At 44.2% G+C, this 71,320-nt stretch overlaps 1 protein-coding gene, 1 long non-coding RNA gene and 1 pseudogene across 2 annotated transcripts; 2 read left to right on the top strand and 1 right to left on the bottom strand.

Moving 5' to 3' along the window:
- Positions 1-165, top strand: part of LOC144454416 (uncharacterized) — a 5,399-nt pseudogene extending 5,234 nt beyond the window's left edge.
- Positions 166-19,596: 19,431 nt separating this feature from the next.
- Positions 19,597-27,450, bottom strand: LOC110197798 (uncharacterized). Its single transcript, XR_002321570.2, has 2 exons — positions 27,197-27,450; positions 19,597-23,932 (listed from the first exon to the last, which is right to left on the bottom strand). It is a non-coding gene; the product is annotated as an uncharacterized LOC110197798 (long non-coding RNA).
- Positions 27,451-31,468: 4,018 nt separating this feature from the next.
- On the top strand, positions 31,469-68,754 carry LOC110197756 (uncharacterized). The gene is made up of 7 exons (XM_020971805.2): positions 31,469-31,776; positions 38,656-38,716; positions 43,360-43,452; positions 46,656-46,772; positions 55,883-56,009; positions 56,783-56,878; positions 66,037-68,754. The coding sequence occupies exons 2-7, from the start codon at positions 38,711-38,713 to the stop codon at positions 68,085-68,087; spliced, it is 2,490 nt and encodes an 829-aa protein (XP_020827464.1). The 5' UTR covers positions 31,469-31,776; positions 38,656-38,710; the 3' UTR covers positions 68,088-68,754.
- Positions 68,755-71,320: the final 2,566 nt, after the last annotated feature.

Here is a 71,320-nt window from a genome sequence, read left to right as displayed (position 1 = left end):
CCTTATGGATGTAATCAATGTGGAAAGGCTTTCACAAAGAGTTGCCATCTCATTAAACATCAGAGAATCTACACTGGATAGAAACCTTATGAATGTAATCAGTGTGGAAAGAATTTCAGATGCAGCTATAATCTTTCTTCGCATCATAGAATCCACACTAGATAGAAGCCTTATAAAGGTAATTAATGTGAAAAGGATTTCCCATAGAACTTGAAATTTGTTCAATATCAGAGATGGAGAAGAAAAGATCAGAGGACATCATAGAGAAAATATAATTAATTCTCACAATAACATCTGCATGGGATGAAATCACTTATAAAAACAGGAGGGTAGCTGGATGCATTAGAAAATAGAACTCACCATGTTGTGTAAAAGAGGCACCCTTGACACAAAGATTCACACAGCCTTCAAGTGGAAGGATTACAATCTGTAATACCTTTGGAACTTGGCCCCTAAACTCACTCTACTGGATGCCTTTCATCCCATGATATGCACTAGATTTATGAACTAAACAGTTAAGTGACTAATATACATAACATGAAATTACAGTGGAGGTTGTTGTTGCTGCAAAGCTCTAGAAACAAAGGTGGTGCCTGTACATTGGGAAATGACTGAAATAATGATGTCTAAGAATATAACAGAAGATTATGGAGCCATAAGAAATGATGAAAGGCACTGCGTAAGAGAACCTGGAGAGAGTTGTCTGAACTGATACAGAGAGAAGTGAGCAGAACCAGAAGAGATTATAGTATAGCAACACTGATTTGTACCATGAACAACCATGACTCCAAAGCAGGCATTCCCCAAATGTCCTGTTCTTAGAACTCCTTTCAAGAACAATAATAAAGGGGTTCATGAAGCCCCATAGTCATTTGTCTACTACTCATAATACTCTTTTAAATTTTGCAGGAAATACTAATGAGAATGACCTAGATAACATTTGTCCCTAAAGCTCCAAAATCATAATTTCATTCCACTGTAAAATTGTAAAATATAAACTAATAAAAAATTTCAAATCGGGCTTTCTGGAAGAATTTTTTAATTGAATTAAACTTCACAATTACCATTAGTAGTAAGACTTCAATGTAAATTTATTTTTGTTACAGTTTTTGTTGAATAAAAATAATATTTCAATAAATAAGTTTTAACTTGGGAGGTATTGAACATAATGCAATATATGAAATTAATTCAAAGTTGGACTTTTTTCTCTGAAGAAAGGTTTGCAGTATTTGGTTCAACACTTGAGAAATGCCATCTTTGATTTTGTTCTGCATCAAGTCGATTCAATAAGAATGATACTAACAGCCAAACAGTAATAATTAACATATAGTGCCTGTTATTTGCTAGTTACTGGGCTAAGTGATTTATACACATTAACTCATTTCATCTTCACAACAGTGCTTAAAGGTAGGTACTGTCATCTCCATTTTACAACAAAGGAAACAGAGTGAGGTAGAGAGGTGGTGACTTCCAGAGTGTTGGTAAGTGTCTGAAGAGGAATTTGAACTTAGATCTTGCTGACTGGTAAGTCCAACTATATCTGTGCAGTGCATTACCAGCCGTATTTTGATTTGTAACCAGTATAGAGTGAAAATGCTCCCTCCTACCTGAAGGTGATAGGAAGATTTATAGAATCTGTTCATTTTTTCTTTTTAGCCCCCAAACCAGGCAACAAAATGGATGCCTGGTTGATACATAAAAGACGTGTTTTTTCTTTGACAAATAACAAATCGTGTATTAAGTAGATAAAACAACATTTGTAAGGAAAGACCTCTACTTACCTCCCTTTCTTTCTACCACACTGATGACTCTCTTACAGAAAGTGTGGAATGAGTGACCTGTGTTTCCATCCAGTTCCCTTGCAAATCCACTAGATAGAGGAAGGGTAACATAAACAGAAGATAAGTTCAAATCAGAAAGCAGCCTTAATGCTGCAATGAGTGACCATGAAAGGTCTGTTGTTTATAGAAGGTTTTTGGTGGTCCACAATCATTTCAATATGGTTTATAATGTGTATGCCTCATCATCATGTTTTTCAAAAAGCCTGCCATACTGAGAATGCAAATATTTTTAAAATCTTGATTTATTGATTACAGTGGCTGATGAGATGAGATTGCAAGGTAACCTTGCAATGAGGCCATTACTTTGGTGCAGTGCATAGAAAGCAAATGGGGATATGTGCATACCTGGGTCCATCCATGGGGAATGTTTGCACTTGCATGTCAAACCTTTCTGGCAGTTTGGAAACAATTTGACCTCAGGTTGAGAAACCACAGAATTTGTTGCACTTAGGAGTGGTCAGAGTTTCGTGTGAGCGCTGCATGAAAACTAAAATCACTCTATGCCTGATAAGGACTCTTTGGAATCAGTGAAGATAAGTTTTTAAAAATAAATGGGTAATGGCTGTCCTAAAGAAGTGATGGGCCAAAACAGTACCTATTATACCTCAGGGTAACAGGAAAAAATGTTTGATAGTCATGTTGTAGTCTCAGACATGGCAACAGAAAAAAAAATAAGGTCAAAAGAGTTCTCCAGGGAAATTACTGTGCTTAATGATTTAATAGATGATGAAATAATGGGAATATTTACAACATTGTAGCATAACTCCTCACATCCCCACCCTCTCTGTGGGGAAAGGATGGAGAAGAGAGACTGCATAGGGGGATAATGGAGAGAGTTTATAACAGCTATCAATAGAATAGCAAAGCCCAGTGGTGGTTTGTGATGGACAGGAAACCTATATTTGTGGCTTTCCATACAGCTCTTGGAACTAGTGCTAAAGGCAGCTCACAATTCCCAACATAAATCCCCTTTTAGTCCTTTCTGAATTCTCATTACATCAGAGCTTTTAATAGATTCTTGGTAATATCTTGTTGCTCAAGCTGAGACTTTGTGTCTTTAAACTCTCAGGCAAAGGGGAATTGCCCAGGCAGGGTTAGGGGAAATTTATCATTGGACATTTCCCTGATAATACTGTCCCTATCTGCACTCCCATAGCTTCATGGAATTTCCCAGAGCCCCTTCCTTGAGGTGGACACAGCACACGACCATACCAATGAGCTTCCAAAGAGCCATAAAAGAACTGAGCGAAATGAAGACCCTGGAGTGAAACCACAGGCAAACTTTCCTATTCCTTCAACAGTCATCTATTGGCAATGGCTCCTAGTACACTTGGGTGTCATTTCTCTCCATATCTTGGATATAAATTGCTTTCTCTGGTCATTTTTCTTGTAATATTTGGTATATTCTGCAATGTACAATTTCTAGTTAGACTTTCCTTCATTTTATTCAAACATTTAAATTTTACATAGCAAGTTTTTTTAAAAAAATACATCATTCTAATTCAGATTAAGAATTGCTTTTTTAAAATTTTATTTATTTTGATTTATCAATAATCACTTCCACATGTTTGGCTTTTTTTTTTTGCTTTTTTGGTGAGGCATTTGGGATTAAGTGACTTGCCCAGGATCATACAGCTAGGAAGCATCAATTTTCTGAGGCTGGATTTGAACTCAGGTCCTTCTGACTCCAAGGCCAGAGCTCTATCTACTGTGCCACCTAGGTGCCCCTATCTCTGGAGGTAGATAGCATTTCTCTCTTTTTTTTTTCAAACTTTTTTTCTTTCTTTTTCTTTTCTTTTTTTGTTTTTTAAGGCAATTGGGGTTAAGTGACTTGCCAGGGTCACACAGCTAGTAAGTGTCTAGTGTTTGGCCTGAGGCCGAATTTGAACTCAGGTCCTCCTGGCTTCAGGGCCAGTGCTCCATCCACTGTGCCACCTAGATGCGCCATCCATATGCTTTTGAGTTTAAAATTTTTCTCCCCCTTCCTCCCCACCACCCTCCCAAGATGGCGCACAATCTGACATAGGTTATCCATTTACATTCCTATTTAATATTTTCACATTACTGGTGTTGTAAGTAAAAATTAAAACCAGTAAGAGGAACCATCAGAAAGAGGAAACAAAACTCGACAGAAGAAAAAAAACAGCAATTCAACTTTCATAGTTCTTTCTTTGGATGTGGATAGCATTTTCCATCACGAGGCCTCTGGAGATGTCTTAGATCCTTGTATTGCTGGGAAGGGTTAAGTTTATCAATATTAGTCATCGCACAATGTGCTGTTATTGTGTACACTGTTGTCTTGGTTCTGCTCACTTCACTCAGCATCAGACCATATAAGTCTTTCCAGGTTTTTCTCAAGTCAGCTTGTTCATCATTTCTTATAGCACAATAGTATTCCACTACATTCATGTACCACAACTTGCTCAGCCATTCCCAAATTGATGTGCATCTTCTCAATTTCCAATTCTTTGCCACCACAAAAAGAGCTGCTATGAATATTTTTGTACATGTGGGTCCTTTTCCCATTTGTATGATCTCTTTGGGACATAGCCCTAGAAGTGCTTTTGCCGGGTCAAAGGGTATGCACAGTTTTATGGCCCTTTGGGCATAGTTCCAAATTGTTCTCCAAAATGGTTGAATCATTTCACAACTCCACCAACAATGCCTTAGTGTTCCAATTTTCCCACATGTTCTCCAACATGGATCATTTTCCTATTTTGTCATGCTGGCCAATGAGATTAAGAATTCTTATGATCACGGTTGTGAAAAGTACTGCGCATGTTTCCTTTTGTTTTTTCTTAAAATTTTTAAAAAATAAGCAAACATTCTCTACCCTCCAGCCATCTCAAATTGAGAAAGGAAAATAAAGCCTGCATTACAAACATGTATAATCAAGAACAACATTCCTGCATTGTCCATATCTCCCCCCACTCTGCACTCTGAGTTCTTCATCTTTTCTCGGAGTCGATATCATATTCCATCATTTATTCTCTGGAGTTGTGGTTTTTTATTGTGTTCATTGGAATCCTTAAGTCAGAGATTTTTTTTGTTTCTTTTTTAAACCATATTTTAATTACTGTATAAACTGGTCTGCTCATTATGCATTGTATCAGTTTACACAAGTCTTCCCAGTTTTCCCTGAAACCATTCTCTAAATATTTTGTTAAAACACTTATGTGCCATCACATTCAGGTTCCCTCACTTGGGCCATTTCCCCATTGATGGGCATGTCCTCAAGGTCTAATTCCTCCCACTGTGAAAAAGATAGAAATGTTCTTGTAGATTGTTGAATTAAATTGTCCCTTAATCTACCCTCCCTCTTACCTTTCCCTCTATCTTCTCCCTCCTGTTTCTCTGCTTAGTCAGATGTATTTATATGCAAATTTATCTCTGTGTCCTCTTTTCCTCTTTTGATTCCCTAGATGAGAGTGAGTTTCAAATGTCAACTACTGCCCCCACTTGGTGCTCTCTTGTTGTATAGATGTCTGTCTACCTACACATCTTGATTATGTGACTTAACTTTCCCTAACCTTCCCTTTTCCCTCCCCTGAACATTGTATCCTTCCTTTTCTATTCTTTTCAGATTATCAAGACATAAAAGAGGAAATGAAAAATTTTTTTAAAAAAAATTTTTTTAAGACATAAAGGAGGCACTCCCAGATCTTCTAATTAATCTTATCACCCCTGATGACGACAGGTTTCAAAGGGAACACAAGTATTAGTTCCCCACATTAGAATGTAAGTGGTTTATCCTTGTTTAGTCCTTAATGATTTTGTATTTGTATTTCTCTTTTCTTCTTTCTCTTGACTCCTATCTTTGAGCTTCACAGTTTCTCTGCTGTGCTGGTCTTTCCATTAGCAATGGTTGGAAACTCTCTACACCATTAATGAGGCACTTTTCCCCTTTATAGGATTATACATATTTTTGGTGAGTAGGTTCCTCTTAGTTGTAAGCCAACATCCTTTGTCTTCTGGAATGTTGCAAGTTTTCTGGTCCTTTGTACTGATGGCTGCTCAATCATGTTTGATCCTGACTGTGGTTCCTCAGTGTCTGAAACATTTCTGGATTCTTGCAGTATTTGGATAGGATGGTCCTCTGAGTTTTCATTTTGGGGTCTATTTCTGCAGGTGATCTGTGGATTTTTTTTATTTCTACTTTGACCTTGCATTCTAAAGAGATACGGACAGCTTTCCAAAAAAAAAAATTCTTGATCTAGTATGTCTAGACTCTTATTCTGGTCAATTGGAATCAATTGTGAAACATGGGAGACATTGGCACAGGACCACCCAGCATTGTGAGACCTCATCAAAAAAGATGCTATGCTCTATGATCCATGCTGAATTGTAGTAGCTCAGGATCAATGTGACGTGCACAAATTTAGAGACATCTCCACTCCAAATGTCCATGTGGACCATTTGTGCTCAGTCTCAGTAGAACCTTCCAACTCACATTGGTCTGACCAGCCACAGTCAGACACTCTGTACCTTGACCTCAACATAGCAATGCCATTTTTGTCCTTTTTAAGCACAAAAGACAGCTAACTGTGCCAGACACTGTTAAGAAGTTTGTAGGTATGGTCACTTGCTGCTCATAACAATGCAGGGGGATAAACACTGTTATTATCCTCATTTTACAGATGAAGAAACTGAGGCATTCAGAGGTGAAAAGATTGGCCCAGGGTCACACAGCTACCAAGTGTCTGAGGCCAAATTTGAACTGAGGTCAAACTGAGACTCCTGACCTGACGCTCTATCTAGTGCACCGCCTTTGGCAGGGATGGGGAAACTTTTCATGTTCAAAGGCTGCATTAATATTTAGCTCTCATAAATTAAGGCCACATTCAAGAAACTTCCATTAGATATACTTAAAAGCATACATTATTTTGTTAAATCAAACTAGTATATACTTGATAATTTCAAAAAATGAAAACTACTTGTTAATTTTAAAGTGAACCAATTGTTTCATGAGTTTGTTGTGTCTGCTTTTTGTGGGAAAACATTTGAATATTTGGTTGCAGGATGGAGGCCACAGTTTCAGTTGGTCCTTTAGATGGGTATCAGTCATTTGTGACCTTAAGAGTTTCTTGATTTGGGTTAGGTGGGAGAATGTAACTTTGCAGCAATAAATGCTTGAAATGTGAGAAAGTATTTTTGGGCATGTTGCTGACAGCGTGGGTATTCTACTGCATTTTTCCATAGTTCAATTTGAATGGGATGTCCCAGTGAAGACTTCTCAGTGTAATTAAGGTAATGAGTTCTGAAGGTAGTGTGAGAAATGAACTCTCAGAAGTGAAGGCTCCTCAAAGGGTCAAATAATTCTTGATTATTACTTTCAAAATCCTCCCGGACTTAGACCCTGTTTTTAAGCACTTAACAGAAAGAATAATCCCTACTCCACCCCCAGCCTGAGCTTCTGGCCTCTTTCCTTGTCTTTGAATTTCCAGCCTGGAATGTAAGCCTCACCTCCCAGTTAAGAGGATAGGAAGAAACTTTCAAGCTTAGAATGTAAGGCCACCTCCAGTTAAGGGGGTAAGGGATAGTGGTGGGTGCGGGCTTGTTTGCGTGGTGGGCGGAGATTTACTTTCACAAGGCGACCTCTGTTACTCAGTCTCCCCTCTCTCTCTATGTGTATCGGAGGAGCAGACAGCCATCTATCGAGATTGTAATAAAGGTAACCTTTGCTTTCCACCTTGAGAAGTCTCTGAGTTTAATTTGGGTTTGGGTCGCTGTCCCACACAAATTGGATCCTTCTTAGCATCAAACAATGACTTTAAAATGTCATCTACTGACAGTTCAATCAATTCCATCTGTAGTTCTTAAGGTGCCTGGATGATGTCAACTAGGTGAGGCTGAAATGCTAATTTGAGTGTGATGTCATGATTCTCAAAGTCAGTGAACCTTTCATTGTATTCTCCAATCAATAGATCTATAACAGCTGTGTATTCTTCAAATGATTCCCATATGTCATCTAGCTCATCAATGACTTTGGCTAAGTGGGAAAAATGTTCATGCAAAATTACCTTTTGAAGAAGAAGTGTTTGGGGGAAAAATAGCTGTTTTCAAAATGCTTGGATTTTTTTCTCTTTTGGCCACATATATATAAACAGTTTTACCTTGCAAAGAAATATTCTAGTCATTTTGATTGGACATGATTTCACAGAGAAATGCAGCATTCCTAAGGAAATCTTTCAATGATTCATATTGCTGATTCAGTTCTTCATAAAATTTAACTATCCTTTCTCCCACAGATAACGTTTTAGCTAACACCTGTCCCTGGGATAGCCAACACACTAAATGTACACTGAATACCTCATGGTTCAACTTTAGCATGTTATAAAACTGACAATGCTGTGTTACATTTGCACTAATCTACTTAACAAAACTTATGACTTGTTGCAAAGTGTCACTTAAAATAGTAGCTTTAGCACACATCTTCCTGACTCTGTTTCCCAATTTGTTATTTCCTTTCTGAAAAGAAAAATTCTCCACCTGATTAATCCTGAACCCTGCTTTTAACATCCAGCGACTACATGATTGGCTATCAGATATGACTCATGCCTGGAATCTAACAGAGCTAAGGAAGTCTTTCCCTTCTGTTATGATATATGACATTGTTACAACTATTCCCTCTTCTTCCTTTTATAGCAAGTTTCTATCATCAAGAATTACTATAACAACAATACTAAATCTATTAAATAATAGATGGATACTGGAACAACTCTGAGTCATTACAGTAGGATCCAAGAAGAAATAGCTTACAATTTTAACCTATATTCATAGCGAAATAATAATAACACAGGGATAACATCCTCCTAAGGAGGAAATGATTAGACCAAGTAAAAAGGCAAAGGTGTAATGTGATAGATGTCCAATTAAATAGGATAGCAGATTTTGAGAAAAGCGACAGGATTAGGCAGATTCCTGTAAGGATTCCATAGATATGTACTACTGGCTTCCAAAATTTCTCTGTCATGGAAATTCAAACTTTAAGCATGTTTTGGTAATAAGTGTTCACATTTGGATTTTCCCATTATCAAAGTATCTGTCTGAGAATTTTAAAAGGCAGAAGAGCTCATTTTGTGGTTGGACCCTCAAATTTTAAAAGACATTTATACAAGTACAGAACTTAGGTAAGGACAGAAACAGCAGAAAATATATAAACCCAAAATTTTCTGAAGTTTCAAAATTCTAAACAACAAACCAGACCCACCAGCCAACAAAGGAAACCAGTCCCTGCCCTCAGGGAGCTTGTGTTTTCATGGGAGAGACACCATGCTAAGCACCCAGGCTGATCCTACTGTTATGCAGATTTTTAATTTCCTCTTATTCCTCTTGAAACTGTTGTTTAATATTAGCCTTACCAGACCAAAACCTGCCCCAGGAAATGTGAAATTTTACTCAGAGCCTTAAGCATTCCTTAGAAAAGAGGAATCTCACCTGTCCCTGACTCCTTGGCTATATGGACACCTTCCTCCTCAGTCTATTTGTGAATCCTCTGAATGTCATTTAATCTGTAACCTGACTCAGTTTACCTTTAGACTTTGGTTGGATCTTTGTTTCCTTAGAGGATTTATGTGGTTATGACTCTGATGAACAAAGTTTGTTCAACTTCTATGCCACTGAATAAAGCATAGGATTGTGGATCTACCTTTTCTTTAACTTTTATGGCCTAAGAAGAATGTGCAAAATTGGAACATTAAACCGAGCAATTTCTCTGTCACTGATGCAGTTCTGCCTACAACAAGCCTTGTCAGAATCCTGAGGTCTCTAGGTTTTCTCTGAGGCCTGAACCTATGCTTAAGCATAATACTAAAGCCTAGGTTTTTACCTCCATCATTTCTGCCTTGTGGAGAATACCTCTCTGGCAGCAGTTACCCACCATGTGAATTCAGAGAAGACCTATTCCTCTCCAAACATTAGTTCTCCAGGTGTCACTCACACACCTTGCTCCTCTCCAATCACTCAGGATCCAGTTACATCAGCCTACTTGTTTTTTGTCACAGGTGACTCTCCTTCTGACTGTGCATTTTCACTGGTTCCCCCAAACCACCTTGCCTTGAATGCTGTCTCCACCTCCTGGTTTCACTCTTTTGCTTCAAGTCTCCTGAAAACTCCCACCTTCTGCAAGAAGCCTTTCTTGCTCCACCATCTGTTTGATTTCTTGCAATTCACTTTCTCTATAGTTTGTATGTAGGAAACAAGGAAACAAACATTGTTTAAGTGCCTGCTTTTTGCCCAGCACAAGCGCTTTAAAAATATTATCTCACTAGATCCTAACAACCACCCTGCTAAGTAGGTCCTTTTAACTCCATTTTACAGTAAAGAAAACTGAGGCAAACTTGCTAGTGTCTGAGGCCAGATTTGAGCTCAGGTTTTCCTGACTCCAGGTACAGCACTCTATCCACTGGATCACCTTGTGATTGTGTGTGTGTAGTTATTGGTAAATTATATCCTATTTTCTTTTTCCATTCTTTGAATCCCAAGAGCCTACAGTTGCTTAGCCCAAACCAGGTTCTTAACAAAAGCTTGTTGACTGAATTACTTGGCTAAACTCTAGAATGTGAGCTCCTTGAGGACAGGGGCTCTTTCACCTTGCTTTGAGCCCCAGCACTTAGCACAGTGGCTGGCATGTAATCAATGCTTGTTGAATTGACATGATGAAGATCCAGATCATGGGGATTGGAGCCATACTCTTCTTTTCTGCATTCTAAGATCTGACAATACCAATTTTACTCAGAGAAGGGGTCTCACTTTGAATCAAAGCTGGGATCTGTTGAGCCTGAGTTGGTTCAAAGGTATAACTGCCATACATATTACTCTAGGAGGAATTTAATAATTTCCACAATCAGTGGACAAACTCTCAAAACTTGGATATCATTAACAGAGTTGTAAGTTTCCCCTCCCCGAACCCTACTTTGTCTTTTAGACGTCTTAATTACTCAGTAAAGCTCTTCATTACTTTACAACTGGACAAGCTCTTCTTTAAGCAACTTCTTTCACGACCTTGCCCAAAAGAAGGGCCCAAAGCACTTGGTTGGTCCACAAAGAAGTTCCCAGATGATCAGAATTTGTAAGTCTTTCCTGCTTTTCCGAAAAGGAAAGTTATTATTTTTATACTTTTTAAAGCCAAATATATCCGATTAAATAATTAGCAGTTTTTAAACACAACCACATTCTCTAACAGTTTAATTCATCATTTCACAGCATCCAGATCAAAAGAGAAGTGGATTTCCTAAGAATACAGTTGCATCACCCTCAAGGTATCATTTTTAAAATTAACACTCTTGGTTACCAAATGCTTTTCCATAATCACAATAAAAGAAAACTTTGAAGCATGATAATAACAAAAGCAATATTACAGATTTAAAACAAATCTCACTGTTTTGACAAGACAGATTTACACAAAAACTTGTTACCAATCAAATGACATCAGTTCAGTTGAATATATTTTCCAAATTATCTTACATAGAAAATCAATTTGCCCAGCTATGATTGTAACACTCTAGAGAGACTGCAGTCAGTTACCAAAATATTTATACCAGAACTTTTTGTGCCAGTAAAGAACAAAACAGAAACAAAACACAAAACATTAATTGTTGAATAGGTAAAGAAACTACAGTATATGAATTCAAAGGAATATTATTACAGCGTAATGGGAAACATCATGATTTCAGGGGGGAAAGCCATGACATTTGTAGGGGTTTATTCACAGTAAGTAATTTTGGATGTTTAACGAGGTCTCCTACTGGGAAATCTAAAGATGACTTGAACAAGAGATCTAACGTTGTTAATTAGAGCCATAAGTTTTATCTCCCACCAGATTTTTCCAATACATAGTCAAGTACTGTTCAAATCCAAGATAAACTATTCAACATCACAGTAACGAGTCTTTATCTTCCAATCAGAAAGGGAAAAAAGGCAGAGGTGGTAAAGTTCTATACAATTAGTTAAAACATGACCTGGAGCTGACTGAGGCTAAGATCAAGTACTTATCAGATTGAAATTGAAGAAAATAAGGAAAACCATCAGACCCTACAGATATGCCCTAAACAACATTGCTTGTGGATATGAAGTGGAAGTGATGAATAGATTTAGGGGAGTAGATCTGGTAGATTTGAAGATCTATGGACAGAGGTTCTCTGTCTTTTTTTTTTTTTGGCGAGGCAATTGGGGTTAAGTGACTTGCCCAGGGTCACACAGGTAGTAAGTGTCAATGTCAAGTGTCTGCTCTGAGACTGGATTTGAACTCAGGTCCTCCTGACTCCAGGGCCAGTGGTCTATCCATTACACCATCTAGCTGCCCCTCAGAGGTTCTTAATAATGTGCAGAAGGCAGTAACTAAATATATTCCAAAGAAAAAGAAAAGCAAGAATGCAAAATGGCTAGCTGATGAGCCCTTACAAATAACTGAGGAAAGAAGGAAAGGAAAAGGTAAAAGAGGAAGGGAGAAGATATACCCAAATGAATGCATAATTCAAGAGGATAGCAAGGAGAGACAAGAACGCTTTCTTATATAAGTAATGCAAGGAAATAGACGTAAGCAACAGAATATGAATGACAAGAAATCTTTTGTGGAAAATTTGAGCTATCAAGGGAATATTTCTCTCAAAAATGGGCATGACGACTTCTGGAGCCAAGATGGCAAGGTGAGGCACTAACTTGCCTGGGCTCTTCCAAATTCCCTTCCAAACAACCTTGCAATTATGCCTCAGGATGAATTTTGGAGCTGTGAAGCAGATTACCAGCTTAGGGCAGCTTGGTATGTGAGCAGGAAAGGTTTGTCTCAATACAATGGGAGGAGAATGCCAGTGACAGGCCATGCTCTAGCGGGCCATGGAATATTTTAGGAATATTTTAGGGGAGTCAAGAGAAACCTCAGGATTTCAGAGCAAAATTTAATCTATTTTCAGTATTGTATGCACAGTATGGGATTTGTGATGTCTCATGAGGCTGTGCTGCAGGGAGAAGCCTTCCCTCATTAGATTCATAAGTTTTATCTCCAGGAAGCTGTTTTTTTTTTTTTTTAAGGCAATTGGGGTTTGCCTAGGGTCACACAGCTAGTGTCAAGTGTTTGGTCTGAGGCTGGATTTGAACTTGGGTCCTCCTGACTTCAGGGCCAGTGCTCTATCCACTGTGCAACCTAGCTGCCCCTCCAAGAAGATTTCTCCAATGTACACACAAATATAAGCTTCATGTGAAGGCCTTCCCACAATTATTGCTTTTATAAGGCTTCTTTCCAGTGTGAATATTGTGGTGTCTAGAGACCTCCATTTTCCAGGGAAAGGCAGGTCCTCATTGAGCACATTCATCAGTCTTCTATGAATTCTTGATGTGAAGAGATGATTTCTGGCCTTCCCAACTGAGTCCAGACAGGGCTGGTTCCCAAGGTAAATTTTCTGATGTCTAACAAGCTCTATAGTCCATCTGAGGTCTTTCCACATTCATGACAGAAATGATTGCGATCTTATGTGAATTCTCTGAGGGGAAATAAGGGATGACTTTAGCCTGAATGCTTTCTCATATTGATTATATTAACAAGGTATGTCCTCTAGAATAGATTCTCTGACGTAAGACAAATGATTATTTCTCTCTGATTAATAACCAATTATTGAATTAGGACACTAAGCTTTTCTCCCCTTTCTATTTCCATATTCAGAAACCAGCCTCTGTAGGTAATTCAGGAGGTCTTTGAATGGCAGGACTGATGAGATGAAATCCTGGGCAACACTAACCCAGCTGGAAAAGTTTAGATCTTACTAAAAGGTAGAGAGATTTTAGTCTAGGGGATTTCTGGCCCATTGAGCTTTAGTCAGACAGGATTTAGGGGAAGTAGATTCCCCCTATTGTCTAGACTGCTCTATGCAAGGGTGGTAGAGGTAGAGATAAGTTTCTTTGTCCAATATTGAGCAATGAGTCATGACTGCCAGCCCCTCATTTGAATAAATCCACCTATCATTATAATACTCATTCTCATTAATTTTTAATTAACCAGAGTTTCTAGCAGATTAATACCTGTTGGTAACACCCACTTATCTAAGGGCATATAAGTATTGTGAAGCCTCCATGATTCATCTTTGGTTTACAAGAGATAGCTAAATGACCATAATTACTGAATTGACTACCCAGAAATTATGTCTCTTGTATTCTTCTTTCATCAGGTTTGTTTGATAAGGTGGGAGTGAACATAAAAAGTTTTATCACATCAAGTTTTGACCAAGTATGGATTCTCTCATGTTGAGCAAGAATCAAGCTCTGTGAGAAAGCCTTTTCACATTAATTACATTCATAAGGTTTCTCTCCAGTGTGGATTCTATGATGTGCAGCAAGACTGGTACTTTGTGCGAAAACCTTTACACACTGATCACATTCATATGGTTTCTCTCCACTGTGGATTCTCTGATGTGCAGCAAGGTGGGAGTTTCGTTTAAAAGCCTTCCCACATTGATTACATTCACAAGGTTTTTCTCCAGTGTGGATTCTTTGATGTAGGGCAAGTTTGGAATTCTCTCTGAAAGCCTTTCCACATTGATCACATTCATAAGGTTTCCTGTCACTATGAATTCTCTGACATATAATGAAGGATGAGTGTTCACTAAAAGCTTTACCACATTCATGACACTCATGTGGTTTCTCTCTAGTATGAATTTTTTGATGGTAAATAAGGGATAACTGTTGACTCAAGTTTTTCCCACAATGATGACAATCATACGGTTTTTCTCCTGTGTGCACTCTATGAAATGCAGCACAGATTTGTCTCCCAGTAAAGTCCTGGGGCCCATCCCTCATGAAACTTTCCTTGTGAGTTTCTTTCACAGAAATGCTTAGCTTTACAGTACTCTCATTTCAGAGCTAATCTCTCCTTCTGCAAGAAAAAATAAAACAATAAAATACATATAGAGACACATGTACACACATACATAATTATAATCCCTTTCCTCCACTGTGAGAAAATAAACTAGCTGAGCTGCATCCTACTTTCCCAGACTAAGGGAAAAGTCTCCAGAATTAAATGGATAGAATCAATTAATGCCATTAGCTCACATCTGCAGGATAACTTGACTTACAAAGAGCTTCACACTCACTCACATGGGATCCTCACAAACGCAGGCAGGCCTAGCATTCTTATTACATTCTCAACTCAGGACATGAGCTCAGAATGGCTGAGTGACCTGCCCCACATCCGTGTAGCTGAGACTAGAACTGCAACCCTGCAAGTGGGCATGCTCTGTCCATGGTACTAGATGGCCTTTCTCCATCGCACTTAATATTGTTTTTCCCCCCGAGGAAAAATATATTTTATTATTGCACGTTGACTTACTCTCTCCTCTTTGGGTCTGCCTATTCCCTGAGAAACAACAATGTTGAAATTAGGCCAATGAATAACCCTACAATGAAGGTTTAAGTTCAAAGGAAAAGAAGAGTCAATCAAGGTGACAAACTTCACTGTTGTTGTGACTGCCAACTTTGAGCAACCAGCACTCTGATCACTCAGCAGTCATCAACATTGGGCCAGAGCCTCCACCAGCAACAAGATTAAGAATCACTGAAACTTCAAATGTTAGGTAGTTTTTATTAGCAACAAAATATAATTATCAATCATACAAATTGGAAAAGGACCCACACATACAAAAATATTCATAGCAGCTCTTTTTGCGGTGACAAAGAATTGGAAATTGAGGGGATGCCCATTAATTGGGGAATAGCTGAGCAAGTTGTGGTATATGATTGTAGTGGAATACTATTGAGCTATAAGGCATGAAGAACAGGCTGACTTCAGAAAAACCTGAAAAGACTTGTATGGTGTGATGTTGAGTAAAGTGAGCAGAACCAGGAGAACATTGTACACAGTAATAGCCACATTGTACAATGACTAATTTTGAGAGATTTAGCTCTTCTCAGCAATGCAAGATCTAAGACATCTCCAAAATCTCGTGATGGAAAATGCTATCCACATCCAGAGAAAGAACTATGGAGTTTGAATGCAGATGGAAGCATACTATTGGCTCTCTTTTTTTCTTGTTTTGTTTTGTTTCTTCTTTCTAGTGGTTCCTCTATTGGTTCTAATTCTTCTTTACAACATGACTAATGTGAAAATGTGTTTAATAGGAATATACATGTAGAGCCTATATCAGATTGCACACCGTCTTGGAGAGGTGGGAAGGGAGGGGGAGAAAATTTTAAACTCAAAAGCTTATGGTAGGTACAGTTAGGTGGCGCAGTGGATAGAGCACTGGCCCTGGAGTCAGGAGGACCTGAGTTCAAATCCGACCTCAGACACATAGCACGCACTAGCTGTGTGACCCTGGGCAAGTCACTTAACCCCAATGGTCCTTGTAAGGGACAAGGTATCATGCTCCCACAATTTAAGATAATCTCTGACATCCTACAACAGCAGCAAAGAAGTTACATTGTTTTAATAAGCTTGCAAAACCTTGAAAGGGCAAGCCAATGAGAAGGGCTTAATCTTTTAATAAACACCAAAGTTCTAGAGGGCAGAACCGGTTTTTTACTAGCCCTAAGTAGGACAAAGGGCACAGGCTTTTCGATGATGAGGGATGGGGGGGCATGTCGAGGGAACAGGAAATAGGTGGACTTGGAAGATTGTAACCTGGAAAGGAATGGACCGATCTGGGCCTGGAATCTTGCTTCTACAATTGGCCCAATCCCTTCCAAGTGATTTTGCCCGGTTCTCCCAAAATCCATAAAATAAATGATTCTTTACTCGCTCCCAGCTTAGTTTCATTTTTAACTAGAAGGCTTTATTTCTCTAAGGCCTTATTTCTAATACCTTCACAAAAAACAAAAAAGAAAAAAAAGCAGCTTATACAAGTGATTGTTGAAAACTAAAAATAAATAAAATTAGAAATGGGGAAAAAAAAAAGGAAATGGCAAACCATTCCAGTCAGTATCTTCGCCAGGAAAACCCCAGATGGGATCATGAAGAGTCAGAAACACCTGAAATGACTGAACAACCACATGACCCCCTATTTCATTCACTCCAGCAGCTTTTCCAATTATTTTTATTCCCCCCAACCCTCCCTTATTGCTTGCTCCCACTGTCCACCTCCCCATTCAACTTCTCAACAGAGAAATTTGCCTCATATTTCACTGAAAAAACAATGGATATTTATTAAAAGCTATTTTATCCTCCTCATCACCCACAAATCAAGTACACTTTTTTTCCCTTCATGAAATGGTCATCATTCTGCTAGCTAAAGCAATCTTCTTTCCGTGTGTGAATCATTCCATCCCAGCATGTTATCTTCCTCAATATGCAGCCTCTCTAGCATCCCCTTTTTTCAGTACTTTTCAGTTGCTCCTGCACTAATGACTCCTTCTCTAGTGCCACAAGTAAATTTCTTTCTAATCCTCAAAACATGGTTGTAGAGGGCCGGCTTTGGGGAGTTGGAGGGCTTAGGCCAGCCCGGGTCTTACCTGCAGCTTGTACTAAGCCTGACAGCTGTGAAACTCAGGATGTCGGCTCACCACCCCCCTGTTCCGCTCTTGAGAACAGGATGCAGGGAGGGAGGAAACGGATGGGGTACAGGATGGGACGCAGGAAAGAATGTAACAGACAAGGTACACGGAAGTAAGGAAATCACCTAATTAGGTTTGTGCTTTTCATGAATAATAATGTTACTGTTGCTTGATCCAGTACTCTATAAGCCTGAGCCCTCAGGTCAATAAACAGAGTTTGTTCTTCGCTGCCCTCACCTGGCCCGTGATTCTTTCTCTCTTCACACTCTGCCGGCATCAGACCACAGCCGGGGACGCAGGCGCTCCCGGCACATGGTGACTTGATCCACTCAACCCAAGAGATATTTTCTAATATCTTTCTTCCATTTCATGGCTAAACAACTGGAGATGACCATTTACAACTGGTGTCTCCAAATTCTTTCCTGTTTTCTCTGAAATTCTCTGCAGTCCAGCTCCCAATGTCATTGTTCAATGGAAAGTCCTTTCTCCAAAATAAGTAAAAACCCCAAAGTTGCTAAATCCACTGGTCATTTCTTCATCCTCATCCTTCCTGACTTCCTTCCACAGTCAATCAAACCCCTCCCTCTCTCTATGGGTTTCAGTGACACTCCTCTCCTGGTTCTCCTACTGTATCCAAACTAAACTCATTCTTTTTCCCTCAGCCCTCCCATCTTCCTACATGCAGAGTAAAGGAAGGGGCTGGAGTAGAATCTGTTATGCTTCAGCTGAAGTAAAAAAAGGAGGGGTAACAATGATAATCTTAGACAAAGCAAATGCAAAAACAGATCTAACCAGAAGAGATAAGGAAAGAAACTATATCTTGCTAAAAGGTACCAAAAACTATTAAGCAATATCAATACTGAACATATATGCATGTGAGAGTCAGGTAAGGGTTAAGTTTCCACAAAGATAGAATAGTGCTGGAAGGGAATTGTGAGAATCAGGCAAGGGATAGGTTTTCCTAAGGGACAAGGTATCAGGCTCCCACAATTGAAGATAACCTCTGACAGACATCTTGCAACATTAGCAAAGAATTTGGTGATAACAAGTTACATTGTTTTAACAAGCTTGCAAACCTTGCAAAAACAGGAAAACGGGAAAGGGCAAGCCAATGAAAAGGGCCTAGTCTTTTGAAATAAGACTCCAAAGTAGAATTAGAAAGAAATAAGGTATGTGTAATTTTAAAGGGACTTTAATCAATGTCCATCAGAGGTATAAGTGGGTGGAGGGGAAGGCAAGAAAGAAAAGCAGAACCTTTTCCCCTCAGATCAAAAAGAGAGGCAGATTGAGCAGCACCTAATCTTTCCTGCCTCACAAAAAGGAGTAAAGGTTTTTTTGTGTGTGTACTGGAACACAACCAAAAGCTAATTTAACTCATTCTGGTAATATTTTGAATGAAATGTGATGCTCTTAATTTAATGCTTAAGTCAGACCTTAATTAGATGTGACCAGTATATAATGCCAATGGTAAAGAGATTGCCAAAGGAAAGATCTTCCTTAGCTCTGTTGGATTCCAGGCATGAGCTATATCTGATAACCAATCATGTAGTCACTGGGTGTTAAAAGCAGGGCTTAGGATTAATCAGGTGGGGAATTTTCCTTTTCAGAAAGAAAATAGCACAATTAGGAAATAGTCAGGAAGATCCTACCTGGGCTGTGTCCAAGGTCATCCTCAAAACTCTTCCCAGGCACAGACATCCACTTTTATCAGTTCTCAGCCTGTAGCACATGTCATTCTACTACTGGCTTCATGACAACTCAGACAATTATCCCAGTAACCAAAGCTCAAAATAATAGTAAATTGCTGTCCCATAAAGTTACATATCCTAGAAAATAAAAATTTAATCTCACTTTGGTAACAGTGAGATTGATCACAGAAAAATACTACTGGTCTCATAATTCCTTTAAACAATGGGAACATATTAAGGTGAGTCTTCAGAAGTTTGTATAAACTTCTGCACATGTTTGAATTCCAGATTAAAAACAATATTAGATTTCCCATTAAGTTAACATAAAAGAGCTCATAAGTTACTACTCACCAACATAACTACCTGTACTGTAATCACATTCCTTAAATAAAACAAAGAGGTTACTAACTTTAACTTCACAAGTTGATGGATTTATGTCCTTGTTCACAAGCTTGTTTATTCTTCTCTAATTATACTCACTTTGGAAGAATGAGACACTTCAGGATTTGAATCTTACACATATAAGTTCAAACACTAATGAGTGGGATAGGGACCACTTACCCAAATAAAAACTCAAAGGTTTCTCCAGGTAGAAAACAGAAGTTTTATTCTAGCAAGTCTCACCTAAGAGTTGGGCATCACCTACCCAGGGCGGACTGGAGTAGTGAGGCCAGATACAACAGCAAGCAACCAGTTATATACCCCTAGACAAACCACTCCAAGAAACCCCCCTCCCCACTTGTTTAACTCAATCTCTTTATCCTCATTGGTTGAAGCAAGAGACCTTACAATCTATATTCAGAACCCAAGAGATAACTTTTATCCAAACCAAGCTTGGAAGCTAGAAGATTGCCTTATTTGGTAAGGATAAGGCTGGGGTGGTGGTTACAAAACAAGGGAGGGGGTGGGCAACAGGTGTATGACCCTATTACATGATTTACAGGAAAATGAAACTTAGGCCCAGCTAATGCTAAAGCCTTAACTAAATTTTTGGAGCATAGCTTCTATTTCATATGAGAAACTTTCACTTGTCCCACAAACTAATTTAACTCTTGCTTAGGCCATGAAATGACTACAGATTCAGATTAAAACAGCAAGATCTCTTCTGCTTTACAGCCTCATTACAATAATTTATCAATAAATTATCTTGCAAATGAAAATTTAGTAGGCCTTCAAAAAAAAATCAAGACTTTTTTAAAAATGTATTTCCCTTCCTTAAAAATAGTTTAAAATTTATCCTGATGTTAAGAAGAATAATCACTAAACGTTTATGAAGAACATTACTTGGAAACTTTTAAAATGATAGAGATCTCTCTTTTCCACCTTAAAGTAAAAATAAACCTTTAAAATTGGAATTCATTAAAACTAAGTTGGTGTAAGGTGTCCCAAAGTAAAATAAATTCCCAAAGTACTATAACAAACTAAATTCCTAGTTATTACAGAATTCCTAGATATCACAAAGTTCCTTAGTCAAAAAGGTGTTCATAATGGAGAAGAAATTCAGTTTTTATAATGCATGAAGAACATTCCTGTGAGAGATGGCCTAAAGTACAGTTTCCTCAGGCCTAAGCCCTGAGTTGAGTTTCACCTTTCTCAAAAATCCATGTCAGCACAGGCCATTCCTGGTCACTCCCACTTCCTGAAGCATGCATACATCTAGTTCCCAAATATGGGTATGTTTGCTTCTACTGGGTACCAGTTGCCACATTTAGATTGTACGCCTTGAGTACCCAGCCAGTGGGGGAAAGAGGTAAGAGAGTGGGAGGGGGCATGCGTTAGGGCTATAAAACTTTGCTTCTTACAGCTAGCTGCCCCACTCCCTGGCTGCCCCTACTTGAGCAGCCACAAGGGCTGTGCCTTTTCTCGTGAGAAAGAATAAAGACCCTTTCTGATCTCTGATTCAGACTCTGAACTCTTGATTTCAGTGGTCAACTGTCCCACACATTCCCAGTTAAATTAGCCTTATCACAATAACAAATATTATCAAGCCTTTCTTTCCTTTGTCTTTAAATATATCACTGCAAATTAGGAAAAAAACTATTATATTCTGGAATCTCACATAGATAGTGAATGTGGTAGTCCATAAATCTCCAGTTAACATATCCTCAGGATTCTCATTTACTCAGGAATTCTACAACACAGGAAACTTTTACACAGACTTGATAAGAATTTTAGGTGAAACTTCCTCTTACATACAGACAAAACTTGGAAGTTTATTCTAACTCATTTATTCTCCCTGATTTTTTTTTTTGGTCTAACATCTCTAGATTATAAGAGAAATTGCTTTTTCAGCAACATAGCTGATATAATTTGTTTACCAGATTACACCATATAAAAAATTCAGAAATATAACCATACCATAAGCAATTATTATGTATTTAAAACTTGAAACAGAACTGTGTGGGAGGCTCATAATAGTGCAGGCCCCTCAGGGTTAAGTTTGATTTTGTCAAAAAGTCTACTGGGAGATGCTGATAAAACCTCAAAAACAAAATCCCACTGTCGTAGGCACATCCTGCTCCGCGTGAAACACACGTGTGCCTTCCTGGAACTAGCCCCCAATAAAATAGATTGCTAAGAGCAATAAGATTGTAAGCCCTGTGGTCAGGGATAGGTGGGGTTTGTGAAACTGTGGTTTTTTGCTTTAAAAACTGTATGAGGGGAAAAGCCAGTGCTCTCCCTTTTTGCTTGCCTGCCTTGCTGCATCGAGGAACTTTGATGCCTTCCTTCCTCGAGGAAGTTAATAAATCATCTCCTTGCTGGATTAATAGGCTCTGAGAAATCTTTATTTTGAGGAGGGGGTATACCACACAGAACCAATTAATTACCTCCTCATAACCAAATATACCTCATTAAATATTAACAGTTTTCAAATTCTCATTTTTATCACATTCTTTTAAAAGACCAATCCATATGCACCATTTCTATTTCACAATGGTCTCTCAAATTTTACAATCTAAGAGTCTTAGAAATACAATACAATTTAGAAACATAGTAATAACACAAACAACAAACTTCAGATGACATTAGTTGCATTTCCAGACATACCACATATACAGATTATTGATCTTATGACTTTTGGTATTTAAAAAACACTTCAAAGTTATCAGGTATGGAACAATTACATTAAATTAGAGAGAGAGAATAATAATGTTGCCTAACATATGCCAGTCATTGTTTTAAGTACTTTACAATCATTACATCATTTTGATCCTGTAACAACAAACATTATTATTTTTCCCTTTACAAATCAGTAAACAGGACAAGTAAAGATAAAATAACTTGCCATGAATTCCAAAACTGAAACAGAGAAGTATGGGGCTTACCAAGAGTAGAAGTTGGCTTCTCACCTCATAATGCTACTGCCAGGCCTTCCAGGGGCTGGGTTGGCTGATGCCAGGGCGTTGCCAGTGGTGATAATTCTTGGTGGCAGGGCTTAGGGAATCTCATCATAGGTCTGACCTGTCTACCTCTCCCCTTCCCACAAGTTGCAGAATTTACTGAGGCTGGTGCCGTTTGTAGCTGCTGGGGCAGGGTGGGGCAGAATGAATTGAACATGGATGTTACTCCCAGGCTTTGCTTTAGAGGGGTGGGCTGCAAGGTACCAAGGGGCACAGGGCCCGTTATGGCCACTGCTAGTCTGTGATAGCTACCCTTCCCCTTTTACTAGATAGGGAAGGCTGATCTAAATTTTCCCTATAATTCTCCAGCATTCTCTTCTCTTTTACAATCCCCATACATCAGAGATACTTATCTCTGATGAAAGAGTGGGGAATGCTGAGGAATCAGGATGGGGAGGAGGTGTTTTAGTAGAGGGCAAGCTCCTGGAATTACCCCTAGTCTCAGAAGTTTTCTCCAACAATCCCAAAATGATCAACTTCCCAACTTTTTAATGAATAAGCTCGAAATCTCCAGAATCTGCTAAGATGTCTTTAGCTGTAGCTAATTTTTCACTCTGGGTCTAGGCTGGCCAGGCCTGGACCCACAAGGAAAGGAATTTTACAAATTTGTCATTTTCCTAGTTGCAGCCCTTAGATAAGTCTCTGGCTGCCTGCATTTGAAATCTTACAAGGTACAGATACAGAGACACACACCGAGAGACAAATTGACAGGACAAATACAATACAAATACAGTGACATAGTGCAAACTTAAAGACAGAGAGAGGGAGTTAGAGGCTTGTTAGAAAACCACCCCCCATCACAAAATTGGCTATTTATTATTATTCTGAGGAAGGCAGTTTGGGGAATTTGCAAGGATCTAAGACCAGGTAGTGTAACTGGATCTTTTGAGCCTTCTTCTGCGTGCCCCTGAGGCTGCAGATTTAAAGGGGCAAGTCCCTAGGACCATAGCCTTTAAGGGAAAAGGGGAGGGGGGGAAGAGATTATTCTGAGCCCGGAAGAGTGCTGAAGCGGCTTTGCTAGCCTTAAGGGAAGAGGCTTCTGCTTTTCCTTCTCCCGCAGCCATCTCAGCAACCCAATGATAAAAACATTCCCACTTCTGGCTAGACGTTTTGTTGGCCTTTAAACTTAATTTGGTTTTAAGATAAAGTAACTTTGAGTGGTCAAAAGAACCCCATTACAGACAACATAATGTGGAGCTTTCTTTAGTTAACTGACATCAGCGATAGCAGTACTTGTGATCACTACATTGGCAATGGCTTGGCATATAAGAGGCAGCAGTCTTGTTAGCCGGAGTCCTCGACCCCAGATCTAGCGTAAAGGGAATTTTCTTTCAGACTTCAACCAAACTAGTGGGAGGTCCATGGAAGCTGGGAATAGGGGAAACTTACCCAACCCCGTCAAGGTTAGGATACCAGGAAAAAACGGATCCTGGGGCGCCTGAGTCACTAAGCATTGTAGGAGTGGGCTGGTGTTTTCTCCCATTACTTCAGTTCCATCTGACCTCACGGTACCATTACTGTCGACCTGAAAGTTGGTTAAAAAGACAACAAGCTAGGTGATAAGTAAATTCATACTGTTTTATTCCCTTAAGGTAGCAGCATGTTAACATGTTACATGGAGGCAGAGCTTTAACTCTGACTCCATCAAGCAAATTTTGGAGGACATTTAAACCCTGACTCAGGATGTTTGTGTTACTGAGTTTATGATCTCCATTTGTCTCACCAGAGCACGAGAAAGGAATAAAACAAGTTAGGCGAATATCAGATCCAGGATGTTTGTGTCTCCTTTACCACCAAGGTGAGAGAAATTCCCCTTATTCAAGGTAGTGTCTGGGTTAAAGGTGCCTTAGTGGTCATAAACAGAAGAATGCTCTTGGTCAGCTTCAGCTGTTGATACAGGAAAGGGCATTCTTAGCCGCTCAGGAAAAAAGATTAATTCAGTTTTGGGGCCTTTACTGGGGCTCAATTGATCTTAAATGATAATCATCACTTAAGCCTGTTTGCCTCAGACCCTCCTTTGTAAAATGAGCTGGGGAAGGAAATGGCGAACCACTCCAGTACTTCTGCCAAGAAAAAACCCCAAAGTGTGTCACAAAGAGTCAGACATGACTGAAACAACTCAAAAACTACAACAGCTATTCCCCAATAGATAAATGGTCAAAGGATATGAACAAAGAATTCTCAAAAGAAGAAAGTATTCCCAACCATGTGAAAAAATGCTCCGAACCACTAGTAAGAGAGATGTAAACCAAAACAACACTGAGGCTCATTTCATACTCTGCAAAATTGACAAAATGGCAGCAGTCAATGTTGGAGGGGTTTGGGAAGATGGGCACACTGATACAACTTTGGGGGAGCTAGGAAATGGTAGAAGATCATGAAGATCTGAGTTCAACACTAACAAGCTATGTGACCCTGGTTGGTCTGTTTGCCTCAGTTTCCTGAACTGTGAAATAAAGATAATAAGAACATCTACATATAGGTTGTTGTGAAGACGGTCATGGGTGGATTTTTGGGAGAAAGTAAGTCACTCCATTGTGTCTTTGCTTTGAGCCTGATGCCTCTGAAGAAAACTAAGTGTCTCCTTCAATATCTCCCTTTCCCCCACTGGAAAAGAAAACTCTTTGAATAATTCCCCCAAATCAGCCCTTTCCCTATATTCTCTCTAACAAGGGAACAAATACTATATACCATAACAAATGCAAATTAATAGCCAAAACAGGTACTGTTTCCTTTGGCGTGCTCCAAACAGCTCTGCTAAGGGCCTTTGAATGTGACCCAGAAGCCAACTTAACCTGTTTTCTGGAGTTGCCATATTTTCCAGAAACACTGGGCCACAGTATGCAAGAGGCCAGAACACCCCCCAGCCCCAGCTCATAGTATTTGGTCCTTTCAATCCTTATTGCCCTCTCAGTGTGCCCTTGAGGGTCAAACCAGCTACAAGACAAGACTAGTCAGGGTGCACCAGAGAGATAAACTGTTTGTGCAGCTGGGACCCTGGAGGTTAGGCAGGGCATCCTGTCTTCAAGGTCTGGCAGGGAGAGCTTGGCCAAAGAACCAAAGGTGAGGGGGAGCAGTTCTATGGATGTGTGGGGGAGGGGGCTAGGCATGCATAAAGGGAGCAAAGACAAGACCCCTGCAGAAGAGAGAGGAGTGAGTGGAGTGGTTGTCCTTGTGACACAGGGATCAAGAGGGAAAACTTCAAAACTGAACAGGGGAGGGCAGCAACTGGGATCGGGGGAGGGTAGTATGTAGTGCTTGTGATGCCAAAGTGCTGAGAATCAGTTCAAAACACAGAAGGACAGAGCAGGGCAGTGTTGTTGCTACTGTTTTCAATTCCTTGCCTATTTTTGTAAAGAAACAATCTATAGGTAGGGGATGGCCAGCCTCATAGACAATCCTCTTTGTCTCTGGAAATGGCCTCTTTGGAGATGTGGGCAAAATCTGAGGGCAGAGTGCATCACCTGGGCTGAGGGTCTGCAGCTCCCAGGGGCCATTCCCTCTGGCTCCAGGCTCCCTGCTGGGTCAGGCCTTGATCCTCTGCACACTGAACTGGGGAGGGAGAAGGATCCCAGGGCAGGAGGCTGGCCTGCAGGGATTTACAGGGGTGAGGCATTGCCCTCAAGGCAGAGAGTACAACCTGCAGGAGGGGTCAGGCTTCGAACTGAGATGATTCCACTTCGTCCTACTCCTTCTCTTCTGTCCCTTTCCCTCCTCTATTCTCCTTTAGAGACACAGTAGGCAGAAGGAGCTTGGGATCCCAGATGGAATGAGATCAGCAGAGCCTCAATGGCTCCTGAATCAATGCTCTCCCTACAACTGGTCCTCTGCCCTCCCTGCCTCCCCTCTCCCCAACTAACACCCACACGTTATCTAGAAAACAGACTGACTGCTTGACCAGGGAGGAGGGAAGTTTAGGAAGGTCGGGGATGGGGACAGCTCTGGGATGGAGCCACCAGGAATGACCAGGGGAATCCTGAGGCTGGGAGAGAAATACAGTCTGGGATCCAGGGGATGTCAGGGGGCCTGAGGGCTCTGAAGGAAGAGGGGGCAGGGAAGCAGGTGGCCTGGGGAAGGGAGCACAGGTAGAGTCTGGAAGGGAGACATTCTAATCCAGCTCATGGCTGGGAGGCCAGGGACACAGGAGTGACAGAAGGGCTCCAGGTGGACACTGACCCTGGGAAAGCAGGATAGCTGTGTGCTGAAGTCTAACCAGGAGCTGGGGAGGATTCCTGGGACCCCCTGGTAGAGCCTGGGATCTGATAGGGAAGCAGCCCAGGAGATGGGGTTCCAGGGAAGGGGGGCCAGGCAGGAGCTTTGATTCCTCAGGGTGGGTCCTCAGGGCAGGTAGAACTTTCATTCTTTCTTTTTTTTTTTTTAAGGCAATTGGGATTAAGTGATTTGCCCAGGGTCACACAGCTAGTAAGTGTCAAGTATTTGGTCAGAGGCCAAATCTGAACTCAGATCCTCCTGACTTCAGGGCCAGCACTCTATCCACTGTGCCACCTAGTTGCCCTCAGGCAGAACTTACCATCCTTACAGGGGCTTGGTTGGAAGGGAGAACAACTCAATCTCTAACCAAAAGCTGGAGGCAGGAAGACAGGATTCCTGGGTCCCTGTGGGTAAGGTTTGAATTTTGGGAAAGGGAAACCCAATCTTAAATCTAAAGAGAGGGACTCTGAACATTTGGGAAGTGTTTGGGAGTCTGCAAAAGAGAGCAGCTCAAAGCTTGTCTAGTAGCCAGGCCTGGGTGGGAGGATTGCTTCAGGTAGACTTGAAGGGCACTCACCAAGTGGTCAGAGGAGAAGGATGAGATCCCATGGCCTGAACAGGCAGCAGATCTGTGAGGCTCAGACCTAGGAGGGACCTGCACCCACAGAGCTGGTGTGTGGAAGGCAGAGATCTCAGGTCCAAGAGAAGGCAGCAGTGATCTCAGCTGTGAGGGAGGAAGGCAAGGAGATCCCAATTCCAAAGGTAGAAGGTGGAGAGATCTCAGTTCCAGGGAAGGCAGAGGGATCTCATGTCCCAGCAAAGCAAAAAATAGTTCAGCTGCAAAGGAAGAAAGCAGAGAAATCTCAGCACAAGTTCCTGTTTTGAGCCAGCTCACTCTGGGAGGGTCCTCCCAGCCTCTGAGGTCCCTAGGAAGGGCCCTTTCCTCCAATCACACTCAGGGCCAGAAGCTCAGGACCCGGTCTCCATCTCTTCTCCAAGCCCAGCCCTCCATCACCTGGAATGCCTTGGCCACTGGGATGAGCCCTCTCCTGCCCTAGAACCCTCCCAGGTCTCCAAACTCCACCCTAGGGCTCTTATTCCACCTGGGCCACCACCCACCAGGTTGGTCATCTCTGAGAGCTCCTCCTCCCCTATCCCACCATCACCTCCCTCCCTCTCTCGCTTTACCTGCCCCGTCCTCCTTCTGAGCAAAAAGACTACCTGGATAAAAGTTGGGGGCAGTCTAATTGAAAGTAGTGAGTCCTATACTTTGAGGTGTTGAAGCGAATGGCCCTTAAGAAAATTGGGATTCTATATGCCAGCTGCAACTGTAAATCCAGAACTGAGTTTCTCCTAAATTGTTATGTGGGCTCATTTAAAGTCAGCTGTGTTCTCCCATTAGGATAATAGGGATGTTTGACCCTCTATAAGTAGATCAGACCTTAATGCAAAATACACTTAGAATTTGGCATTAAGGTGATATGTTTAGGAGCTGTGAGAATAAGAGTTAAGTGTGATTGGATCAGAATTACTGTGTTCTCTCTGAATACAAGCAGTCTTCAGTGTCAAATGGACAGAAGGAGGAAGTGATTTTTCTAGGGAAGATAATTGACAAATTCTCAAATGCTTTGATGCCATTTCACATTTTCTTTCATGTTTTAAATCTGTAACCCTGTTTATGTTATTATTATGCTTCTAGTTTTTCTCATCTTGGGATTTTTGGGAAACCATAGTATAAAAATGCTAATTTGAAAAAACGATTCCTAGAGGGTGATGTGATTGTATCCTTAGAAATTAACTCTTTGTTGTGAAATGATCCAACAATTTTGGAGAGCAATTTGGAACTATGCCCAAAGGGCTATAAAAATGTGCATTCCCTTTCACCCAGCAATACCACTACTAGGTCTGTATCACAAAGAGGTCATAAAAAAGAGAAAAGGATTTACATGTGCAAAAATATTTATAGTAGCTCTCTTTGTGGTGGCCAAGAATTGGAAATGGGGGGGAATGGCTGAACAAGCTGTGGTATATGATTGTGATGGAATACTATTGTTCCATAAAAAATGATGAGCAGGCAGACTTCAGAAAAACCTGGAAAGACTTGTATGGACTGATGCTGAGTAAAGTGAGAAGAACCAGGAGAGCGCTGCACACAGTAATGTAACATTGTGAGATGGCCAACTATGAAGACTTAGCTCTTGTGAGCAATGCAACGATCTAAAACAATTCCAAAAGACTTGACGAAAATGCTGTCCACATCCACAAAAAGAACTAAATGCAGATTGAAGCATGCAGCTTTTTTTTGGTTTGTTTTTACTTTCAAATGGTTTTTCCCTTTTGTTCTGATTCTCCTTTCACAACATGACTAATATAGAAATAAATGTCTAATATGATTGTACATGTGTAGACTACATCACTAGAAAAAAATTGGAACTCAAAATCTTACACAAGTGAATGTTGGAAACTATCTTACCATGTAATTGGAAAAAATAAAATATTATTAAGTTTAAAACAAGAAGCAGTGTAATTCCAAGACTGGTTGTCTGGGAACCACAAACAATATGTGAGTTCTGTAGTTGATTTGCACTGCATGTAACAAATATGTAAAGAAGAATTTGCAGCCCAAATTTTAAAACTATGCACCATTAAAAAAAACCCTAAAGTTGAAAAAAGAAAGAAAAATAACCCCTCTTTTGATTTAGATGTTGTGAAATTATGAATTAATCTGTGAGAGAGGGTGGTTACAATGTGTAAACACTGGTGAGTATTTAATTGGGCATCCTTTACTTTAACATGGCTAAGAATAAAAACTTAACTCTTTGACAAAAGTACAAAGGACCTTGTAAATTCTTTTTGTCTATAAAGTTTTTGGGGAACTTACCAAGTAAGGGACTTGGGACCTTGTCTTTGGGCAGGTAAAAAGGGGGGTGGTTCCTTAGAATTGTTTGTCTAAGGGTATATAACTCCTTATCTGCTGTCTGTAGGCTGCCTCCCTATGCCAGTCTACCCTGGGTAGGTGATGCCCAATTCTCGTGGGAGACTTGCTAAATAAAACTTGTGTTTCTACCTAGAGAAACCTCTGAATTTTTATTTAGGTAAAGGTCTTTGTCGCACACATCTGTTTCTGAGGTAACAGCTTTTAGAAAGAAGCTTGTTGCATCCTCTGGCTGAGGTAAGAGCTGAAATAAGGGCTGCTCCCAGAGCTTTTAGTAAGCTTTACATTCCATAGAGTTCAGACAGGAATAAGGAAACCAGCAGAGGGGCCAGCTGGGAGGCAGTTTCCAAATATAGCACTTACAGGGTGCTGAAAGGTAGATCTCAGAAAATTCCTGGCCTCCCCCTCTAGACTGCTCCCTCCCCTGAAGGTGTCTGGGGTCAGGGGGACCTTCATGTCCTTACTGAGCCACAGATCTGGTGTCAAAGCAGCAAACAGATCCAGGCTCTAAGCCACACAAGGTAAGGTTCAAACTACACAATCCTGTTTTCCCAGGGGTTCTAAATATGCTTCAAGGAGAAAATGTCCACAAAGGCTTCCACTGCGCTGACAGCCTCCTTCCTCCTAGAGTCAGGCCGGCTCCCAGGCTCTCCCCAGATCCAGAGGCTGTGTTTTCCACCAACGCCCCAGAAATGAGACAAGGCCAAAGTGGGGACTTTGCAGTGTCAGAAAGAGCTTGGAGCCAAAGCCTCCCCAGCGGGATCTTTCCAAGGCTCCTCTCCCCTGAGATCTGTGTGATGGGCCAAAGCCAAAGGCTGGTTCAACCCTCTCCCACAACCATTAACACGAGGGGAATTCCATCAGCTCTAAGTTATCTGACCCAGACCCATGTCTGTGCCCCAGCTGAGGCCTTCTCCTCTTCCCTCCTTTCCAGGTTTTATTGGCTCATTTTGTCTACACCAGCGGGGAGACCAACCCTCTCTCCCTCCAGGCTGGATCCTCTCTTGTGACAAAGGAAAACAACTGAGGCAGGGAGTCCAGTCCCGGCACACTGGCTGGTGGAGATGACCTTCTACCTGGGAGGCCCCTGATCTCAGGGGCAGTCCCTCCGAGGCCTGCGTGCCTCCTTCTTTCCGTGGACATTGCTGGAGTCGCTGGTTGGTGTCACACACACTGTATGTGGTTCACGAGGTTTTGCTTGTCTGTCTCTGCCTCAGGTGATAAAAGATGAAGGGGAACAGACTGGACGGAAAGGACTAGGACAGGCAAGTGCAGGGCCCCGGACTGGACAAGCTCAGGAACACAAACGGCTGGGGAGGGTCCCTTTGTGCCAGACACAGCAGAGAAAACTGGAAAGCCGTTTGGCAGAAATCAGGTTTGGACTGCCAGCCTCTGGCTCCTGTTAACACTGACTCCAGAGAGGCTGGACTGAGAAAGACGTGGGAGGGAGCAGGGGCAAGGCCACCCAGCACGGCCAGGCCAGGGGCGCCGAGGGGCCTGCCCTCTCGCAGCGGAGACCCCGGGCTGGGGGAGCGGAGGGGTCTGCCCGTAGCTGGTACCCCAGTCTCGGGGGAGCTAAGGGGTCTGCCCTCTCGCAGCGGAGACCTCAAGAAGGAGCTGAAGGGTCTGCCCTCTCGCAGTGGAGACCCCGGGCCCGGGGGCGTGGCGCCGACGCTCTCCAGCTGAGATCTGCAAGGCAGGGGGCAACTGTTCATGCAGAAACTGACAGACTTCCGGCTCACAAGGCCACGTTCAAAAACTACTCTGTCTCAATAAAGGCCAAGGGAAGAAGGGTGACTGCCCCTTCCTGTGGGAGTGTCTGGCCCCGCCCCACTGTCATCAGCGGAGGGGCCCCAGGTGCTTGGTGACTGGGATCACGTGGTCCTCCCTTCACTTCCTTCCGGCGGCTCCACCATCGCGGCCAGCTGGAATCTGTGCGCCGGAGAACGAGGGGAGGGGTTTTACTACGTGAAGCTGGCCCCACCCAGCCTCCTAGAATGCCCAGCACTGCGTCTGCGCCAGCCCGGACTCGAACTACATTTCCCAGAAGGCTGCTCGTTGCAACCGGAAGCAGCTTCCCCTCTGAACTCCGGCAAGCGTCCCCGCCCTTCGGCTTTGTTCCTGGTCCTGTGGGCTCTGCAGCCGTTTCCGGTCCTGCGCCTGAGGCGCAGGCGCAGTTCCGCCGTGGGCCGGCCTGGCTGTTGGGCTGTGGGTTGTCTGAGGTGAGCGCGGGGGTGGGGCGTGAGGGGCAGGGGGTGAGTGTGTTACTGTACGTGTGTGAGCGGGAGAGGGTCTGAGGGTGATTGTGTCAGAGAAAGTGTGAGTTGTGTGTGGGGAGTGAGTGTGCCACAGTGTGGGAGGGGCCGAGTGTGATTGTGTCAGTGTGAGTGCTTGAGTGTGCCAGTGTGGGAGAGGCTGAGTGTGAGTGTGCTTGAGTGTGTCACAGTATGGGAGGGGCTGAGTGTGATTGTGTCAGAGAGTGTGTGAGTGTCACAGTGTGGGAGGGGTGGAATGAGACTGTGGGGGGGCAAGGGGAGGAGCTGGGGGTGAGTCCAGGGCATTCCAGTTGCCCTGCCAACCCTGTGGGTCTCCCCAGACTCTGTCTCCCACAGCACCTCTTCTCCCTTGAAGCCACATGTGGCCCTCTAGGTCCTCAAGTGCAGCCCTTGGAGGGAAGCCAGACCTCACAGAACAAATCACCTTCATAAAAGGATTTTTTTCTGTAAAACTTGGGCTCAGTCCAAGGGCCTCCCCCAAGGGCCTAGAAGGCCCCCTGTGACCTCAGTTGGGGAGGTCTGGCCATCTCTGCAGGTGATTCTTGGCTTTATCCATCCTGACCTATCTGCTGACCCGAATCCCACATTTCTAGCTGCCTGATGGGTATTGCGGACTGGAAGGCCATAGGCATTTTTTGAATTACATTTTATTTTTCACTTAGATAAAAATGCCTTTTCTCCCTCCTATCACCCCCCCAACTGAGAACAAAAGAAAGACAGAACCCCTATTACAGACACATGTGGTCAAGAACAACACATTTCTGCATTGGCCATGGCCAAAAGAGAAATAGGTGCCTGTGACATGTGTGCACGTGTCCTCTACATTCTGAGTTGTCACCTCGGGGGGACGGGGGAAGGGGACATGTCTCATCACGAGTCCTCATTGGTTGTTGGCTGCTCCCAGTTCCTGCATCTGTCTTTCCCATGTTGTCGTCAGTGTACGCGTCATTCTCGGGGTTCTGCTCCCCTTCCTCTGCATCAGTTTGTGCACATCTTCCCAGCTTTCTCTGAAACCATCCCCTTCATGCTTCCTTAGGGCACAGTAGTCTTCAATCACATTTCTACCCTGGAATGTGTAGCCAGTCCCCAGTTGATGGAAATCTTCTTATCCCTATTCTTTGTCACCTCAAAAGGAGCTGTAAATATTTCTGTACATCTTGAGAGTTGGTTTTGCTTAACACGAAACCCTGCCTTAAGCAAACTTCCTCTTATTCCCTTTTCCTTTTCTCTCCCCTTTCCCTGTTGAGTGAAATGTGTTTTTATACCCAGCTCTGTGTATGTGTGTGTGCGCGCGCGTGCATTTTTCCTTCCTTTGATTAGTTCAGATGGAGTGAGGTTCAAGGGTCAGCCTTTCTCCCCTCCCTCCACTTGGATGCCCCTGTTCTGTGAGAGAATTCCTCCAACCTGCTTCACCCACCCCCTCTGGCCCAGCACATTGCTCTTCTTTTCTGTTCTGATTGATGAAGATGACCAAGGCCTAGCAGAAGCACTCCCAGCTTTCTGTCTAAATGGATGTTCTCTCTGACCCTGATGATGACGGGGATCACCTCCCATTCCATTGGAATGGAAGCCATTTATCCTGGTATGGTTCCTTGTGAGTGTTCTTTGAGTTGCCATTTTGTTTCTCCAATGTTTGAACTGGGCAGCTCTGGTCTTTTCATCAGGAAAGCTGGGGAAATCCTCCATCTCCTTAAAGGTCCATTTTGCCACTGTAGGGTCATCCTCGGAGGTGCTGGGGAAGTGATTCCAGCTCCTTTGCCTTCTGGATGATCACGGTCCAGGCCCTCTGCTCTTTAGCATGGTGTCTGGTGGATTGTGTGGGCCCGACTGAGGCTCCGTGGGCCTTGAGTTCTTTCTTTCCGGCTGTGTGCAGGGATTATTCTTTGACCTGGAAGCTCTAGATTTTAGCTACTATTTCTGGGTGTTGTTGTTTGGGGGTTTCTTTCAGGATGAGACTGGTGGGTTCTTTCTGTTTCCCCTTTGCCCCCTGGTTCCAGAGTTCTGGGCAGTTGTCTTGGAAGATTTCTTGAAATATGATGCCTAGGCTCTCCTTTTCGCCATGGCTTTCGGGTGGGCCAAGGATTCTTACATTTTTTTTCCTCCTCGATCTGTTTTCCAAGACATTTTTTGTTAGGAGGTACTTTGGATTTTCTTCTGTTTTTTTTTTCTCCAAATCTTTAAGTTTGTTTTTAATATTTCTTGTTGTCTTATGGAGTCATTGGCTTCTATTTGGTCCATTCTAATTTTCAGGCAGTTTGTTGCTTGGGTAAAGTTTTGTATTTTTTGTTCCAAGCTGTTCATTCCCTTTTCAATTCTTTTTTCCCCCCAAAGTTTTAATTTCCTTTCTCAATTTTTTCCTCTAACTTTCTCAGTTCATTTATTTAAAAAACAAAACAAAACATTTTTACAAACTTGGATCTGCACCCTGGACCTGGGTAGTGGGTAATAATGCCACCAGTCAGGTCTGTCCCTTTAGCTGCCACTGAAGTGCTTCACCAGACCCTGTCCCCAGTGGCCACAGACCTCCCTCTATGGCTCCCTGTGATTTGATTTTGGATGACCCCCTCCCCGCCAGGGTTTGATCTGGGGCGTGTTCTAGAACTGGAGGAGTGGGGGGGAGGGTCAAGGGAGTTCACTATTCTAGTCTTGCTACTCCTCCATCCTGTCTCTGCCTTCAGTCTGCAGACACGTTGTACTCAACATGGCCCAGGCGGAATTTAGTCTCTCTCCCCCATCCCTCCTCTCTTGCAGACTTCCCTTTTACTGCTGAGGGCACAGCCATCCTCCAGGTCACTGGGGCTTGCAGCCTAGGGGTCCCTCACACTTTGTCTTCAGTCTGTTGCCCCGTCCTGTAGATTGTACCCATGTAACATCCATTAAAGCTCCCCCTTCTCTCTGTCATGATCGAGGTCCCCATCACCTCGCATCTGGGTTAGTTCAGCAGCCTCCTCTGTTTGGCTTCTAAAGCCCTTCCTCGCTTGGCCCCTCCTTCTCTGGTGAGCCTTCCCACCCCTCAGGCCCTCCCTCATGCCCTCTGGCCTCCTGGCTCTTCCTGGACATCTCCTGACTGGACACTCACTGGCCATCCTCATCCTGACCTTCTGGCTTCCATGGCGTCCTTCGAATCTCAGCTAAAGCCCTCCTCCTGCCGTTCCCAGGCCTTCCTGCCAGAGTGCTTCGCTTCTGAGCTCATCCCCACTTTAACCCTGTAGAGCTTTGTGTGTCATCTTCTCCGTTAGACTGTGAGCTCCCTGTGGGCAGGGTCTGTCTTTTGCCTTTCTTTGTATCCCCAGCACTAAGCACAGGCCTGGGCACACAGGAGGTGCTTCATAAATGTTTGTTATCATGACTTAATGAATTTTCTTAGGCAAGAACTGTTTCCCTTTGTTTCTGTATCCCCCATGCTTACCATCGTGTTTGGCCCACAGTCAGCCGGCATTTATTGGACGTCAGTTATGTGTCAGATTGTGGCAAAGACAGCTGCCTTCAGCTTGCTCCCATTTTAATGGCAACGACGTGTGAGGAACTTGATGCTCTCCCCCCCCCCCAGATAGATGTGTCTGTATGTTCACACCCCCAGACGGAGGAAGGGGCTTTGGAAGGTGAGAGGTGCCTCGGTGAGGGGGAATGCTTTCTAGACAGGAAAGACAGTGGGGGCAGTCGTGGAGAAAGCATTTGGAGTGTTGTGTTCAAGGAAGCAGCTGGATGGTAGAATTCAGGGGTGGGGAATCAAGCAGAAGGTGGAAAGGGCCAGGCTGCCAAACGAAGCATCTTAAATTTAATAGTAATAGAAGTAAAGGCAAGCAGCTGTGGTTTATTGAGTTTGGAGGGGGATGGGAAAATCGCCTTAGCTTCTAAGTGGAGGACGATGGCAGGAAGACCACTTAGGAGGCTATTGAAGCAGTCAGGGAGTGAGGAGGGCTTCCACGTGGCTGCTGATGGAGAGAATGGTAAGCATCTCCGGGGAAAGATGCTGAGTGAGATGCCAGAGGGACATCTGGTTGGGGATGTCCAGAAGAGTAGAGACAGGGCCGCACCTCAAGACCTGGAATTCAGCAATGTAGAGATGATAACCAGGAGCTGATGAGGTCACCATCTGAGGTTAGGCTCCGGCTGAAGAGCCAGCAAGGGGTGGCCAGACAGGGCAGACAAGAACCAGAGAGCCATGGCCCGAAACGGGTGGCCAGAAAGAAAAGCGGATCCAGCAGAGGGCCATCGGCGGCCTGTCCTCATGCCAATAGGCATGAAGAACACCATCAGATCTGGCATTGAACAAGTCCTTAGGTTGCCTTCGGAGAAGGCTGAGGACAGAAGCCGGCTGGCAAAGGCAGGGAGAGGTGAAGGAAGAGGAAAGGAAGCGGAGGCAGGCAAACAAGGCTGAGAGGGGCCACGTGAGGCTGGAGGGTGGCGGGCTCAGGCGCCCTGGCCGTGGGTGTAGGCCCCAGGGAAGGAAGCAGCCAGGGAGATTAGAGAGAAGATGGGGTGGGGTGGGGGGGCTGCTCTCTGCTCTTCTTCAGGGGCCGGCGTGGGGGAAGAGGAGAGCGTTCCGCAGGCCAGGCCTGTGGGGCTGTGGTGGGCAGAAGGGGGCTCTGCAGCTCGGGGCATGGCACGGCACGGGATGGGATGGAGAAGGCCTCAGTTCAGGCCGGTTGTAGCCTGCAGTGTGTGGCCTCTGCTGAATTCTTGCCGAATCGGTGGTTTGGTCCTCAGAGCAGCCCTGGGAGGGAGGTGCTGTCAGTAGCCCCATTTTACAGCAGTGGCTTGACCAGGGTCACACAGCTAGTGAGTGGCTGTGGGTCTTCCGAGCTGCAGGCCTAGCAGTCTATCCCCTGAGCCACTTTGCTAGCTGCCTTTAAGCAGGGAAGGGGGCCTCCTACATGGAGACAGGTGTGTCTGAAGGGGGAGGAGATTGGGACTGGGAGGTGTCTTTGAGTGAGGACAGAGGGAGAGCTCTGTGGTGCTGAGAGGGGGCTTCCTTGACTTGAGGGGTGTGCTGGTGTGCTGTGTGGGCTTGGGGACCGGGGCTGTCTCTGTGCCATGGGGCAAGGCTCTTTGTGTGGCTTACTGAGCCTGGCCCCAGGCCCCAGGCCAGGGGAGGGAGTGAGGGGGGGGCTCAGCAGGTTTGGGGAAATGGGGGCATGGATGGGATGGGGAGATAGGGCTGTCTGTGGGATAGATTATTAAGGCCGCACCTCTCAGGCCTGGCCCCAGGATTTGGCTTGGGTAGTCAGGAAACCCAAGAGAGGTCCTGCCGGCAAGGAGCTCCTGGTCTGATGGAGACCCAGTCTGCAGAGGACCTGGAACAGATAAGCCATCCGTGGGATAAAAAGGGGGCTAACTCAGGGAAGGAAGGTCCAGGGGTGGGTCTGGGAATAGTAAGGTGATGGTCACATCAGTGGTTCTTCAGACCCAGATCTGGATGCTGGGCATTTGTCGGAGTGGGGAGATGGATGTGTTTAGTGAGGGGTTCTTGGGGCCCAGAGGCTGTGTGTATGTGTGTGTGGTGTGGGGCGGGGCACTGGCCACAGTCTTTGGGTATCTGTATGCAGGGGGTAGGTGAGGAGCTTAGGCCTGGGGCGGCTGCAGCTTGGGGGTGCTCTATGGATGTGATTGGGTCTGAATTTGGGGGAGGGGCTTCTCTGCAGGGCTGGGCAGGGCTGAGGTTGATGTATGTGTTTTTGTTTATGGGTTTGAGGGACTGGCTCTGTGTGTGTGTGTGTGTGTGTGTGTGTGTGTAAGTGCTCCTGAGTGACGCGGTGAGTGGGGGCTTCTGTAGCGCTAATACATGCTTCTGTAGAGCAGGGGTCTGTGTATTAGGGGATGGGGCAGTGGCCTTGTCTGAGGATGATATATGTTCATTTGTGTCTGGGTTTGGGGGAGGGGCTCTTCTGAGCTGGGGATAAGGGAGTTGTCTCTGCAGGGATGGGGGAGGAAGGAGGGGACAGGGTCTGCTGTGGGTAAGTTCTAGGGGGTGGGAAAGGATCGTTGCTGGGCTAGGGGGGCCTCCTGGACTGGAGCCCTGAGGTGGGGGAGGGGACAGTCCAGGTGAACTTTGAGGGCTGTTGGGGGGAAGGGAAGGCTCTGAGGGGCTGGCCAGAGGGATTTGTGAGCCTGGGAGGGAACGGGCTGGTGTCTCCCCGGGACTTGTGTATCCTCCTGGGGCCGAGGTTTGGGGTGAAGGGGAAGATCAGCAGTCCTGGACTGAGCTCTGTGGAGCCCAGGGAAGGTGCTTAATGTGGCCAAGGGTCCACAAAGGATGCAGGGCCTGGAGGAGGGGGCTCCCCAGAATCATGACAGGGCATTCTGTGGATGAGTGCAGCATGCAGGGTGGGAATGGGTGAGAGGCTCGGGCTGGGGCCAGGCTGGAAAGGGCTGAGGAGGGGGAGTCCTTCTGAAGTGATTGTTCTGTGCCCAGCTGCTGCTCCCAGCTGTCTTAGGGAATACAAAAGGAGGTGATAGAAATGTGCACATGAGAGGAGACGGTGGAGGGCTTGGGGGAAGAGGATGGAAATGGCCCAGAAGGTAGAGGCATTTCCTTAGGGCTGACCGGAAGCTCCCAGCATAAAGGAAGGATCTCTGCTACAGCTATGCCTGGCCACTTGCAGGCATGTGCCTTTGTACTTGTGGGCACACATTTATTGGGGAAGCAGTGCTTTTATAGCTGGGGACCAGGGCCTGCTAGAGGGGTGCCTCAGCCTTTGTTCCCCACCTACTTCTTCTGACTTGGTGGGTCTGACCCCTCCCCCCTCCTCCTCTTCCTCCTTTGACTTTGGTGGGTCTGGCCCCACTCCCTTCTCTTTTGACGGTTGTATCTTTCTCTTCCAGAGGTCTTCCTGGAGCTCCTGGGCATTGGTGGCCCTGCAGCCATGGTGATCCTGAGATGCAGGTAGGTATGTGTCTGGGATGATGCTTTTGCTGTCTTTGAGAGGCTGAGCTTAGCATCCTCCTGGGGTACCACTGTTTATGTTGGGGAGACACGTTCCTAAGTGTGTGTATGTGCGCTCAGCAGGCCTGTGTCTAACTGGATCTGAACCTTTGCCCTCTGACTCTAGCACCATGCTACCTGATGCAGCTAGTCTCTTAATGGAGAAAAGACTTTTGTCATATTCTTGGAATGTGACTTTTTGAAGAGCCATGTTTGGTTATCCATCCCAGGATTTCTTTTTGGAAACAGAAAGTAGAAAAGTGAGGGCGACTATGGGCCCCTGCCTGGAGTGCTCTGGGCCCCTGGGGACCTAAGGAGACTCTGGGGTTGGGTGGCTGCAGGTGGAGGAAAGGAAGAATCACCTCTGGAGGCCACGTAGAGAGAATTAGCAGAGGAGGTGGCCTTCAGGGCCTAGGCAATCAGGTGGCGGGAAGGGTTACCTGTTTTTTTCTTCAGGTCCTTGTTGCTGAGCTCAGCCATTTGTATATTTGTATGTGTGTCATTATATCAATGTGTTTCCACACCGCTAATAAAATCATCACATATAGCCTTCTGTATATGTGTATACGTTACTTATTTTGCTACTTCTGTATGTGTTCAGAGTATCCTTCACAGCACACACTGGCACGTGGCAAACATAGACCTTATTTCTCTTAGGGCCCAGGCTTCTGCGGACAAGTCCCTTGAGCCTTTGCGCTGCTGCTCATCAAGGGGCCGGCGTCCAGCCCTTTTCCAGTCTGACCCTAAAGTTGGACTCTGATTGCTGAGTGGTCACTCTGTGGGTTCTCCCGTGCTGGAAGGCTTCTAGCTAGAAGCCTCTGGGGATGGCCCTTGGGCCTGGCCTGCTAGCTTGGCCAACAGGGAGGGAATTTGGGGACTATAACAGTTCAGGAAAGGAGGTTCTCGGGAGACGGCACATGGACCCAAGAGGAGTGGGGCACAGAGGGGGAGTCACAGGCATCAAGTAATGGACCTCTGCTTCAGCCACACCAGCGACCCTTCACATCAGTGCAGACGCTCCTTTCTTTTGGCTACAAGTGTCCGAGGTGTGTGCTGGAAGAGCGTTCTGGCGGCCTCCCCTAGCACTGGGCTGGTAGCCCAGGATCCACCATGGCCCTGGTTTGCTGGAGTTGTGAAATGATTATCTGTGTCCCCAGGGCCTCTGGGCTGCTGGAGGATTGGGGAGAGCGGGAACAACATTTATTAAGCGCCTACTGCGTACCAAGCACTGTGCTAAGTGCTGCTTTACAGATATCTTACTGGGTCCTCACACAGCCCTGGGAGGTGGGTGCTATTGTGACCCCTGTTTTATGTTTGAGGGAAAAACTGAGGCAAACAAGTGGAAGTGGCTTGCCCAAGGTCACCCCGCTAGTAAGTATCAGGCCAGATTTGAATCACTTCTTGCTGACTCCAGGCCCAGGGCTCTATCTACTGCAACATTTAGCTACCTCATGTGCCCTGTTTTCCTGCCTCTGTGCCTTTGCTCACAAAACTCCCACTACCTGACTTATTCTCCCTCCTCTGTGTCTTTGCTTTTGTTTCTTTCTTTTCTTTTCTTTTTTTTTTTTTGGTTAGGCAATGGGGTTAAGTAACTTGCCCAGGGTCACACAGCTAGTAAGTGTTATGTGTCTGAGGTCGGATTTGAACTCAGGTCTTTCTGAATCTGGGGCCGGTGCTCTATCCACTGTGCCACCTAGCTGCCCTCCTCTGTGTCTTTTCAAGTCCTCCTCGTACTTTATAATCAGTCTAAAAGCATGGAAGTACTAACTGGGTGCCAGGTATTGCCCCCTCCTTTGGGAACCCTTGTGTGATTTCACTGTCAGTAACAACCTTCCACCTTGGACCTTTGTCTGCAGTTCCCTGAGGCCTTTTCCGAGAGCTTTAAGTCAGGGATGGCTGTGAAGGGTGAGATCCCATAACTGGTGGCCCTGCCTGGTGTGATAGGACTTTGGGAAAAGCCTTGGCCCACATCTGGAGGAAGGAGGTGAGTGAGAGATGGCCCTACCTAGCTTTCCCCCTCGGTGGGTCCCCAGCCTCGGCCCCCTAACTGCCTGGGTCATGGGTGCTGCTGACGTTCAGCTTGATCCAGCCCCTGGGTCACCCCCTTGGCCTCTAGGGGCTCCAGATCCTCACCCCAGGGCCACCTCCTTTTTTCTCTTCCTTCCACCTTGATGAGGTCACAGTTTTCCAAAAGGAAAGCAACTAAGAAAACAAAGCTCTCCCCCAAATCTAGAAGTGCTTCGGCATCCTTTTAGGCAAGAGTTGGATTGGGCCTTCAGGGCCGTGTACAGACCCTACACAGGACCACTGATGGGTTGGGGCAGACCAGGGCTGGGAAGATGTTTTTTAGAAGCTGTGGCAAGACCGGAGAGATGCGAGAAGGCATTTGTTAAGCGCCTACTGTGTGCCAAGCGCTAGGCTAAGTGCCTGGGATAGCAGTAGAAAAGTGAGACAGTCCCTGCTCCCCTTCTAGTGGGGGAGACAGCACCCAGGGAGGGGCTCAGCTGCAAGTCCGATGGGAAGGTCCCACACGTGGTCGTTGGGGGCAGCAGCAGAGGCAGTGGTCAGGCCTCTTCTTTCATGTTCTTGCCACTGATCAGATCCCATTGGTTTCTGATATTGAACCACCTGCCAGGGCCAGGACGTGGGTACCAAGAACTCTGCTTTCTGGGTCATCGGGCTGTGGGGGACTTGGGGGACACTGCCCCTCCCAGGGCTGTCGGCTTGTCTGACTGTTGGCAGGTGAGGGTTGGTCAGCAGTTTTGATGCTGGTGTTGAGGCGAGTGGGCTCTTTCTCCCCATTATTTCTTCCCTTCACGATGGCTTGCAGGGGCCAGGCTGGAAGCTGGTCTGGTGGCTTGGGGGTCACTGCTGTCTCCAAGGGTCTGGGCTACTTCCCTCCAGATGGTTCCTGGCCCTCCCTCTCTCACGATCTCTCAGCAAGCCTTCCTCCTTTTCAGCTCCTCTGCTGGACTCTAGAACCCTCTCCAGATAATTGGTGACATCTGCCAACCTCCAGGTCCCTGCCCATCTTCGTCACTGAGATCATGTTGACAAGGCTTCCTCCCTACTCCAGCCCCTGCCCCTCATGGGGGGGGGCGGGGGCAGGATTTCACTAAGGTTAACCCTTTAAGGGGCAAAGCATTCATCAATCAGCTGTGTGCTGTGCCATTCCCTGAGCTAAGTGCTTTACACAGGCTCCTCAAATGACCTAGCCCCGCCCCCCCCCCCCCCTCCAGCTGCCCCTTCCTCACTGTCCTCAGCTTACTGGTGGAGCTGGGGTGGGAATCCTCCATCCTCCTTGCTCCCCATGGTCGCTTCCAAGCTCTCCCCCTTCCCTCATCACTCAGTGACCTCTCTTCCTCCGAGGTCCAAGCTGCTCACATCTACCACCCAGTTGAAATCTACAGACACACTCCTTCCTTCCTCAATGAACTTCTCAGGGTCTGCCCTCTATACCCTAAGGGACTTCAGTATATGTATTGATACCTCCCAATTCCTCAATCTAACCATGTCACATGACCTGCTTTTCCACCCATGTCGGCCACTCAAGATGATTTTGCCTTACCCACAAATGCACTACTTCCTTGTTCATGAACTCTGAACTTGTCTTATCTGATCACAAACAGATGTCCTTCTGTCTCTTCCTTGAAGCCCCAACCCCTGTTTAGGTGGCACAGTGAATAGAGAACGGGGCCTGGAGACAGGCTCATCTTCCTGAGTTCAATTGTAGCATCAAACACTTATTAGCTATGTGACCCTGGACAAGTCACTTCACTCTGTGTGCCTCTGTTTCCTTATCTGTAAAATGAGCTGGAGAAGGAGATGGCAAACCAGTCCAGTTTCTTTGCCAGAAAAACCCCAAAATGTGTCCCAGGGGGTCGGACACAACTGAGACAACTGAAGAGCAGCGACAACAGTGAGGTCTTTGTAGTTGTCTGTAATGGTAGACCCTTGTCCTGGACCTCTGGAGACCCCAGCTGTCTGGGGGAAATCCCTTTGCAACTTGGACTCTGCCTCAGTCGCACACGCTGTCTTTTTTTTTTTTCTCACTTTTATTCTTTCTTTTAGCTTTGTCCTAATAGGTCAGTGGTCTGACCATACATAGGTAGCCGACTCACAAATGTTCCCCATGTCAATAATGAGTGTCCTGTCAGGGAAAATAAACATTTTTATTTCTTCGGCAATATCATTTGAAGCTATTCATGTCCAATGTCCTCTGATTCTTTTCTTGAAGAAAATGTGAAAGCTATATAAGAACGTAGCTGCTTTATGGTCCATAGGTCTTTGGCCTTTCTCATTCCTTATTCATGATCATATTTTTTGATAAATTTCTTATCCTGCTCAGCTTACCTTATCTTTGTACTGAAGTTATCTGGCATTAACATATGGCAGACTTAATTTTGAGACCCAAAAATTGTTCGTAGCACCAAGAGAGCCAGAGTAGGAACTGAAGCCATAAGTGCTGACTCTTGGACCAGAGGCTGGGCCCGAGTGGTCAGCTGCGGCCGCAGGACGGGCCTTGAGGTCCCATGACCTTAGGCGTAAGTGGGTCGCGCCTCTCGATTGGAAGATTACTTCATGACTCTGTTTCCCTTTTCCAGCTACAGTGCCTCAAGACTCTGTCCCAACACCAAGGAAGGAGCATGGAGGATGAGAAGACAGTGGCTTCAGGCTCCCAAGCAGCCCGATCCCAGGTGAGCTGGGGTTTGCCCCTTCTGGCCTACGCCTGGAGTTAGGAAGACCCGAGTTTAAATTCCGCCTCCGATGCTTCTAGCTGGGTGACCCTGGCCAAGTCCCCTCACCTCTGCCTGCCTCAGTTTCCTCATCTGTAACAGGGACAGGAACAGCATCTCCTTGCAGGATTGTGGTGAGGATAGAAGGAGATAATACATGGAGTGCGCTGTTGCTATTAGACAGGTCTAACAGGAACTGGAGGAATTCTTATCGTCTTAGTAGGCTGTCTTTAGGATTCCCTGGAGTTTTACTAGTTTGTTGGTATGCCAACAAAATCAGTGAGGATATCATTAAAAAGATTTTCTTTGCCATCTTGTGTTTTTTACATTACCTTCAGTTCTCAGCATATCCCTCCTGCTCTCCCAGCTGGAGAGCCGTCCAGCGTAAAGAATAAAAAAGAGCAGTTCTGGCCCCCCCGAGATCCCAGGGAGACCTGATGGCACATGCCGTGAGCCCCGCCTTGTGAAGAAGGGCATGGCAGCCGGGCTCCTCCTCCCTTAGGGCTTGTCTTGTTTGGGCTTTCAGTATTAGAATTGTGTGTGCTCTTTCTTCCTCTTCACTCTTCTCTGTAGCCTACAGTTGGTTTTTAGGGAAGTCTCCCTTTGTATTCTCCTTCCAATCTCTCAGGGATCTCAGTGGCCTAGTGGTTAGAATGTAGGACTTGTAGCACAGGAAGACCTGAGTTCAAATCCTGCTGCAGACATTTCTGTGGCTCGGTTTTCCTGTGCTCTTTGTGTTCATCAGGATTCTTGTTGCGGTCACATCCCCTGTATCCTTTACAGGCTCTGTCTGGTGTGTCGCCTTTCCCCATCTTGTTCCCACTTTTCTGCTCCCACCTTTCTCTTTCAGGCTTGGCGTCCAGGGGGTATATTCTTTGGATCAAAGGGCCTGGCCCGGGCCTCGTGGCCTGTTCTCGGGCAGCCTCCCTGTCTCCTCCTGTTCCTGGCTTTCCTCTGCGTGCTGCCAGCACCTACCTGGATGAGGGGCTTTCATGTATTTTGCCGGGTACTTTGAAGAATCTACCCTCTTCCTTCTCGGGTTCATCAGGACACTTGGCCTCCGTAGCCCACTATACTCCCATTCTCTAAAGCCCTTCCCAGATTCCTGATAAGGGGTCAGCAGTCGCATCTGCCGCCTTCTTCAGTGTTCTGCCTTGAAGTTCATCTGCACCTGGTGACTTAAAGTCATTGAGAAGAGCTCCTTGTTGCCTGCCTCCTCACTATCCATGAATTTCTGTTCCTTGCTCCCCATTCTTGCACTGTCCTTTCAAGGGGTTAGGGCTAAATTACTGAAGATCATTCTTCTTCAAAGAGAAAACAAAATCAGAGTCAAAGTTGGCTCCTTTGGCCTCCTCACTGTGGCCCATTTTCAGAGCTTTCTCAGTCCCCAGCTGTCCTGTCCCTTCTCTGAGCTGGTCGCCAGTGCTCTTCTCCATCGTAGGCTTCTGGATCTCGGTGTCGCCAGCCCTGTTCTTTCAGGGTCAGTCTGCCCTCTCTCCTTCCTCCATAGTGGCTGGCCCTTGCTGCCCTCTTGTCCCTTTTGCCTCTGATTTCTGCCCCTCTGCATCCACACATGGTCCCTTTTGGCCGCTCCTCATCTGTCCTCCTCCTTGGAATCACTTGTGCTCTGTCTTCAGAACTGGCTTGTTGAAGAGTTTCTCTGCCATCTTGGGCCAGCTTCCTCTGCTCACCCAACAGGAGAAGAACTCTTCTCTGACCTTGGAAATCTGGCCTCCTCCAGTCAAAGGGGAGTCTCGGGGCACCTGCAGGTTCTCTCTCCTTGGTCTTGGGCCCCTCAGGCCCAGAAGAGCTCCTACTTGGCGTTTCCTCCACCTGTGGAGAGAAGCTGTTTTCATTCAGGCGAGTTGCCATGGCTGTGCCATATAGTGGAATCTTCCATCTCTAGAGTCGACAGAATTGTTCCACTGTTCCAGGTCAGTGAGATTTCCCATGGGACTCTTCTAATTCTTCCTCTTGTCCAGCACATCAGTCAGCCAGTCAGCGTTGGTTAAGTTTCTGCTCTGTGCCAGGCACTGGAATGCAAGAAAAGAAACTGTCCCCACTCTCAGCAGAGTGATAAATATGTCCAGACCTGATCATGGCAGGACATACGTGACAGCAGACGTCACTGAATATAGGGTAATTGATGAGGGAGGCCACAAGGTGTTGAGGGGCTCAAGAAGGAAGGACTTCATGTAGGAGCTGGTGCTTGAACTATGTCCGTCCCGAAGGATGAGAGAGTGACTTTCGGGTCTGGGGGGGTGGCGAGCAAAGAGGCCCAGAGACAGGAACAGAGAGAAGCCCCATTGGACTGAAGGGTAGAATTCAGCCAGGAGAGAAATGAATGATGAGGCCAGAAAGATGGCTTGGGGACAAGGTGTGAAGAAGGGGAAAAGCTAAAAGAGGGCTTTTTTTTTTCTTCTTTTGGCTAGGCAGTGGGGTTACACAGGATCACACAGCTAGTAAGTGTTATGTGTCTGAGGCCGGATTTGAACTCAGGTCCTCCTGAATCCAGGGCCGGTGCTTTTTCCACTGCGCCATCTAGCTGCCCCCAGAAGAAGGCTTTTTTATCCTCACTAATGTGGCCAGATTTCAGCCTTAGGAAAAGCACTTTGGTTTAAAACAAAATGTTTTTCCAATTAACAAGCATCTGTTTTCTTTCCTACTCCATCTTCTGTTCTTAAACTACCCCCCCACTTGCCTTAGTGAACAAAAGAAAAAGCTTTCGTAACAAACGTGTAAAAAAGCATATTCCTCGGCTGACTCTGTCCAGAAATTTGTGCCTTCTCCTGCATTTGGAGTTCAGAGCCTCTCAGTGAGCTGTGGGCTTCTCTAGTCGTGTGTGATCTGTGACTACATTGACCAGAGGTCTGCAATCTCACAAAGCTGTTTTTATGCTATAATGTTGTTATCATTGCATAACTTGCTGTCTTTGTTATAATCCTTTCATTCTGTATCAGTTTATATAGGTTGTCCCAGGTTTTTCTGAAACTGTCCCCTTCATTATTCCTTTTTAAAATTTCTTTTGATTTTTTCTTTTTTTTCATTTGTAAATGTTTTTATTGAGGCCTTTTGTTTTTTTATGTCATCATACTTTTCCCCAGTATCCCTTCCTCTCCTCCTCCCAGAAAGCCACACCATATAATAAAAAATATTTTTTAAAGACAAAAGAAAAAAAGAGAAGAAGAGGAAGAAAGTCAGCACAACTGCTCAATACGGTGAAAAGGTCTGAAGACACAGGCCGCGGTCAACACATGTGGAGCTCGCCCCTCTGTAGAACGGTAGGTTGGAAGCGTACCCGTAGATCTTTTCTTCCTAGCCATGCTTATCATTCCTCATTTTGTGGGCAGCCATTTTTCTGTGTTTCTCATTTAACTAGATTCCCATTTAAATTGCTGCAGGGACCATGATTTTTTCCTTGGCTTTGTTTCTTTCCCCCTGCGTCAGTTCACAGAGGTCTTTCCATGCTTCTCTGTTCATCACATGCCTCATTTCTCAGAGCACGGTTGTGCTGTGTCTCATGGACCACCATCTGGTTAGCCATTGCCCTTTGTTTTCACTCCTCTGTTCTCGCACAAAAGTGCTGCTGTGATTATTCTGGAGTACGTGGGGACTTCTCTTCTTGTCGGTGACTCCCGTTGGGGTGTAAACCCCATGGTGGAGTCTGGTTCAAGAGTGTGAACTGTAGCTGCAGAATTCCAAATTGTTTTCCAAAGTGGTCGCGCCATTTCCTGGCTCCACCGGCGGGGTGCTAGTGCGCCCATCTTCCCACAGCCCTCCACTGCTGGCTGATGTCGCTTCTTGTCGTTCTTGCCAGTTTGCAGAGGGTGAGGTGGAACTTCGGCGTTTCGGTTTGTGTTTCTCTCTCTTGTCAGCTGGAGCATTTTTTCTTGTGCTTGTGGAGACTTTGAAGCTCTTCTTTGGAAAACTGTTGCTGTCCTTGGAGCATTTGTCCAGGGAGGCGTGGCTCAGTCTTATGTTTACTCATTGTGTACAGATCTCGGACACCAAGCCCTTATCAGATGAATCTGATGTAAAGATTTTTTTCCCCCTTTGACCGCTTTTTCTTACCCTGGGTGCTTTGACATTGCCTGTGCATGAACTTTCCAGTTTCATGTCCGTCTTGTCTTTGCTGATTGCCTCCAGCTCTCGTTTGTTTAAGAGGATATCTCATAGTCGTGGCTGTGGGAGGCATGCGATCGGCTCCTGTCCAGTTTTTGGCAGTGTGAACTTGAATGTTGAGGCTGCCTGTCGGTTTAGAGCGTGCTGTGGAGTATGGCACACCATGTGGGTCCAGGCCTAACTTGCACCCTACAGCTTTATGGTTTTCTCGACAGTTTGAACAAATAAGGAGTTTTTTCTAGGTAATTTATCGTTTCAGTTCTGTCAAACACTGGGTTATTTTACTCCGTTGTTTCCAATTATCTCTTGCCTGGTCTGTCCCATTGATCCGTTGCTCAGTTCTTTATTAACCAATACCAGCTGGTTTTGACAGCTGCTGCTTTATAATAGAATTTGAGGCCCAGAGAGGATGTCCCCTCTTCCTCCCCACCTCTTTGTATCATTTCCCTTGGTAGCCTAACCCCATGTGGCCTTCTAAACCCTGTAAAATTTGGGTGTGGTCAGACGGCCACTGCCAAGGCTGCAGGAGGCCCCGTGTGGCCTTCTAAACCCTGTAAAATTTGGGTGTGGTCAGACGGCCACTGCCAAGGCTGCAGGACGCCCCGCGTGGCCTTCTAAACCCTGTAAAATTTGGGTGTGGTCAGACGGCCACTGCCAAGGCTGTAGGAGGCCCTGCGTGGCCTTAAAGGCTGCAGGTTCCCCACTCCTGGTCTGAACCTTTTGTTTTTCCAAATGAATTTTGTTATTATTTTATCAAGTTCTATAAAGTTTCTGGTGCACCTAGGTGGCACAGTGCACAGAGTGCTGGGCCTGGAGTCAGGAAGACCTGAGTTCAAATCCAGCCTCAGAAACTTGCTAGCTGTGGGGCCCTGGGCAAGTCACTTCACCTGTTTGCCTATAAAACGGGGGTCGTAACAGCACCTCCCCCCCACGCATGTCGTGAGGATCGAATGAGGTGCTATTTACGAAGCGCTTAGGGGTGCACCTGGTGTGTAGTGGGTTCTGTGTAAATGCCAGTCATTGTGGTGGTTAATGTTGTTAGATAACAATGCAGCTGAATTTTGAAGGCTGATTGTGTAGCCTGCGACTTTACCGAAGCTCCACATTGTCCGGATTCGTGGCTTTGCTGATTTCTCTGGACTTCCCGAGTACGCCATCGCAGCATCTGCAGACGGGGATAGTTTGAGCCCTTCTTTGCCCATCATTAACAACAACAATGATAATAATAATGATAATAATAATAACATCCCAAATTTACATAACGCTGTGTGCCAGGCGCTGTGCTAAGTGCCTCACGAATATCACCTCATTTGATCCTCACGACAGCCTTGGGAGGGAGGCGCTGTTAGGATTACCATTTCAAAGATGAGGGAACTGAGGCAAGCAGTGACTTACTCCAGGTCCCACAACTGTAAGTGTCTGAGGCTGGATTTGAACTCAGATCTTCCTGACTCCAGGCCTGGCCTTGTATCCAGTGCTGCTGCCTGCCACCCTAGAATTGAGTTCTTTGCACCTTTCTTTCTCTTGTCTTATTGCTGGCATTTCTAGAACTATTCTAAATAAGAGTGGGGAGAGAGGATGTCCTTGCTTTACTCCCACATTATTGTAAAATGTTCTGCTCTATCCCCATAGCATATGATGCTTGCTTTTGGCTTTAGATAGGCACTTTTATTATCTTTTAAAAAGGGGCTTTTTTTGCATCTATTGAAATTATCATGTAGTTTAGCCACAAAAGGGTTACTACTATTAAAGATAAACAGATCAAGGAAAGGGTTTTTCAGAGATGAGCGAAATGTGGGCACATTGGTAGGTGCAGACAGGGAGAGGCTGCAGGGGAGAACAGCCAGAAGAGCCTGGGATCCCTTTGCTTCGACAAGGGGAAGGGCAGTGGCTTCATGTGAGATGGGGCAGAGGGCACCCAGGCATCGTGGAATGAGGAAGAGGAGGGGAGACATGCGAAGCAGGGTCTCAGCTGGGGGAGTGAGGGCCAGGGTGCCTTTGCCTCCTTGGGGGGCTGGAGAGAGGGATGACGAGGGTCAGGGGGAGATCGGGTCAATCAAGGAGGCTTAAAAGGCTCCCCCACAGCAGTGAGGGCCTAGAAGGGGCTCCGTAACATAAATTGTTCGTGGAGCCTGAGAGGAATGTGCCACTGGGGCCTTGGGAGGCCTGGCGAGGGCCTGGCTCACCGATAGGTCAGGGTAGGGAAGGCAGGAGATTGTAGCCAGTACAGTGATGCTGGCCTGAGAAAGGACTGAGAAGGGAAAGATGGAATGAGAAATAGGATCACGTAAAGGAGTGTCACAGCTCACAAGTGTGGAAGTCGGACAGCCGAGAGTAGCAGCAGGATGAGAGATGACCCTGTCTGTGTGTGGCCAAGCTGGCATGGAGGAAGAGGTCGTGGGAAGTGAGTGATTGCGGAAGAGGAGAGTTGGGTGTTTGTGGGAGTGTCCACAGGCGTGGTGAAGCCCTTTTAGAAGGGCTGGACTTGGGAAGCTGAGAAAGGCCCAGAGCCAGCTGCTGACCTCTGAGGAAGGGGAAGGAGCGCGGGAGCGGGGTGGGCTCTGTGGGGAGCTAGGAGCATTCCTGCTTCTCTTATCATGATCAGTGGGAGTGCTCTGGGCACCAGTCCAGCCCAGGGGACTGAGAGGGAGATGTCGAGTGCTCCAGGCAGGACTGGGCGTCGGAGACACTTGAGTTCCAGTCCTGTCTCCAACACTTACGTGCTAGCTGTGTGTGGGACCCTGGGCAAGTCATTTAACTGCCCTCTGCCTCATTTTCCTCTGCTGTAAAATGGAGATAATCATAGCATCTGCCTTGAGGGGTTGAGATAATGCTTGCAGATCGCTCACTTGCCGTCCTTTTACCTGAATAATTGTACAAAAGATAAAACATGGCTACAAAGATTAGCCTACCTAGCTTACATCTCTTAAAAAAAAAAATTAAGGACCCGACACATCACTGGGGAACTAATACAGACATCTGCTGCATTCAGGTCGAAGGAGGAAGTGTGATTATGAAGCAAAAATTTGGGAACCACACAATGAGAAGAATCCTGAGTACTTTTTGACATTCCATAATTTCTTATTAGAAAGTAAACAAACAGGGAGGTGGCATAGTGGATAGAGCACCAGCCCTGGAGTCAGGAGGACCTGAGTTCAAATGCAGCCTAAATACATGACACTTACTAGTTGGGTGACCTTGGGCAAGCCACTTAACCCCCATTGCCCAAAAAAAAAGAAAGTGAACTAACATTGGATCCAGCTGGAGACATCAGTGATCATCTGAAATTTTTAGAATGATTTTCAATAAATGTTCTCCTGAAATTTCTAATAAATTAAATTGGATTTATAACCCATTTGATATGTTTTCTATTTCTCTAGTTGATGGATTGAAAGTGAATGAAAAACAAAATTTAATTCCCTTGAATTTTGGACTACGAACATCATTCAAAAATGAAACCCTCATAAATTTGTTGCTAAAAATAAAAAAAAAAGGAATTTTTAATCTCTTAGTGAAAAAAACACTTGTAAAATTCTCCTGCCATTTTCTACCATATATTTGAGTATTCTCATTTTATTCTTCTTTGAAATATGAACCCTTAGAGTTCACAACATATTTTGATGTTGTTAAAATGAGTTTGTGAACCACTGAGGCACAATATATCATTGATAAAAATGTCAAGCAGCTCAGGACCAAACCTGGAGCTTTGCTTTTTTCATTTCTAAATTTGATCATTTGAATCTTTATTCTTTTTTAAAATTAAACTTACTAACTTTTGATCTATTTTGTTGGTCATTTCACAAACTTATTTTTAATTGATTTTAAGTTTAATACTGTAATTTGTTTTATATCATCTTCATTTCTTAATGCCTCTCCCTTATCCTCTATTTTTAGCTAGCCATCCATTATTTTATTTATTAATTAGTTAATTTATTTTTATTTTATTTTATTTTTGTGAGGCAGTCAGGGTTAAATGACTTGTCCCAGGGTCACAAGGCTAGTACCTGTCTAATGTGAATTTAGGTCCTCCTGACTCCAGGGCCCTGCTCTATCCACTGCTCCATTGTTTGAAGAAGAAAGAAAGCAGGAAGGGAAGGGGAGGGGAGGGGAGGGGAGTCTTTCTAAGCCCTCTTGCTGGTCTGGGCTTTGTTCTGGAGCCTCGGAGCTGGTTTTATTTGCATTTTTCTAATTAATAGTTATTTGGAGCCTTTTTTCACATACTTCTTGATAGTCCAGATTTCTTCCTTTAAAAACTGCTTATTTCTATCCTTTGACCATTTGGGTAATGACTCCTATACTGTTATAAATTTGAATCTGTTTCTTGTATGTCTTGGATATGAATCTTTTAACAGAGAAACTTGCTGCAAGTATTCCCCCTCACTTCCCCATTTCCTTTATAACTATGAGTCAAAAAGTTAAAAAGCATTTATTAAGCACCTACTATGTGCTAGTCAGTAGGAGTGCACAGGAAGGCAGAAGACAGTCCTTGTCAAGGAGCTCACAGTCTACAGTGGAGACGATGTCCAGATGAGGTGCAGGATAAATTGGTGATGATTAAGGGAGGGAAGGCACTAGTGTTAAGGCGGGTCAAAACAGCTCTTGGTTGAAGATGAGCCTTGCAGGAAGCTAGGGGGTGTTTCACAGGAAACCCCAGTTTGTTGGGCAGGAGAACACAGGAGGGCTCCTGACGCTAACAGGTGTTCTAGCCCAGGTTCACTTTTGATCTGGTCAGCCAGGAAGACAGCTTTGCAGGGTTTAAATGAGGTTACTTTATTCTCATCTAGTCTTCTCAATAGGGTTGCTGATAAGAGGAGCACCAACTCCTACAGCATTCCCTAATCACACTTCTGGCAGGGGCAGGTGAGAATAGGAATATAACTCCTCATCCCCTAAGCTGCAGTGGGAGCCAGTTGAGGCAAACATGGGATTCCTCCGAGCTTTGATGGGGGCTGATCGGGGCAGGTACACGCATTCCTCCATGCATTCCCCATGCCCCAGAATAGGTCCCCCACTCACTGAACAGAGCCCACTTGCTTTATAGGTCAGCAGACAAAGGAGGCATCTCGCCAACATTAAGCTCACAGGTTAACTTTAGCAATATCGTCATGATCTAGCACAGCACAGGTATACATTACATCACCCCTAAATCTCACTGCGCAAGCATGGTAGAGATGTTTTCAACCATAATTCATGGGAATTTTGGCCATGGATCCTGGAACTATTATCTAAAAGGGAATAACAAAACCCTCCTTGCTTACTGAGGTAGAGATAAGTGAGAAGAGAATTCCAGGCATGGAGGGCCCAGCTGTGCAAAACGCAAGGAAAGAAGCTGGGAAATGTAGCATCTTATTGGTGGAACAGCCAGGAGACCAAGACCGCTGGATCGAAGGGTACATATTGGGTAAGGTGGCAGGAGACTGGAAAGGGGGAGGGGACAGGCTATGAAGGGCTTTCAGTGGCAAACACGGCTTTTGAGTGTGTTCCTGGAAGCTGCAGGCAACCACTGTGGTTTGTTGAGTTGGGGGGTGACATGACCAGACCTGTGTTTTAGGAAGATCACTTTGGTGGATCAGAGTGGGGAGAGACTGTTGCCAGCAATCAGATAGTGCCTTAGGCAGGAAGGCACGAAATAAATGTGAGACGTGGGCCAGGCGGAGCAGTAAAGACTGACTCAGTTTATTCATCTGGGGGTACAGGATATATAGAGAAAATCTATCCTCACTTCAAAGAGTCCTTCCTTTGAGATACTCCCCAAAGCATCTGCTGAGGACATGACAACATACATTTCCTCATTATGAGGGTTCCTAGATGGGGTTGTATTTTCCAAGGTTTTCCCAGGCGCCTTGGCACCACCTGCATAGAGGAGTGAATGTGTAAATCTAAGGTTCAAAGAGTGAGAAGGAATGTCTCAGGAGCCTCCCTTGCAGGGGGAGATTTGGAGAGCCCTGCTTCCTAAACGATTGAGCCCTGTGGGTTAAGCCTGGGCAAGAGTCAAACTCTGTCCTGGATCTTAAACCCAGATCGGACTCTTTAGAGCCGGCCCTCAACAGAAACTGGAGGGAGGCAGACCTACCAGCAGCTGGTGCTGTGGTCCAGGGGTGAGGTGAGGAGGACTTGCAGCAGGGTGGGAGCAGTGACAGAGGAGAGAAGGGGGCATATTTAAGAGATGGTGAGAGAGGGTGAGCCTGAGAGACTGGGAGGATAGTGTTGCCCTAGGCAGTAATAGGGAAGGTGGGAGCAGGTGAGGGTTTAAGGGGAAAGATGAGTTCTATTTTGGACGTGTTGAGTTTGAGGTGTCTACTGGACATCCACTTTGAGATGGAGATGAGGGCTTGATAGATTAGAGAATAAGCAGAGTAGAAAGGATAATTGAATCCATGATAGCTAATGAGATTACCAAGTGAGGAGTGTAAAGGACCCAGAACAGAGTCCTGCCCCAATTAGGGGACATGATGAAGCTCTAACAAATGACACTGAAAAGGAGTGGTCAGATAGGTAGGAGAAGCAGGAGACAGCAGTGTGCAAGAAGCCTAGTGTCCAGTAGAGGGTGATTAACAGTGTCAGAGGTTTCAGAGGTAGGTCAAGAAGGCCAGCAAAGAGGTGTGGAGTCAGGAGGTGAATAGCAAAGAGGGCATTGGCTGGCTTGGAGAATACACAAAGATTGAAAGGGTTTTAAGACCCTGGGGCTAAGAGGGAATCTCTGGAGTTTATCAAGGCTGGGAGTGGGAGTGGGGGGGGTGACAAGCTTGGATCTGCACTTAAGGGAAATCACTTTATCTGCATTGGTTTTGTTTGTGCAAAAGTCTCTTTAATTTTATATAATATAAGTTGTCCATTTTGTCATCTTTGATGCCCCCTATTCCTTGTTTGTTCATGAACTGTTCCTGTATCTGTAGATCAAACAGGTACATTTCTTTGTATTTCTGATTAATGGTGTCACACTTGTATTTCTCAGTCATGGTTCCATTTGGAGCTTACCTCGGTATTTGGTGTGAAATAATCAGTCTGTACATAATTTCTGCTTGACTGCTTTTATGTTTTCCCAGCAGTTTTTCATGTAGCGACATTTTATCTTAATAGCCGAAGGCTTTGGGTTTATGGAACATTAGGCTATTAAGTTTACTTCTATATTTTGAATACCTAATCTCTTCCACTGATTGACCTCGCTTTTTAACTAGTACCAAAACATTTTGATGATTACTGCTTTATTATGTGGTTTGAGAGTGATGATAATGGACAGCCTTGCTTTCCATATGCTCTTATTGGAAAGGCCGTTAATTTTTGTCTATTAGTTATAGTGTTTGTTCTTTATCTTACATACTACTTAGTTAGCAGGTTAAGGAAAGTTCATTCATTCCTGTGCTTTAGAGTGGAAACAATTTCTACTTTTGTTTTTAGTTGGGAGTTTTGGGTTAGTTGCTTTTCTGATTATTTTACTTGTATCAGAATTTGTCAATTTGTTCTTTTTTCCTTTTTACTGATGAAAGTGTTTAGAGATGGAAAGCAATACTTAAATAAGTAAAGATAGAAAACCACTAATGACTGCTTTAGGTATACGCTATAAGTTTTTTTATGTTGTTTTCTTTAATATAGTTTTCTATCATTTGTTCCTGGACCCACTAATTCATCATTTTTTTATCTTTTATTTATTTATTTATTTTAGGCAATTGGGGTTAAGTGACTTGCCCAGAGTCACATAGCTAGTAAGTGCCAAGTGTTTGAACTTAGGTCCTCCTGACTTCAGGGCCAGTGCTCTATCCGCTGCACCACTTAGCTGCCCCCTGCCCCACTAATTCTTTAAGATTAAGTTATTGAGTCCCCAATAATTCCTTTTTCAAAGGCCCTTTACTGAAGATATTTATTGCATTATAGTCAATTGATTGAATATATATACTTTCTCCTTTTCCATTTCAAAGTATTGACTTTTTCATCAAGAATGCTTAGGAATCTGCTTCATTACAAGTCCATTTTTATGCTCAGTTCTGCCAAATAGGTTGGTCTTGGTTGAAAGCCTTTATCTTGTGCCTTTTGGAATAGCATATTCCAAACTCTCCTCCTCTTCATGGTGATAGCCTCCAAGTCTTGTGTGATCCTTCCTGACTGTGGCTTCCTGTGCCTGAGCTTTCTTTTTGGCTGATTGTAGAATTTTTTTCTTTGACTTCGGAGTCCTGGTTTTGGCTGTGACTGAAGTGCTCAGTAGGGTCATGCTCACAGGGTGCCTGGCACAGGGGTAGGCCCCAAGTGATCTGGAGTGTGTTCCGTGTTCCAGACTGCAGTAACTTTCAAGGACGTGGCTGTGGACTTCACCCAGGAGGAGTGGGGGCAGTTGGACCCCGCCCAGAGGAACCTCTACAGGGACGTGATGCTGGAGAACTATGAGAACCTGGTGTCCCTGGGTAAGGATGACCTCCGTCTGACATGTCTTTGCTTCTTTGTTCACTACATACTGGGGGATTCCTCAAGTATTTCTCTTGCATTTTGGCTTAGTGGAACAGTGTTCAAGAATTCGTGGACATTGGGGATGGGCTTAAGTCCTTTATGACCAAGAGACAGAGTGTTTCTGTTTGCGTCCCAGGTGAATAAATGGTCTTTGTTTGATGAGATTTTGAAATCACCAGTGTCATTAGAGTGGTCTAGGAGCTCCCTCTCCTTTCCTGCACTGCTCCCCTTCTTTTGTTCTCTCCTTTCAGAGAAGTAGCCAGAGATCTTTTTCTGAAGTTAGGGGGCAGGTTCCTGAAAATATCGTTGGTCTTTTAGTCACCGGTTGGTTAAATAAAGTATAGTTAATTGTGTCTGAATGTGAATCACCCTATGAGTGAAACGCAGTTTGGTGCCAAGGAAAGCGTGCTTGATTTGGCATCAGAATCCTTTCCTTCAGATCCTGTCTCACTCACTTATTCCCTGTGGGACTTTGGGAAATATAGGTTATTTCCCTGGGTCTCAGTTTCCTCATCTGTAAAATGAGGCGGTTGGGCCAGGTGACCTCTAAGGGAGTTCCTTCCAGCTCTAAAGCTGGGACTCTGATCTTTCTGGGAGTACCATGTATTTCTTCCTCCAGAGGTTTTATTTACCTCCCTTAAAGCATATATTGTTTCTTTGCCTGAAGAGTAGGGGGCTAGGATTTGAATTCTTTGTTGATTGTCTTTTGAATTTCTTTCTCCATGAGTAGGGCTTCCAGTATCCAAACCTGATGTGATCTCCCAGTTGGAGAAAGGAAAAGTACCTTGGGTGCAAGATGGAGAATCCCTAAAAGACATTTGTCCAGGTGAGTGAAGAAAAACCAGCCTAGAAGGGAGTTGTGATAAGCAACTGCTTGGCTGGTCAATCAGTGGTCAGATCTTTGAAGTGTCTAGTCAGTCAGCAGGTCTTGTGAAAGACCTGGTGTGTGCTGGCTGCCAGGCCAGGTTCTGGGGGTGCAGAACCAAAAATGCCTCCATCCTTATTCTCAGGGAGCTTCCATTTTTCCAGGGGAGCCAGACATCCAGACAGACAGCAGAAACCCATGTAGCTTAGGTACAAATGAAGAAAAGCTTTGTGAGTTGAGTTTCAAAGTAAAGACGTGCTTCTCTGAGGTGGAGGTCAGGTGGGAAGACCAGCCATGTGCAGAGGTGGGAAGTAGAGGCCGTGTTCACCTGGGCAATGAGAAGCCAGTTTGGCTGAACCCAAGAGTGGAGGAAGGGGAGTTATAGGTGTTGGAATCTGGAAAGGCGAGTTGTTATCACTTGTGCAGGGCTTTCAGAAGCCCATATAGAGGAGTTTCCATTGTATCCTAAGCACAATAAGGTGCCCCTGATTAGTTCATTCCATGAACAGGGGAGTGATATGGTGAGGGTGACGTTTGAAGAAAACCGCCTGGCAGATGTGTGGTGGAGGGTGACTTGGAAAGGGGAGACTAGGAAGAAAAGCACGTGTTGGCCAGGTGTGTTGAAGGCATACAGCCTTCTCCCACAGTTGTCTGACGGGGTGCAAATCACTTCTCTGATGACTCCGTTACTCTCTTTTTTTTAATATTTGTCCTAATCAGCCGAAATCCACCTTCTCGACCTCCCCTGCCAACCCTCCCCAGCCCACTTGAGAAGATAAGGAAAACAAAACCCATAGCAAACATGTAGAGTCATTCTCCATGTCTTCTGTCCTCCTACTCCTTGGCCTTTCAGAGGTGGGCAGGTGGTCTCATCATCAGTCTTCTGGAATCATGGCTGGTCCTTATGCTGACAGTAGTCTTCTGTCATATTGATACACCACAGCTTGTTCTTCCGGTCCCCTCACATTCCCATTTTTTTGTGTTGTATAGCCTTTAATCTACTCTCCCTGTAACTCCCCCTCTACCTTTTTCCCCTTCCCCTCCTAGTTCCCTGTTGAGTGAAATGTGTTTCTGTACCCAGCTCTGTGTGTGCGGCCAATTTGGATGAGAGTGAAGGTCAAGGGTCAGTTATTCCACCCCTCCCCTTGTTTGTGTAGATGTTTGCTTGCACACCTTGATTACGTGAGAAAATTTCCCCCAACTCGTCTTTCCCCTCTCCCTGCCAAATCCTCCCTCCCAAGTGTGTTCCCTTCCCCTCTTCATTTTTTTCCCATTAAGAACATCAAGATCTTTCAGCGTCCTTCCCAGGCCTTGTCTGTTGAGATTCTCTCTGTGACCCCTGACAATGACAGGGGTCAGAGGTGACACATGGATCATCTACATACAATATCGGAATGTGAGCAGATTATCCTCGTTTGGTCTTTTAACATTATTCATTGATGTTGACATTTTTATGTTTCTCTTCACTCCTGTATTTGAACTTCATAGTTTCTGTGCACTTTTAGTTTTTTCATAGAATGCTGGGAAGTCCTCTGTTTTATTAAAAACCTATTTTTTCTCTGTAGCAGTAGCCTCAGTTTTGCTGGGTAAGTTACTCTCGGCTATAAGCCTATGTTTCTTTTCTTTTCTGTGATATTGTATTCCAAGTTCTCTGCCCCTTTGTAGTTGTGGTTGCTAAATCCTTTGTGATCCTGCCTGTGGCTCCTCAGTACTTGAATTCTTTCCTTCTGGCACCATGTAATATTTTTTTTTAACCTGGAAACTCTGTATTTGGACTGTGATTTTCCTGGGAGTTTTCATTTTGGGGTTGCTTTCAGGAGGTGAACACTGGATTCCTTCTATTCCCACTTTGGCCTTTGGTTTGAAGAGCACTGGGCAGTTTTCTCGTAAGATATCTTGAGGGTGGAGTGAAAGCAGTGACTTGCTTAGCTCTCCCCCAAACCACTCTAAATACGTGTAAAAAATGGCTCTAAATAAATTCTAGAGCAGCAGAACCCACAAAAATACAGAGTGAAACAAATTTCCAGACCAAGACAACCTGGATGGTTGATTGGAAAGATCTGTTGTGCAAGGCTGGGAGAGGATCACAGTTCTGAGTGGGCATGCAGGCAGTTCAGGGGACTGAATCATGGGCAGCTGTGGCAGTTTCCAGATTTCTCAGCCCACAAATGCCAAAGTCAGCTTAGAAGATCAGTAGGAAAAATTTGTGACTGCAGTGAGAGGAGCTCAGTCTGTCCCCAGTCCTGGTGCAGCCCCAGGGTGGCGGCTACTTCCAGAGCTGTCAGCCCACAGACAGAAGAGGGATTGAACAGCTGCTCAAGACGGGGATGGCAGGGATCTCTTTGCTAGTGCTGAGGCAGGATTTTCTTGCTTTGCCTGTGCTTGGATCTGGGTCACAGTTCTGGGTGGCAGTCCTGGAACGAGGAGGAGCAGTGGCATGGTGGAGCTTGTAGTAGCGGTAGAGAGGAAATCCTCTTCACAGCTCCAAGACAGAAAAGAGGCTTTGAGGTCACTCATAGACCATAACACAGGCCAGGAAAGGAGTAAACACCTCACCCCTTATCATACTGCCTTGGAAGAACTGAAAATTTACAGGTCCCTAGAAGTATCTCTGAAAAGAGCTGCACAAAACCCCTGAATTTTGAGACAGAACATTCTCCACATTGGAAGCAGACCCTTACCTTAACAAAGAGTTTAAAACTCAAGTAATTGGCTGGGAAGATGAGCAAACAGTACAAAAAAAGTCAGACCTTAGAATCTTTCTTTGGTGACAAAGACGATCAAGACATACAACCAGAAAAGGACAAGAAAGTCAAAGCTCCTTTATCCAAAGCGTTCAAGAAAAATATGAATTGGTGTCAGGCCACAGAAGAGCTCAAAAAGGATTTTGAGAAGCAGGTAAGAGAAGTAGAGGAAAAATTGGGAAGAGAAATGAGAGTGGTGCAAGAAAATCATGAAAAACAAGACAACAGCTTGCTAAAGGAGACCCAAAAAAATACTGAAGAAAATAAAATCTTAAAAAATAGAGTAACCGAAATGACAAAAGAGGTTCAAAAAGCCAATGAACAGAAGAATGCCTTCAAAAGCAGAATTGGCCAGATGGAAAAGGAAGTCCAAAAGCTCGCTGAAGAAAATACTTCCTTAAAAATTAGAATGAAGCAAATGGAAGCTAATGACTTTATGAGAAATCAAGATATTATAAAACAAAACCAAAAGAATGAAAAAATAGAAGACATGAAATATCTCATTGGAAAAACCACTGACCTCGAAAATAGATCCAAGAGAGATAATTTAAAAATTATTGGACTACCTGAAAGCCATGGTCAAAAAAAACAGCCTGGACATCATCTTTCAAGAAATTATCAAGGAAAACTGCCCTGTTATTCTAGAACAAGAGGGCAAAATAGAAATTGAAAGACTCTACTGATCTCCTGAAAGAGAAAGGAAAACCGCTAGGAATATTGTAGCCAAATTCCAGAGTTCCCAGTTCAAGGAGAAAATATTGCAAGCAGCCAGAAACAATTCAAGTGTTTTGGAAGCACAATCAAGATTTAGCAGCTTCTGTATTAAGGGACCCGAGGGCTGAAATATAATATTCTAGAGGGCAAAGGAGATAAGATTACAACCAAGAATCACCTACCCAGCAAAACTGAATATAATCCTTCAGGGGAGAAAATGGACATTCAGTGAAATATGGAAAGACCAGAGCTGAATAGAAAATTTGACTTGCAAATATAAGCCTGAAGAGAAGCATGAAGAAGTAAACAGGAAAGAGAAATCTTAAGGGACTTAATAAGGTTGAACTATTTACATTCTTACATGGAAAGATGATATTTGTAACTCATGAGACCTCTGTCAGTATTAGGGTAGTTGAGAGGGGAAAAGTACATGGATGGGATAGATAGATAGATAGATAGAGAGATAGAGAGATAGATAGATAGATAGATAGATAGATAGATAGATAGATAGATAGATAGATAGATGGATGGCACAGGATGAGTTGAAGATGAAGGGGTGATATCTAAAAAATAAAATTAAGGGGTGAGAGAGGATTATACTGGGAGAAGGAGAAAGGGAGAGGTAGAATGAGGTAAATTATCTCACATAAAAGAGGTAAGAAAAAGCTTTTACAGTGGAGGGGAAATAGGGGAAGATGAGAGGGAATGAGTGAATCTTACTCTCATTGGATTTAGCTTAAGGAGGGAATAACATACACACTCCGTTAGGTATGGAAATCTATCTTACCCTACAGGAAAATAGGGGAGAAGGGGATAAGGGAGGAAGATGGTAGAAGGGAGGACAGATTGGGGTGGGGGTAATCAGAAGCAAACACTTCTGAGGAGGGACAGGGTCAAAAGAGAGAATAGAATAAATGGGATGGGATAGGATGAAGGGAAATAGAGTTAGTTTTTCATAACATGACTACTGTGAAAGTGTTTTGCATGACTATGTTTTGCACATGTATTATCTGTATTGACCGGCTTGCCATCTTAATGAGGGTGGGTGGGGAGGGAGGAAGGAAGAGAATTTGAAACCCCAAGCTATAAAAACAAATGCTAAAAATTGTTTTTACATGCAGCTGGGAAATAAGATTTACAGGCAATGGGGTATAGAAATCTATCCTGCCCTACAGGAAAATAGAAGGGGAAGGGGATAGAAGGGAGAGCAGATTAGGGGAAGGGGTATTCAGAATGCATGCTGTCTTGGGGTGGGGGGAGGGGAGAGATGGGGAGAAAATGTGGAACTCAAAGTCTTGTGGAAATGAATGCTGAAAACTAAGAATCAATTAAAAAAAAAGATTTCTTGCAATAAGCTGTCTGGGTTCTTTTTGGTCATGGTGTTCAAGCAGACCAGTGATTCCTAAGTTTTTTCCACTTGATCTGTTTTCCTGGTAGGTTGTTCTCGCTGTGAGATGCCTCACGTCATCAGTCTTGTGACACCATTTTGATTTTTTTGTTGTCTTATGGAATCATTAGCTTCTTTAAATCCCTGCCTCATCTCTTCCAAGCATTCTAGTTGAGTTTCTACACAAGCTGTGTTTTTCTCTGAGCCTTTGCTCGTAGATGTTTCTTCTGGGTTTTTGTGCTGAGCGTACTTGCTGCCATAATTGCTTAGTGTGGAGTTTCTTTTTTTTCTTTTTTTGCTTGCGCGTTCTTCCAGCCTTCTCTCTGACATCACACTTGATCTTAGTTAGGGGTAGGTTCTGTGGCATTTCTTGAGGGAATGTCTAGGCTGGTCCTGTTGCTGCTCTCTTGGGGTATTGGGTGTTCCGGGATCTCAGGGACAGCTCAGGCTGGGGATCTTTGAGCTTTCGGTGCTCCCAAGGTGGTCTGATCCAGGAAAAAGTCTTGATTTTTGCCCCGCCTGGTCTGCATTCTGCGTGTTTCTGACTTGGGTTTAGGTCTGAGGAATGGGGTGTGGCTAGACTCCACTCCATCGGCCAGCTGGGAAATGCTGCTGGTTCAGAGTGATGGAACTGTAAGGCTTCCTTTGGTTTGGAATTCCTGCCCTAGTTATCGCTGAGTTTGATGCTGAAAATGAGGTCCTGCTCTACATGTCGGGTTCTGGGCCACGCTGCTGCTGCTGCTGCTGCGAGCTTCTGAAATGCCTCTTTTTCTTGGGATACTAGCATCCTGCCCAGGGCCTTCTTCACCAGGGAACACCACTCCTGTGTGAAGAGATCCTCTTCTCAGTTGCCATGGTTCTGTGACCAAACCTGGATCGTGGACCACAAAGCTGTGCATTCAGTAGGATAGAACTGAAAATGTCCATTTGCTTCTGTGTCCATTTGCTGCATGTTTTGTGATTTTTCCAGTTGTTGTCTGTGTATGTTATTGTTTTGATGGTGCTTTTTTCACTTTGTATCAAATCATTTCATGCAGCTCTTCCCACGCTTTTGTGTTTTTCTTGTTACTCCTTTTCAGACTTAACATTCTTTTTATCACCATAATACTCTTGGTTTGGTTGTTCCCTGTCAGGCACATGGGTTGTTTCCAGTATTTTTCCTCTTGAAAAAAATGCTCTATGAATGCCCTGTATAGGTAGGTGGTTTTTTTCCCTTTGGATAAGTTTGGTAGATCCTGTGGTATATTGCCATAATACTTTCCAAAAAGTCCTCCTGATGTCATAGTTTCACCGTATGTGTAGTTGTGTGTCTGTTTCTCCACAGTCCTACCCTATATTGAATTGTTTTTTCCTGTTTGCCAATTAGAAAGAAGTTTGGGAAGATCAGAATGGGTAAAAGTTATTGTAAGTCGAAAAAGTCAAAGTAATGATATACTCTGGGAGTCTCAGGACCTTCCCTGCCAAAGTCCTTTAAAAAACCCACTTTCATGTTTTCCTTTCCCAGAGGCAAAGTTAACAAAAACTGCCTCAGGCCCATACCACAACTGATTTGCTCACAGCAGCTCTGGCTGTTGTGTGGATGGTGAGGGGGTAGGGTGCGGTGCGGTGACTCCTGGCTTTCTCCCCAGTTCCGTCAGTGTTCTGGGCCACAACAGAGGGTGAGTTAGTGCCTATGATTGTTAGATTTTGATTAGTTGTTTTAGGGTCAGTGCTGACAATTTGCTTTTGGTTTGGATTATTGCATTCCTTTGACCACTTACTAATCGGGGTCTAAGAGGAAAGGAACATGAGGGGCGTCTAAACCAGTAAGCATCTGAATGGGAATCATCTCAATGACGGGTTCGTGCAGTTAATGGGGGCCAACTCTTCCAGTTTTGTATGGCTCTAATTTTAAGGAAGCTTTTCCTTAAACCAAGCCTACATCAGACTCAGCAGCCATCAGTTACCCCACTTCCATGTGAGAGTGAGCAGCCTCCTGAGAGGAGACTTCATTTCTCAAGCCTCTACACCATAGCCTCTCGTTCAGCAAGCATTCTTACTTCTTATGTCGTGGAGAGGGGTGGGGCCATTTGTTGGCACAACTCTTGTGAGTCTTTAATCATTTCTCACAACCTCGGAAGATGAGGTGTTCTTTCTCTTTCCCAGGTCTGACCTCTGTACTTGCACCATTGAGCCCATCTCCTGCAGGGTTTATTTCTATTAGGCATTCCCCTTCTTTCTTCTTCTCTCTTTCTCTCTCTTTAGTCTCTGTCAGTCCATTGGCTTCTCCTTTTTCCTCACAAACATGTTCAGGTCTTGCATGTCATGTGTGTGTGTGTGTGTGTGTGTGTGTGTGTGTGTGTGTGTGTGTGTGTCCGTCTGTATGTGGCTCTTAAATCAGTGAGCTCAAGTCCTGTCTGGGGACCAGTTCATCATGTCATTTATGTAGCTGTTGTCCTTTGCTCTCGATCTGGGACTGGCCCAGTCAGTTAGTGAGTCAGTGAGCATTTTAGGGCCTACTTTGTGCCAGTCAGGGAAGATACAAAGACAAAAGTGAAACAGTCCCTACTTGTTGGAAACAACGTGCTCACAGAAGAATATAGAAAATAAATACAGTCATTTGGGAGGGAGGCACCGGCCGCTGAAGAGATTGGGGAAGTCTCCTTGAGGAGGCGGCTTTGAGCTGAGCTTTGCAGTCACCTAGGAGGAATCACATTCCAGGTGTGAGGCCAGCCTGTGCAAAGGCAGAGATAGGGGCCTAATCAGGAGGCCACTTTTGTTGGGCTTTACAGAGGAACAAATAAGGTTTGGAAGGTAAATGGGATCCAGGTTGTGATGGGCTTTAAAGGAGAAGTAGAGAGTTGATCCTGTTGGTGATTGGGAGCCACTGCAGTTTATTGTACAGGGGGCTAACATGGTTAGTTCTGTGCTTTCAGAATATCACCTTAGCAGTTACATGTGGGGTGAATTAAAAAGGGGAAAGATTTGAGACAGGGAGGATAATTGGAAGGTTTTCACGAGAGTTTAGGTGGAGATTTATTAAAGGCCATGGTGTCTCTGTGAGTAGAGAGGAGGGGATGGATGAAATGGATGTATTGAGTCAAAATCTAGTGCACTTGCAAGTGATTAAATACATGGGAATGAGAACAAGGAATCAAACAGGAGCCTGAGTGACTAGAAGGATGGCGGTGCTCTCCTTTGGGATTGGGATGTTTAGAAGAGGGGCTGGTTTGGGGGCCAAGATGAGTTCTATTTTGAGCATGATTGGGTTTGAGACACTTATAGCATCATTACTATATGCCCAATTGTTAGCTTGTAGAAATCACTGGGTAAATCCTTGTTTCCTTGTTTGGTCGTGTGGGACTGGAGCTAAGAAAAGAAACTAGAGATGAATGAATTTGGGAGTCATCTCCTTGGAGAGGATAATTGAATAATTGATGAGGTGACCAAGTGAGAGATTGTAAAGAGAAAAGAGAAGAGGACCTAGGATAGGAGGGTGAGGCATACCTCCACATATATAATAATTGAGAAAAAGAGACTCAGATGGGAGGAGAACCATGACATAGCAACTTGATAAAAATCCAGAGAGGAGAGTTTTCCAGGGGAGAGAGTAGTCAACAGTTTCGAATGCCGTAGAAGAGTCAAAAAAAGATAGTTATTGAAAAATGGTCATTAGATTTGGTAATTAAGACATCTTTGATGATTTTAGTCTCAGTTGAGTGATGAGGTTGGAAGCCAGAATTCAGAGACTTTAGAAGAGAGAAGAGGAAGTAGAGGTACTTTCTCAAGGAATTGAACAGAGAAGGAGAGGAGAGTTAAAGGGTGATATCAGTGGTGGTAGGATATATTGAAGTTCTTTGTTTTTTCAAAGAATGGGGGATGTGTGTGTGTGTGTGTGTGTGTATGTGTGTAAGCAGCAAGAAAGGAACCACTAGACAAGGAAAGATTGAAGATGAACAAGAAAGGGGATGATAATGTAGGCAGTTTGTTGGAAAAGAGGGGGGAATGAGATGATAGGCATATGTAGAGGGGTTTATCAGCCTTTGCTGATCAGAAGGACCACTTTTGGGTCAGAATGTAGTAAGGTGCAGTGGGGAAGGGGGGTTAATAGTAAGGGATGATGGCCCCAGGGTATGAAATGAGGAAGGGAAAAGGAAAAAGCTCCAAATAAATTTCCATGTTGTTCATCATCCTCCTTACGGAGGAAATAGAACCTGGGGGTTACCATAGGACAGTTTCCTTTCTCTGAGCACTGAGAATAGTGTGTATTCATGCTTTTTGTTTGCTTCTTTCAGATTCTGTTATTCAGGAGACTAAGTCTGAAACCGTGGACTTTTCTCCCAAGCAGTGTATTTATGTAAGAGTACCATCCCAGGGAAGACTCAAAAAGGAGGATCACAAGATGGAAAAGACATGGGAATATGATGTCAAGTTAGAGAGGAAGAAGAACAGCCAGAGGAAACAATCCAGACAAGTGACAGTCACTCCCAAAAATCTTGCTAAACAGAGGCATCTCCATGAAACTAATACACATGGAAAAAAGTTTAGTTCAGGATCAGTCTTTGTTCCAAAACAGAATGTTCCTTTAGGAAAAAATCACCAGAATTATGGCACACAAGGAAATAGCATCAAACCAATTTCAGACCTAGTTAAACATAGTAAAGTCTCTAAAGGGAAGAGCCTTTCTAAATATAATTGTAAGAAGCCTTTCAGTTATCGCTCAGACTTTGTTCAGTTTCACATGATGCATTCTGGAGACAAACCATGTAAATGTAATGAATGTGAGAAAGCCTTCAGTAAGAGCTCACATCTTGCTGAAAACCAGAGGATTCATCCTGGAAAGAAAAATGAATGTGAGAAAGAGTTAAGCCATAGTGGAAGCCTATCTCAAAATAAGAGGGCTAATATTGGAGAGAAACCCTTTAAATGTCATTATTGTGGCAAGGCCTTTAACAACAACTCAAGCCTCATTCTGCATCTAAGAATTCATACGGGTGAGAAACCCTTTGAGTGTAATGAATGTGGCAAAGCCTTCAGCCAGAGGGGAAACCTTAATGAACATAAAAAAATTCATACTGGAGAGAAACCCTTCAAGTGTAATGAATGTGGCAAAGCCTTCAGCAGCAATTCTAGCCTTACTCTGCATCAAAGAGTTCACACTGGAGAAAAACCTTTTAAGTGTAATGACTGTGGGAAAGCCTTCAGCCAGAGGGGAAATCTCAATGAACATAAGAGAACTCATACTGGAGAAAAACCTTTTGAGTGTAATGAATGTGGAAAAGCCTTCAGTCAACGGGGCCACCTTACCGAACATCAGAGAATTCATTCTGGAGAGAAACACTTTGAATGCAGTGAATGTGGGAAAGCCTTCAATCATAGAGTGTCCCTTATTGATCATCAGAGAATTCATACAGGAGAGAAACCTTTTGAATGTAATGAATGTGGGAAAGCCTTCAACCAGAGAGGGCACCTTAATGAACATAAAAGAATCCATACTGGAGAGAAACCTTTTGAATGTAATGAATGTGGGAAAGCCTTCATCCATAAGGGAAGCCTTACGGAGCATCAGAGAATTCATGCTGGAGAGAAACCCCTTGAATGTAATGAATGTGGCAAAACCTTCAGCCATCGGACTTCCCTCTATTCTCATCTGAGAATTCATACTGGAGAGAAACCCTTTGAATGTAATGATTGTGGGAAAGCTTTCAGCCATAATGCATCTCTTATTTATCATCAGAGAATTCATACTGGAGAGAAACCTTTTGAATGTAATGAATGTGGGAAAACTTTCAGCCATAGGAGATCCCTTCTCCATCATCAGAGAGTTCATACTGGAGAGAAACCCTTTCAGTGTAATGAATGTGGGAAAGCCTTCAGCCAGCGAGGGAACCTTTTTTATCATCAGAGAATTCATACTGGAGAGAAACCCTTTGAATGCAATGAATGTGGAAAAGCCTTCAGTCATAGTACATCCCTTATTTATCATCATAGAGTTCATACTGGTGAGAAGCCCTTTGAGTGCAATGAGTGTGGCAAAGCCTTCAGCCAGAGGGGACAACTTAATAAGCATCAGAGAATTCATACTGGAGAGAAACCTTGCAAATGTAACGAATGTGGGAAAACTTTCAGTCAGACAGGACACCTTCTTAGACATCAGAGAGTTCATACTGGGGAGAAGCCCTTTGCGTGTAATAAATGTGGTAAGTCCTTCAGCCAGAGAGGAAGCCTTGTTCTGCACCAGAGAATTCATACTAGAGAGAAACCCTTTCAATGCAGTGTGTGTTCAAAAGCCTTCAGTCATAGGACATCCCTCATTTGTCATCAGAGAATTCACAATGGAAAATAAACTGATGAATATAATGAATTTGGAAACTCCTTCCACTTTGGTCATCTTAGCCACAGGGGATATCTTACTAAATACCAGAAAATTCATAATAATGGGAAACCCATAAGTGTAATGGCTGTGAGAACACCTTCAGCACTAGCTGAACCCTTCAAGCACCAGAGAATCCATATTGAAGAAAAACCTTATAAAAGTCTCAACTGACAAAACCTTTCATGTAGTTCATGCCTCATCAGGCATCAGAAAGTTTATGTTGGAGATTGATTAGTGATGGGGAAGGAATATTCTGGGGACTTCCTCATGAAAAACTGCCACTTGTCAAGTACTGTATAGTTAAGATGGGAGACTTCACCCCCAACTACATTATTGTTTGGTTCTTTAAGAGATAAGAGGCATACCTCCCTTTATCACCCTTCCTGTAATATACATCAGCTGCACATACTACACATTCTGCAGTCAGTGTGCCCAAGCAGTATCTGAAAAGGCATTTGTGTAACCAAGGTTACAGAAAATGTTTAGTCAAACCACTGAAGTGTTATATTTATTTAGTTGCAAGGGATTCTATTCTCCCCATACTTTAATTTTTCCTTTTAAAGATAATGAACTTACTGTCCAACAACAAAAAATACAGTTGCACAAGCAAGAATAAAGTATTGTACATGAAACTATAGACCCTATTCTTTGCAGTTTGTTAAGTAAAAATGTACATTCCCTTCAGGTCAATCAGCATGGAATAGTGTGGGTGGTGGCCTGTCTGCCATTTACTACCTTTATTGCTTTCTTGGCAAGTCCCTTAACCCTTCTCTGTGTAGAGTAACTTTCTAGGAGTTAAATACCAACAGTCCTCCTTTTTCTGTTGAGGGTACCAAAAGCATTCTTCTAGTCACCCAGGTTTGCGACCTTGGAGTTGTCTTTCCTTCTCCATCCTTTTAACCTATCAGCTACTGACTTGTTTCCACTTCCCCAGCGTCTTTTGAATCTGTCCTCTTCTGTCCCCTCAGTTTATACCTGTTCAGATCCGTGTCACCTCTCACTTGGACTACTGTAGTAGCTTTCTGATTACTCTCCTGTCTCTTCTCCAAGTGGCGGGGCCACAGAGCCAGACTGTAAGCACTGGAGAAAGAGGAGCCTCTAAGTGGAGATGGCTTTTTTCCATCTCGAAGTAGTGGAAGGGTCAATTGAAGAGGACTGTTAAAAAATAATATATTGATGCAAGCAAAGCAGAAAGTGAGGTCTTTTGAATAGGATGCGCTGTTGTATAATGTAGGTGGCTCGAGGATAAAAAGTGGGAACAGACTCTGGAGGGAGTCACCTTTTTTTTTTTTTTAAGGCTATGAGTATGTGAGAGATTGAAGGGGAAAAAAATCCACTCTCAGTTTTTTCCTTAGCAATCAGTCGTTTCCTTTAATATGCACATTTGTTGTGAGCTGCCAGTGCTGTTGAGGCAAGAGAAGTTCCCTCTCCTGCCCAGCCCCTTGCTGAAAATCCAATAGAGAGAGAGCTGGAAAAAAAGGGAGAAGGGTACAGAAAGGACAGCAGTTTCCAGAGCTCACTCTTCTATACCATAGAAGGGAGAAGTTCTGATGTGTCCATGTGCCCTTCTTCGTAGTTGACAATCATGTATAAGCCAGCCCCAGCCACTGGAGACCAATCCGTTTTTTGCATCCTTACAGAAATGCTCTAGGGCATATGTCTAGTTCCAGGAGAGGTCCTCTGAAATCTCTTCAAATGGACGAATGGGGACATTTGTCAAGTTGAGCAAAGGTTCTTCTGATCACCTCTACTACAAAAAAAGTTATGTCTTGTGTTTAAGAAGTGTTTCTGTTTTGTTTTTTTCTGCTCATTTTAAGTCATCAAGGAATACTATGTTTTGTCAGACTTTTCGTGGATATTTTCATGTAGTGTGGTTTTTTTGTTCATGTGCTGTAACATGTTGATAATATTGCTTATGTGTACTAACATTTCATTCCTGCAATAAACCCTGCTTAGTTGTTGGAATGTAAACTCCCAGAGGACAGGGACTGTCTGGACTGTTTGTTCTTCTTATCCCAACACTTAGCACAGTGTCTGGCACTTAGTGCTAATCAGTAGGTGATGAAATAATGCTTGGTGATTGATGATGAGTGATTTTGTTCTCATATTTTATAAATTTGTATTTATAAATACAAAATAAGTTTATAATTTTATTTTCTGGCATCATCTTGCTGAAATTTGCCCGTTTAATGCAGTACCAGTCAGGATTTAATTCTGATTATTCATATTATTATTCATGAAACTGAATAAGAGAATAGTGAAATTTACATGGAAAAACCTGAGCTTCAGATGGCCACTGAGGGGGTACCCTTGTTTCCTCCACCAAGTTGATTAGTGGTCACTTGGCCTCTTTGGCAGTCTTGTATCTGGGATGGGGCCGTTCCTGTTTGCATCTTTTCGGGCTGTATGTGCCTCAAAAAATAACCCCTGCCAGGCTCGTGGAACTCAGCAAGCAGACAAGAAGCAGCTGAGGATACCTGTGCATATTCTGAAGCGGAGACAGACCCAAGCCCAGAAACAGACACCCAGCTTTCTTGAGGGAGATTGCAGTAGGCAGAGCACTCATTCTTGTAAGAACAAGCCTCCTCATTAGTCTGGGAGCTCCCCAACAGCAGGAATTCTTTTTCCTTTCCTCATGTCCCCAGTGCTAAGCACAGTACCTGGCACATAGTGGATGCACAGTAAATATTTATTAACTGACCCATTAGTAGGAATAAACTTTTATACCCAATTAATGTTTTTACATTGAATACTTCTTACTTCCCCATTTTACAGAAACTTTTATACTTTATGCATCATAACTTTTATTATAATTAATCTTGTCCTTGGGGTGGGGGGTTAATGAACTTTATTAGCATGAGAATGGTGAACCTAACTGCAATCTAGGGATTCCCCAGGATTGAACGTGGTCCACAGATGGCGTGTGTGGCAAGACTGGAAGTACTCCAGCCCCTGTGCCCACAGCCATGATTCTTATGAATTGGATAAATGAATATGAAATATATTCAAGGCAAATGCAAAGGAATTTCAGGAGGAAGACTCACTAGAGGAATCCTAAAAGGCCTCAGAAGTTAGTTCTTGGCTGTTGTCCTTTGTTCTAGAGAAGGGCCAAAATGACATCGCTGTGTTGGGGTCAGCGTACAGTGTGTATGACCGTGGCTGATCAGACCAATATGAACTCACGTCAGGCACAAATAGTCCAC

The sequence above is a fragment of the Phascolarctos cinereus genome, unplaced genomic scaffold (genome assembly GCF_003287225.1).
Source record: "Phascolarctos cinereus isolate Bilbo 61053 unplaced genomic scaffold, phaCin_HiC Scaffold_726;HRSCAF=1367, whole genome shotgun sequence".
NCBI classification, from domain to species: Eukaryota; Metazoa; Chordata; class Mammalia; order Diprotodontia; family Phascolarctidae; genus Phascolarctos; species Phascolarctos cinereus.
This window is presented reverse-complemented; position numbering and strand designations above follow the sequence as displayed.

Coding starts and splice junctions, on each gene's coding strand:
- LOC110197756 (XM_020971805.2), top strand. Junction 43,453..46,655: donor CCCAAGCAGCCCGATCCCAG/GTGAGCTGGGGT, acceptor TATTTTTTAAAG/ACAAAAGAAAAAAAGAGAAG. Junction 56,010..56,782: donor TGAGAACCTGGTGTCCCTGG/GTAAGGATGACC, acceptor CTCCATGAGTAG/GGCTTCCAGTATCCAAACCT.